Here is a 72,089-nt window from a genome sequence, read left to right as displayed (position 1 = left end):
GTGATCATTACCAATTTCATATGAAATTAGGTTTTCTGTGCTCACTTTTAAGTTTTGCATACTTTTCTTTTTGGTAGAAATTGATTTTTGTGTAGATAAGACATTTACAACATTCAAAGTCAAAACTTTAAAAAAAAAAAAAACTATGTTCAGAGAAGAGCTACTTCCATCCCTTTTCTCTATACATACTTCTTTCACCTTATTGCCATAAGCAATCATTTCTATTCAGGTTTTTCCTTTTTTCATTTCATTAGTCTAGGTCTTAGTTTGTCTATTTGTTTTTTCAAGAAGCCAGCTTACCTATTTGTATATTAATTCATTCACTAACTCCATTTTTTAGAATTCTGTTCTTTTGACTTTGTTGGTTTTTTCCTTTTTGAGTTGTATATTTATTTTCATACTTTCATTTTTAACAATTTTAGTATTTAAGGCTGTGAATATTCCTATTATCAATGTTAAATGGGCTTTTCTTTGAAATTCTGCATTTTCACTTTATTTCTCCCACTTAATAGAAAGTTTTAAAGTGGCCTCTGTATTTCCTACCACATTTCGTGGTTTTGTTGGCCGTGTGTCTGGTTTTATCCAAGGAGCTGTGAGAAGTAGAATGTATCACTTCCAGAAAAAGGTAGTAAAGTAGACAGTATGACTACAGAGACAATTTTCTCTCTTTGTCTCAATGGCTAGAAGTGAAAAACTCCATCTTGGTGGAACCATGATTAAAGGAGCCTGGATTCCTGATCTATTGCTTTGAGGCAGGGTTGGTAAACTTCTATAAAGGGCCAGACAGTAAATATTTTTGATGTGTGTTGTACAACATGCTGTCTCTGTTGCAAAATCTCAACTCTGCTTTTGTAACCATAGACGATATGTAAATGAATGAGCATTGCTATGATCCAATAAAACTTTATTTATAAAGACAGGGGTTAGTTGGATTTAGCCTGTGAATTATAGTTTGTTAACCTAGGGTTTACGGAAAAACTGCCCAGGGTAGCTGTCCAAACTGCATAAAGTGATGTCAGAAATGAGAAATCAACTTCTATCATATTAAGTCACTGCATTTGGGGATTGTTTGCTACAATAGATAACATTTCCCCTAGAGGGGAATACAAGAAAGAATCTGAGAATCTGATTCAGTAATTTCTTCAAAAAGAAATGACTATGAAAGAAAACCTATGACCAACCTAGACAGCATATTAAAAAGCAGAGACATTACTTTGCCAACAAAGGTCCATCTAGTCAAAGCTATGGTTTTTCCAGTGGTCATGTATGGATGTAAGAGCTGGACCATAAAGAAAGCTGAGCACCAAAGAACTGACTCTTTTGAACTCTGGTGTTGCAAAAGACTCTTGAGAGTCCCTTGGACTGCAAAGAGATCCAACCAGTCCATCCTAAAGGAAGTCAGTCCTGAATATTCATTGGAAGGACTGATGCTGAAGCGGAAGCTCCAAAACTTTGGCCACCTGATGTGAAGAGCTGACTCAATGGAAAAGGCCCTGATGCTGGAAAAGACTGAAGGCAGGAGGAGAAGGGGACGGCAGAGGATGAGATGGTTGGATGGCATTACTGACTCAGTGGACATGAGTTTGAGCAAACTCCAGGAGTTGGTGATGGACAGGGAAGCCTGGCATGCTGCAGTCCATGGGGTCACACGACTGAGTGACTGAACCGAACTGAATTTCCTCAAGAGCTGGTTCTTGACAAACATGAGAATTTAACAAGCTCTATACAACTTCAATGGAGAAGGAAATGGCAACCCACTCCAGTGTTCTTGCCTGGAGAATCCCAGGGACGGGGGAGCCTGGTAGGCTGCCGTCTATGGGGTCGCATAGAGTCGGACACGACTGAAGCAACTTAGCAGCAGCAGCAGCATACAACTTCAAAGCCCATGTTTTCCCCTGATACCTTATTGCATCTCTGTCTTCTTCACTTTTTCTGTTGAAGAAATTGTAGACAAGTGAGATTGAAAGATATGCCCCAAATCATGTAGATAGTTAGAACTCTGTCAGATCATTGTTCAAAAATGTTTACTTCTTTCCTCTTCAGTTGAGTTCACTTCAGTCGCTCAGTTGTGTCTGACTCTTTGCGACCCCATGAATCACAGCACGTCAGGCCTCCCTGTCCATCACCAACTCCCGGAGTTCACTGAAAACCGTGTCCATTGAGTCGGTGATGCCGTACAACCATCTCATCCTCTGTTGTCCCCTTCTCCTCCTGCCCTTAATCTTTTCCAGCATCAGGGTGTTTTCAAATGAGTCAGCTCTTCGCATCAGGTGGCCAAGGTATTGGAGTTTCAGCTTCAGCATCAATCCTTCCAAAGAATATTCAGGACTGATCTCCTTTAGGATGGACTGGTAGGATCTCCTTGCAGTCCAAGGGACTCTCAAGAGTCTTCTCCAGCACCACAGTTCAAAAGCATCCATTCTTCGGCACTCAGCTTTCTTTATAGTCCAACTCTCACATCCATACATGACCACTGGACTAGACGGACCTTTGTTGGCAAAGTAATGTCTCTGCTTTTTAATATGCTATCTAGGTTGATCATAACTTTCCTTCCAAGGAGTAAGCGTCTTTTAATTTCATGGCTGCAATCGCCATTTGCAGTGATTTTGGAATCCCCCAAAATAAAGTCTGACACTGTTTCCACTGTTTCCCCATCTATTTCCCATGAAGTGATGGGACCGGATGCCATGATTTCAGTTTTCTGAATGTTGAGCTTTAAGCCAACCTTTTCACTCTCCTCTTTCACTTTCATCAAGAGGCTCTTCATTTCTTCACTTTCTGCCATAAGGGTGGTGTCATCTGCATATCTGAGGTTATTGATATTTCTCCCAGCAATCTTGATTCCAGCCTGTGCTTCCTCCAGCCCAGCATTTCTCATGATGTATCTGCATATAAGTTAAATAAGCAGGGTGACAATATACAACCTTGACGTACTCCTTTTCCTATTTGGAACCAGTCTGTTGCTCCATGTCCACTTCTAACTGTTGCTTCTTGACCTGCATACAGGTTTCTCAAGAGGCAGGTCAGGTGGTCTGGTATTCCCATCTCTTTTAGAATTTTCCACAGTTTATTGTGATCCACACAATCAAAGGCTTTGGCATAGTCAATGAAGCAGAAATAGATGTTTTTCTGGAACTCTCTTGCTTTTTTGATGATCCAGTGGATGTTGGCAATTTGATCTCCTGTTCCTCTGTCTTTTCTAAAACCTGCTTGAACATCTGGAAGTTCACGGTTCACATATTGCTGAAGCCTGGCTTGGAGAATTTTGAGTATTGCTCTACTAGCATGTGAGATGAGTGCAATTGTGCAGTAGTTTGAGCATTCTTTGGCATTGCTTTTCTTTGGGATTGGAATGAAAACTGACCTTTTCCAGTACTGTGGCCACTATTGAGTTTTCCAGATTTGCTAATATATTGAGTGCAGCACTCTCACAGCATCATCTTTCAGGATTTGAAATAGCTCAATTGGAATTCCATCACCTCCACTAGCTTTGTTTGTAGTGATGCTTCCTAAGGCCCACTTGACTTCACATTTCAGGATGTCTGGCTCTAGGTAAGTGATCAGACCATCGTGATTTTCTGGGTCGTGAAGATCTTTTTTGTACAGATCTTCTGTGTATTCTTGCCACCTCTTCTTAATATCTTCTGCTTCTGTTAGGTCCTTACCATTTCCGTCCTTTATTGAGCCCATCATTGCATGAAATATTCCCTTGGAATCTCTAATTTTCTTGAAGAGATCTCTTGTTTTTCCTATTCTGTTGTTTTCCTCTATTTCTTTGCATTGATCACTGAGGAAGGCTTTCTTATCTCTCCTTGCTATTCTTTGGAACTCTGCATTCAAATGGGTATATCTTTCCTTTTCTCCTTTGCCTTTTGCTTCCCTTCTTTTCACAGCTATTTGTAAGGCTTCCTCAGACAACCATTTTGCTTGTTTGCATTTCTTTTTCTTGGGGATGGTCTTGATTCCTGTATCCTGTACAGTGTCATGAACCTCCGTCCATCATTCATCACACACTCTGTCTATCAGATCTAGTCTCTTAAATGTATTTCTCACGTCTACTGTATAGTAAGGGATTTGATTTAGGTCATACCTTAGTGGTTTTCTCCACTTTCTTAAATTTCTGTCTGAATATGCCAATAAGGAGTTTATGATCTGAGCCACAGTCAGCTCCTGGTCTTTTTTTGCTGACTGTATAGAGCTTCTCCATCTTTGGCTGCAAAGTATCTTTCCTTTTAAACCTATGGAAAAAAATATATTTCCCTTAAACTTCGAACTTGGGCTTGTCCATGTAATTTGCTTTGTCCCTAGAGAGGAATGAGTGAGTTTTTTTTTTTTTTGAAGGAATAAGTGTTTGCTATTGCCCCTTATTGTTTTCTTAAAAGCATTTATTTATTTATTTGTCTGCGCTGAGTCTTAGTTGCAGCACTTGGGATTTTTCGTTGTGGTCTTTAGTTGCATGCATGTGAACTCTTTAGTTGAGGCATGTGGGATCTAGTTCCCTGAATAGGGATTGAACCTAGGCCCCCCTGCATCGGGAGTGTGGAGTCTTAACCACTGGACCACCAGGGAAGTCCTGTCCCTTATTGTTTAGCTTTCCCATTTGATTTACTTTAGCCAATGCTATGATTGAACGGAGAAGGCAATGGCAAGCCACTCCAGTACTCTTGTCTAGAAAATCCCATGGATGGAGGAGCCTGGTAGGCTGCAGTCTGTGGGGTCGCTAAGGGTCGGACACGACTGAGCGACTTCACTTTCACACATTGGAGAAGGAAATGGCAACCCACTCCAGTGTTCTTGCCTGGAGAATCCCAGGGATAGGGGAGCCTGGTGGGCTTCCGTCTATGGGGTCACACAGAGTCGGACACGACTGAAGTGACTTAGCAGCAGCAGCAACATGATCGAAAGTTGGTGCAAGCAGAAATGTGAAATTTCCACAATTAAGCTTGTCTTCTGGTGCCTCTGCCATCATCCTGACTAACTGCTGTCCCTTCAGCTGGGTTCCATAGTGTGGGCACAGAGAGATCAGACGTGTACCCCAGCAGCAAGGGAACAAGCCACGCTGGAGCCTCAGGTTGAAACAGAATTACCCAGCGGAGCACAGCCTTCGTAGAAGGCAATGGCAAGCCACTCCAGTACTCTTGCCTAGAAAAGCCCTTGGATAGAGGAGCCTGGTAGGCTGCAGTCCGTGGGGTCGCTAAGGGTCAGACACGACTGAGCGACTTCACTTTCACTTTTCACTTTCACACATTGGAGAAGGAAATGGCAACCCACTCCAGTGTTCTTGCCTGGAGAATCCCAGGGACGGGGGAGCCTGGTGGGCTTCCGTCTATGGGGTCACACAGAGTCGGACACGACTGAAGTGACTTAGCAGCAGCAGCAGCACAGCCTTAATCCAAGATGTGTAAGTGAAAACAAGTGATTGTAATTTCAATTCACTGAGTTTCAAGTTGGTTTGATTACAGGGAATTATTTTGACAATAGAAAACTCATAAAGGCAGAGATTCCCCTCCCTCTTCCCCCGACAGCCCAGGAAGTTTTCTGAATCCTTACCTACTTGTTTTTTCTATGGAGTAGCTTTTGATTGATGTTTTCATATACCCTTGAATTTCAAAATATTTTAGTTAGAAGTTCCTCACTCTTACTATTAGTTTCTTCACTGTGATAATGAGTTTTAGTGGTTTGATTTTCTACATATTTTAACAGCTAGCTACAATTCACATTTCTCTTACCTAGAAACAAATAAGAAGGGTTGAAAATAAACTACAACCCACATCCTCTCCCATGTAAAACTCGGGTGGCAGTTAAAAATACTTGTTCAATCCAAAAAAGCAACCAGTTAAAACCAACTATTATAATGTCAGTCTACCCACTAACTACATTCTTAAATGAGAAGAAAATAGCATTTGCCCCTTTCTCCTCTTCTTCCCCACTCTCTTCTACGTTCCCCAACACAGGCAAAGCTGTAAATCTAAACTATGACCCTCAGAATTGATAGCAAAAAGACCCTAACTATTGGTCAGTCTCATTCTGCCAGAGAATCAGTATTTTCCTGAAGTAAAACTCCTCCCCCGTTCCCCACAGGCAAGGGCACAGCAAGTGGTCAGAGAATCCTCAGGAAGGCTGGGGACTTTTGTGAGACAAACATTGATTGTTCTGAAGCCCATAGCTAGGCTGATCTGTCTTTTCCCAGATTTTTCTATAAGCAGCAATACTAGGCCCACAGGCTTTAAAATTGCATTTTAATACCACATTTGAGTTCTCTGATCTTCTTGTAAAAGAGACTGAAAAGTAAACAAATGACAATTTATACCTGAACTCTATCATGCAATTGAATTTTCACTTATGCTATCCATTTTTTCCTTATCTCCAATGGTTCATTTAAAATAATACGCTTGGCTTCTTTTAAAACGAGTCATTATGTATTTCCTCTCCTCTGAGCCTCTCTTAGGTCACCTTGCCACTAATTGAGACTGAAAGAGAATTCACCTCTTAATTGTTTCTTTGTTTCTGCTGTGATTTTACATTGCTTCTTTTCTTGTTTTTAATGATTGGGTTGAGAGATAACAGGCATTTTTTGGATTGTATTAAAGAGGTCAGATGTGATAATATGATCTGCTAATACTTTTGTTTGCCAGGTATCGATTTCTTGCTTCTAAGTGTTCTCATTTCTCTCCCTCTCCTACCTCTCTTTCCTACACAGGTTCTCATTGTTCCCAAGGTGTCAGAATTCAACCCAAACCACCAAAACGATGCCACTTGTCTCAGATTTTTACATTTTTTCATTTTCTTTATGATGAGGGTATATTTGAAGAGAGAATCAGATGTTTTAATCTACTGATTCTTTGTTCCCATGACAACCTTGATGACATCAGGGAGCAGACACATCAATGCCACAAAGATTCCAATGTAAAATGAATGTGACAAATGCCTCTCAATTGTAGTTTAAATCTTTTCTATGCTAAAAATAATGCGAGCTTTGGCAGTGGAGGTGGTGAATAAAAGTTCATTCCCTAAAGGCTGCCTATACTATGCATTTAGAATACTTAGAATTGCAATATTTCGAATACTGGACACTTTCACCCCTATGCAGAAATATTTCTCAGTCAGAAAACATCCACCTAATACCACACTTACCTGTAACTTGCTAATCCATCCAGCTCCAGACAGTTCTTATATTTAGCGTGCTGCTGCTGCTGCTAAGTCACTTCAGTCGTGTCCGACTCTGTGTGACCCCATAGACAGAAGCCCACCAGGCTCCCCCGTCCCCGGGACTCTCCAGGCAAGAACACTGGAGTGGGTTGCCATTTCCTTCTCCAATGTGTGAAAGTGAAAAGTGAAAGTGAAGTCGCTCAGTCGTGTCTGACCCTTAGTGACCCCACGGACTGCAGCCTACCAGGCTGCTCCATCCATGGGATTTTCTAAGCAAGAGTACTGGAGTGGCTTGCCATTAGCGTGCAGTTGAGATAAACTGAGTACTGCAATTCCTTCTCTTATTTTGCACACAAAAGTAGCACACTTTGAGGACTTCTCCTTGGGAAAAAAACACAAAATACCTGTCTGCTTCTAAGAATCTCTGGAAGCTTAAGGCAGCTGGGCGAAAAATCATTTCCAAATTTCCAGGGAGCTGAGGTGTTGTATCATTTTCATTTTCATTCTTGTCACAGCCCAAGACTTCAGTGCTATACTTTAAAATAAGTCATTTTCACTTTCAAGAATTTTATCTGTTTACATCTTTTATTGAAAAGTCTTTATTTAAACTTGATAGTCAATAACCCGCTTGCCGATGCAGGAGACGACGTACGAGATGTGGGTATGTTTCCTAGATTGGGAAAATCCCCTGAAGGAGAGCATGGCAACCCACTCCAGTACTCTTGCCTTGAGAATCCCATGGACAGAGGAGCCTGGCAGGCTATGGCCAGAGGGTTGCAAAGAGTTGGACACAACTGAAGCTACTTAGCATGCATGCACTAATTATAACAACTACTTTGACATCCACCGCTCCCTTCTCCAACCCTTTCTCCTTTCCACATGAAAAATATGGTCATCTGTCTGCAAAGGGCTATAGTTAACAGCTGGTACTCACAATTTTCCACAGTAGGGATGGGCTCCTTATAGCATACAAGAGGATCTGCCTAATAGTCTTTGATATTCTACCCTGTTTATCTGGGCCATGATTCCCCATCATTAGACTCCCATGCTGCTGGTGTAAATGGGCTTTTGTCTGAATCCAGGCTAATTTAAGACACTCCAAGACTCAGCCTTTCCTGAATTCCCAGATCTTCTGTTCTCATCTCGGGCTGTGAGGGTCAAGATGTGTTAACTGGATGGAGGCCCTTCTGGATCCTTCCTTGTATACATCCTTCAGTCTAATCTGTACTGACAGGTAGATGGGCACTGACAGATAAAATATAAACACTTTCTGCCTTCTGAACATGTTCTGCCTTCTGTGTTCCACACATCACAAATCAAGCGGTGTGGATTAAGTTTTCGTCATCTTTGCAGTGTTGCTTTCTGAAACACTGACCACTTTGCATGGAAGAATTTCATTTTCAGCCCCGCATGTTCCTTAGCTACCTGGAATAAGCAGGGTTAGAAAACCCAGCAAGCACAAGATAGTGTTTTGTTGAGTCACAGTTGGATACTATAAAGTACCAGGGAAAGGATTAAGCCCTAGTTTCAGCAATAGATTCTGGATGTCTCCTAACCCCAATTCACAGTGTTGGGCAAAGAGTGTGACATCCAAGCCTCTCTAAAGGTTTAAGACACAAGAAGGAAATAAGGCATGGATGCAAAATCCTCCTGAAATTTATCTTTGGAGAATGTAAAACCACCCAAGTTCAATATAATTTATTTTACCTCTGTAGTTGTGAAAAGTGATCAAATATATACTTCATTAACAGTCACTTAAGACAAAGATTCACTTTTTTCAGGCAGAAGAATAAGTGATATGGCAATCACTTCTTTTAACATTAAGGTCACATATTAACATGATGTTTTGAGTCATCATGTAAGGTGAGAAAGGCATAATTATATCTATTATAATGGTTGGCTAAGATATTAATAATTGAAGGGCATTACTATTCAAAGGCAGGTACAATGATAAGTTGATATTTCAGAGTATTTTATGACTCATTGCTCTAATAGTTGACTATTTTCTTATCCAGTTAGATTTATCAGGGTCACATAAGTGATTAACTCTGTGAGCATGATTTAGACTCAGAGTAAACAATGTTTATTTCCTAGCCACAATCCCATGGTTTACCCCTGGTTTCAAGTGAGACTATGTTGGACAGTTTCCCTGTGTGTGGTCAATGTGTTACATTAAATGTTTGCTTTATTGCTTTAGCATTTTTTGTTTTGCTTCAGAGATTTTTTCAAAGCCATGGAAGCTTATTCAGTCTTCCTGGAAGGTAGCCTCATTTTAAGTGGACGTTAACACCGTTAAACACAAGGGGACAATTCTAAGGCATTCAGAGGGTTCCCAATTGCCCACAACAGTTACCAGCACAATAACATAAACCTTTATTCAATTTCTCCTTCCTTTTCTCATTCCCCCTGCTCTGTCACACATATCCTGGCATCAATTCCCAAATAAAGTAGTGCACCTAAATGTGTATAACACATTACATGTGCATAGAAAAACACCTGGGAAGAAACACACCAAACTGTTTAAGTGGCTACCTATGGTGATTGGAATTGATGGGTATGTAGGACTGGAATGATTGAAAGTGCTCTTGTTGTCCTGCTCGTATCTCCTTGGCATTTGTTGGTGCCATTCATACCTATAAAATAAGTCCCATACCGACAAATGAGTTCTGTTCCGAGAGCATGTTCCTAAGTCCAGTTTGTTCTTAAGTCCAACAAAGTAACACAATTGTCTATATAGTACTGTGCTGTAATAAGTTCATAATATTTTACATATAAATGATACATAAAAAACAAACAAAAAAGAAAGAAAACATTTTTAATCTTAACAGTATCTTGAAAAATACAGTAGTACAGTACAACAGTGGGCCTACAGTGGCACGTTCGCATCTTTGAAAGTTCATAACGTGAATGTTTGTGTGTAGGGGACTTTCTGTAGTTTCTTACTGTAAGCACATAAGGACTGCCTGTGGACATATGAGTGTGCTTGGCTGGACTACAGCATCAACCAGAGATCTGAGGAGTTAGCAGCCCCAGGGCAACCCTCAGCTGATGAGGGATGAGTGGAAGTAAACACTTTAGCTTCCTCACCCTCAGTGGGACCACTTTGAGGCAGGCTGTAAACCACAGACTTGCAAAGTTTTTCTGCACTGCCAAATAGTAATTTAGCCTTTGAGGGTGATATTGTTTGTCATAACTGTTCAACTCATAGAAAACATGTAAGCAGAAAGAGGAAATGGCTATATTCCATTAAAAGTCATAAAAATAACCAGTGGGCAGGATTTTACTCCTGTTCTGTAAGTTCGTCAAATTCTGTTTTACACTATCTACTAGAGGTTCACAAGGAATTGGCCCCAACTGCAGGTAGTGAGAACTTGCCCTGGACACATCCTTTATTGACTTTCCTTACCTCCTCTGTGTCACCTTTTGACTCCCTCCCTGTGCTCCTTTACCTTCCAAATAAACTGCTTGTCCCCAGATTCTAATCTTGGGGTCTGCTTCTGGCGAAATCCAAACTAAGAAAGGAACTTCACTTTTTACTTCTGTAAATTTCTAATTTTAAGTTTATAAGAACATACAAATCCTTTCAAAGAAAAGATTAATAAATGGTGTGACAGATGAGTCTTTGTTCAGCTCCTTTCAGAATAGTCTTAATAGAGAGAGGACAATTCTGGCACTTTGGGGAAGTAAGCCTATGATTCTCTTGGGGCCGCAGGCTTTGACAGTGGTCTATGTAACAAGTATACCTTCACTTGTGTGCGTGCTAAGTCGCTTCATTTGTCTCCGACTCTTTGCAACCCTATGGACTGTAGTCTGCCAGGCTCCTCTGTCCATGGGATTCTCCAGGCAAGAATACTGCAGTGGGTTGCCTTTCCCTCCTACAGGGGATCTTCCTGATCCAGGAATCGAACTTGTGTCTCTTATGTCTCCTGCATTGGCAGGTGGATTCTTTACCACTAGCACCACCTGGGAAGCCCCAAGTACACCTTGTTCTGTGCCAAAGTGTTTCTGAAAACCTGGCAGTGAATCAGAGTTTAAATAATCATTTGCTCTCACATTCTCTATTTATATAAATTATAAATTTACATGTGATATTTCTATTTCAAATTGTTAGGTAGTTAGAATAGGGAAAAGGAGTCCAGAATGGCAGTGACTAGAAAATAAGGAAGAGTAAAGCCCGTGAAAATAGAACAAAGGAAAGTCCGAGGAGTGAGGACCTCAGGTAAAATGAACAACACTCCTGGCTGGCCCAATTTACATAGGACAGGCCCAGGGGAAAAAAAAAGACTTATAAAAAGAGCATCCAAAGCTAGCCCCCTCCCCCCGCCCCCGTGTGCTGGGGCACTCTTCTTTTCACGTCTTTGGATTGACATGCCCTCACGCCTCAAAGATGGATTTTCCTTCTATTATCTAAATAAAATAGAGCTGTAACACTGAGCTATAACACTGATTTGTCTAAGAGCTATAACACGGTCTGTCCAAGACCCGAGAGCTGTGATATGCTGAGGGGGCTTTAATGTTCGTCACTCCAAATCTTTGTTGTGACGAGACAAAAACCGAGGAGCATACACTCACTGACACTAGGGCCCAACTATTTTTATCCAATATGAGACTCCTCTAATGGGCAATCTTTGCTTTAAAGTTCTTTGTTGGGTTGACCAAGACTTTGTTAGGTCTGATGTTTCATCTGAGGTTCTTCCTGTTATTGCTGCTGTTGTTCAGTCGCTAAGTCATGTCTGACTCTGCAACCTCATGGACTGCAGTACACCAGGCTTACCTGTCCTTCGCTATCTCCTGGCATCTGCTCAAAACTCATAGCCATTGAATCAGTGATGCCATCCAAACATCTCATCCTCTGTGCGTCCTGCTCAATCCTATTTCTTCCCTTTTAATCTTTCAGGGCATTATGTCCCCAGTTTCTTATACTCATTAGTCTAAGCATCTGATTCCTAGAGGACCCAACTAGTTAGCAGTGATTTGGATTACAGGTGTTCTTGGTATGAAACACATGGATCATCTTGTAAGCATCAGAAAAAAAGAAGAAAGGGGCATTAATTAGAAGGAATGTCAGTACCTATGTTAAAAATGTTACCCTGGCTTCTCTTGATAATCTGTTCTTCTACTTTCCTGGGCACTCTCTGTCTTTTAGAACACCATGTTTTTTCATCAAAGAGGCACAGAGAAGATTCCATGCATCCTTCTTACCATATGAATTCCATGCATCTTCCTTACCATATGAATTGAACAAATCCTCAGAAGTCCACCCCGGGTCTGCTTCAAATGTATGGTTAACTTTCAATAACAGGGTGGAGGTCAAGATATTAAATAAGCATCCTGAATGAATATCTCTTGGGTTAATGCACAACCCAATGGATTGTATGGTCTTGGATGGCAGGGACTTATACCATATATGCTCTTGTACTACCACACCCAACACAGTGCCTGAAACTAACAAAGAAAAATTGTATCAGGAAAGACTTTATTCAAGACTATTGCATTAGGAGAGAAAGAGACTGAACTCAATTCTGAATGCTCATAAACAGCTGTAGATTTAAAGGCACTAGGTAGGCTGAGGGGTTCAGTGTATGGAAAAACTTGGTTAGGTGTGAAGGAGGGAGCAGATTCCTGTGAAACTGGCTTAGCAGGATTTTTGTTTTGCTGGATTGGATTTGGCAGGTCAAGGACAACTGTTTGCAGAAGAGGAGAAAACATTTCCTCTACCCTGTTAGGTTCAGTAACTAAGACCCTGAAATTTAAACTGGTAAAAGAAAAATTACCAAAAGTGAAAGCTTTTTATGTATGCATATGAAAGCCTTCACAGAAAAGAAATGAAGACCCAAATAAGTCTTTGGATGGGGTTTTGTATACCATTTTAACAAAGAGTAATAAATTGTGGAGAAGTAACAAAGCAAAGGGAAAGGGGTTTGGGCTTCTAGGGGTGATAAATTGTGAGAAGGTAAATACAGTGAGTAAACTAATGGGAGATAAGAGCTATTTTTATAATGTTTGTTATGCAGACTCATCTCATGCAGTACCTGGGATGATAAAAATGTCTCTGGTGATTAAGAATCATTATTTTCTTCCTAGTACAGGAGAGAGGCTGCAGGACACCTTCACAGAAGGAAATTGAGACCTTGTCTTTAGGCAGAAAGGGGGATGGTGGTGAGTTTATCCAGTGTCTGCATTAATTGCCTTTGGTGCAAAATAATCCACGGTGGTGTATTTTGAGGTGGCATATTAAAATCTCCTTCAAGGACAAGGATGGCAGGCCAAAGATGAAGCCTAGCATAGAAGAGGACTCAGAGGAACCAGGCTAAAGTTTGATCAAGGAAAGAGTCCTTGTCACTACTTAATATACTTTTCATGGCTTGAATTATGTAATACCTGTCAGGATATCATTTCAGTTCAGCAAGACAATTTGCCTTTAACCAAGAGTGTCGAACATGATGCAAAACACAATTTTGGTATTACTCAGAGGATACCAAACCCATAATCAGAACAATCTTTTGAAAAAAATGGTTTATTTAAAATATTCAATATTTTATAGGTATTTAGGGACAAATGGGCACTACATAAATACTCCTCCCAAAAGATATTTAGGTAGTTAATAGTTTTCTACTAATTGGGTGAGGGAATCTGTGAAAATACAGTCTTGCTCATGCTAGCATTACAATATTGATACAGACTGTCCACTGGGATGTAAAGGACCCTCTGTAAGGACTCAGGTTTTATTCTTTGTATTCATTTAAGTGGGATTCTATTGCAGAGGGTTTCCTTAAGTTGGGACTAACTAGATAATGGAAAGTGCTAAGGATAAAATGTTTTCTTCCACATTTATAGAGACAAAAATGTGCTTTAGACTTCTCATGTTGTAGTTACAAGGACTGTGGTTCTATAATATGCACTGTGATATCTGGACAAGTTCAACTTGTTGGACTGAGAATTACCTGATGCTTAGAGAACTGGAATACTAGGGGAAATTGTTCCTTGAGGAGATGATTACCATTTAATGGATCTCATTGTCTGGTAAATAAGAATCTGCCTTGGAAGAGGGTTGGAGCTCCCACATAGGGACTTTTACAAGATTTTTCTATACCACCAACTCAACTACTCCTCCAGTTCCTTTTTCCTTTCATCCATTCCAGGAAATAATGACCCAGATTCTATTTCTAAAGTACAAAATCTTTTCTGCTTGGCAGCTCCTATCATTCTCCTTTAGCCCATGGGATAAACTTCAACCCTTTCAGCATCCTCATGAGTTTAGCTCTCAGACTGGGAAATTTGTACTCTCAGAGATATATGATGTCTTTCTAAGTGGGACACAGGAATGGATGATTTTAAGGGGATCACTTCATAAATCCTAAACTTCCATATTTACTCTTATCTATATTTTCTGTGTGAAAATGCACTTGGGGTCAAGACCTCAAGCTGAATTCCCACACTCCTCTTTTATTTCACATCCTCCTTTGTTCTGTTTTACAAAAGAAAGGCACACTTCTCACTCAATCAGAATTCTGTCATGGAGTCTTTCCATGAGTAGTACCCTCCTTTGTAGTAAACAGAAAGACAGTTCCAAATATCTGTGTCATAAGTCCTCCTTATGGCAAAAATAACTTCTATTATTCTCAATGAGATATGTATTTCCAATAAATCATTACTTTTTAGGTTTAATAATTTTCAAAATTTTGTAATGTAGTCCACTTTGATCAAATGTGTATTACTGATAAAAATTTATTCTGGATTGAAATCTAATTATAATTAACACTTAAGCCTTAAAGTCATGGGCGATTTTAAAAATTAAAGTTTCAATTTATATATATTCTTATTTCAAGGAGGTATGTTAGTGAAATCAATGGGACTTTAAAGCATAAAAGTGTATCTCAATAGAATTAAATTATGTAGGGGAAGTAATTTTAAAATATGAGTTCAAGGAGAATAAGGAATAATTTAATATTTCTGACAGTTAAGGGAAGAGCTTGCACATGTATTTTTTAAATTGAAAAGCGTGGTTCAAATTACTTTGGTATTTATAGTCTTTTGAATATATTTAAAAGAGTGATGTGACAGTTTTAATTTAAAATAACAATATTTATAATATGTTGGAAATTATACCTTTTGAAAATATTCAAACTTATGGTGAAAAAGTTTAGATGTCAACTTAAAAGTACCTAAGGAGATACATATTATTTTTTAAAATAAACATTTTATTTTGAAATACTTTTCAATTTACAGAAAAGGTCCAAAGATAATGCAAAGAATATCTATTTGCCCTTCCCCTAGTTTCCTTAAATATTAACATCTTATATAACCATGATACATTTATCAAAACAATAAACAATATTAAGAGAAATAATAACATAACTGTACTTTATTCAGTTTTCCTTAGTTTTTCCTTTTCCTATTCTTCTTTTTAAAAGCATTTTATGTCTTTTTTGCTTTCCATTTCAGGATTCTATCCAAGAAACCACATTACATTTAGTCATCTTGTCTACTTAATCTCCTTTGAGCTGTAAGAGTTTCTTTGTCTTTTCATCACCTTGATATTTTTGAAGAGTATTGGTCAAGTACTTTGTATAATGTCCCTGAATTTGGGTTTTTATGATGTTTTCTTATGATTAGATTGGGGTTATGGGTTTTGGAGAAGGTCACAGAAATGAAGTGCTCTTCTCATCACATCCTATCAGGGAGTATGTGCTATCAACATGATTATTGCTGGTGTTAACCTTATCATCTGGCCAAAGTAGTGCTTGCAAAGTTTCAACACCATAAAGTTACTATGTTTCCATTTCTGAACTGATTAGAAACAAGTCACTAAATCCTGTCCACACTCAAGGTAGAGTGGATTAAGCTCCACCTCCTGAAAGGGACAATGTCTATATATGTTCTATAAGGAAAATTTATCCCTTCTGCCCATTTATTTATTTATTCAATCATTTTTTTAATCTGGTAGACTCATGTATATTGAGAAACTGAATGTATTGATGGACAATGGCCAGACCATATATAAAAATAGATCTCTGACCTGTAATCTACAGCAGCCCTCCCAGGAAATCAACTCATTATTTACAGTATACAGCTCAGAAAGTCAGTCTTCTCTCTTTAAGTCAGATTTGTAAAAAGCCAAATTACTATCACCAACAACAATCCAGAAAGGCAGGCAATAATTCCTATGTCAATCTGCCTCAAATGTTCAGGACTTCATTAATAAGTGACAGCTTTGCTAATTTCTTTTTTTTTTAAATGGAGTAACTTTGGTTTTACAAGCACAAGCAAAGTACAGAAGCAAAAATGCATTACAGGAGCATTAAGTTCTACATTAGGTCACAGTGTCTAATCTGAAATCACACCCATAATATCATTTTTCAGGATATCTGGGAAATAGTTATTTCTCAGGATGTCTGAACCATAGCTACTCTATTTTGACTTTTAATTGTTAAAAAAAAAAAGCTTTGCTAATTTCTGTCCTTACTTCCAATTTAAGACTAACCAGAATAAAAAATGCTCAGTCACTCAGTCATGTCCAACTCTTTTGTGACCCCATTGACTGTAGCCTGCTAGGCTCTTCTATCCATGGGATTCTCCAGGTAAGAGTACTGGAGTAGGTTGCCATTTCCTCCTCCAGGGGATCTTCTCAACCCAGGGACTGAACCCACATCTCCTGCATCTCCTTACATTGACAGGCAGATTCTTTACCACTAAATACTTCAGTTATAAGGGCTTCCCTGCTGGCTCAGGTGGTAAAGAATCTGCCCGCAGTGCAGGAGACCTGGGTTCGATCCCTGGGTCAGAAAGATCCCCTACAGAAAGGAATGGCAACCCAATGAAGTATTCTTGCCTGGAGAATTCCATGGACAGAGGAGCCTGGAGGGCTATAGTCCATAGGGTCATGAAGAGTTGGACATGACTGAACGACTAACACTTTTACTTCTCATGGGTTATAATAATCCAGTATATAATCCAGTATTATTTTATTTATTTTCTTGCTCAAATTGTTCCAACTTTGGTCATTGGGAGCTCTTTCAGTTTGACACTCCTGTTTCCCTTTAACATACCCCATCATTTTGTTTCTTTGAGTACTTCCTTTCCTTCTAGCAATACAAAATGCTGCAGGCTCATCTCATGTATTTCTTGTCCTAGTCCCAGAGTCAGCTATTTTCACAAAGAGCCCTGGTTTCTTTTATTAAAGAATGTTATTTAAAAAGCAAAATCTGGGCACTGATGGTGCCTCATTATGACTGGGCTATCATTACTTCTAGATCCTCCCAGAGAAAGAGCTAGGAAATATATATATATATATATATATATATATATATACACACACACACACACACACACACACACACACACACAATAATGTATACATATACCTATACTTATTTCTGTATCTATTTGTATGTATATTAAACTAAGCATGAATCCATACTGCTGTCTCCAACTCTAATCCAGCACCGCAGAATTCCTTCTAGTCTTCCCCTAGCTTATTTTTAACTTTTTTTCTATGGGATCGAACTCAACCCAAGATCCCAACTATGAGATCTTCCTGACCCAGGGATTAAACCCAGGTCTCCTGCATTGCAGGCAGATTCTTTACCATCTGAGCCACGAAAGAAGCCCTTATAACCAAAGTACTCAGTAGTGAAAAATCCTCTTGTCAATGTAAGGAGATGCAGGAGATGCAGGTTCTATCCCTGGGTTGAGTGAGTAACAAAACTGCATTATCCATCATTTATTAACTTATGTCTTCTATGATAAAAGATGCATAAAGATTTCAGACTTCTTAGCTGATATACCTTGAGAAGAAACAAGTGAACCCACTAGAGTACACTGCTTATGTATAGTCTTTTTCTCATTAGCCTTACCTTTTACAATCAAAACACCATTTTCCAAAGTTACTTAAATCAACTTCTTTTTCCTTATATCCTTCACTGAGGTTATGCAATAAATTTATTATATAGTTAGAATAATTTGTCATAATCTGTATTCCATCTGGAGAGCCCTTGACATTTTGGTTGATTTTTTTATTTGCATACTTTAAGATTGACTTCTGGTGATGTACTCAGGGTTTTGACAAATGCACAGGGTCATGTATCCACCAGCTTAGTGCCATGTAGAATGATTTCATCACACTAAAAATTACCCTGTGCATCTTCTTTGTAGTCAACCATTCCCCCTTTCCTAAACATTGGTGGCCTGTGATTTGTTTTTCTTTTCTATAATTTTGCATTTTCCAGAATGTCATATAAATGTAATTATACAGTACATATCTTTTGGGGTCTGGCTTCTTTTACTTAGCAAAATCTATTTGTAACTCATCTATGTTGTGTTTATCAATAAGTTGTTTCACCACTGAATATTATTCAAGTGTAAGGGTGTACTGCAGTTTACTTATTCATTCACCCATTGAAAGACAGTTTTTGGAGATTACAAAAACCTGCTAAAACACTGGTATGTAGGATTTTGTGTGAACATAAATTTTTAATTCACTTGGGGGTAATTCTAAGGAGTGTGATTATTAGATCATATTGTAAATCTATGTTTGACTTTTATAAGCAACTGGTAGATTTTCAAAGTGACTATACCACTTTGCCAACAAAGGTCCATCTAGTCAAAGCTATAGTTTTTCCAGTAGTCATGTATGGATGTGAGAATTGGACTGTACAGAAAGCTGAGTGCTGAAGAATTGATGCTTTTGAACTGTGGTGTTGGAGAAGACTCTTGAGAGTCCCTTGGACGGCAAGGAGATCCAACCAGTCCATTCTAAAGGAGATCAATCCTGGGTGTTCATTGGAAGGACTGATGCTGAAGCTGAAACTCCAATACTCTGGCCATATGAAGCAAAGAGCTTATTCAGTTGAAAAGACCCTGAGGCTGGGAAAGATTGAAGGCAGGAAAAGGGGATGACAGAGGATGAAGATGTCTGGAAGGCATCACCAACTCAATGGACATGAGTTTGAGCAAGCTCCGGGAGTTGGTGATGGACAGGGAATCCTGGCATGCTGCAGTCCATGGGGTCACAAAGAGTTGGACACGACTGAGCAACTGAACTGACTGACTGATACCACTTTGATTCCCACTAGCTGTGAATGAGCGAATGTTGTGCTCTATCCTTGCCAACATTTTTTATTGGCAGTTTTCAAAATTTTTGAATGTATTTACCTATTTATTTTTGGCTGTGTTGGGTGGGTCTTCATTGATTGTGCAGGCTAGTTCTAGTTGTGGCGATTGGGGGCTACTCTCTAGTTGTGATGCATGGGCTTCTCATCACAATGGCTTCTCTTTTTGCAGAGCCCAGGATCTGGAGTGGAGGGTTCAGTAGCTGAAGCATGGGAGTTCAATAGTTACAGTTTTCTGGCTCTAGAGTTCATGGGCTGAGTAGTTGAGGCGCATGGGCTTAGTTGTCCCATGGCCTGTGGAATCTTCCCTAACCCAAGATCAAACCCATGTCTCTAGCACTGGTAGGTGGATTCCTAACCACTAGACCACCAGAGAAGTCCCTTATTGGCAGTTTTCTTTATTTTTTTAACCATTCTAATAGATGTGTAGTAATGTCGTTGTTGTTTTAATGTTAATTTCTCTAATGACAAATGATGTAGAACATCTTTTTCTACACTAACGTACCCTTCTTATATCTTCTATAATGAAGTATTTATCAGATGTTTGTTTTTATTTAACTAGTTTGTTTTCTTATTGTTAAGTTTTAGGATTTCTTTGTATGTTCTTGACATGAGGCCTTTATTAGATAGGTGATTTACAAGTACTGTCTGTACTTTGTTTTATCTTCTAATTCTCTTAGCAGTGTCTTTCAAAAGCAAACAAATTAATTTGTTAAAATCTAGGAGAAGGAACAAGATGGTGGAGGAATAGGATGGCGAGACCACTCTCTCCCCCACAAATTCATCAAAAGAACATTTGAACGCAGAGTAAAGGCCACAAAACAACTTCTGAATGCTGGCAGAGGACATCAGGCACCCAGAAAAGCAGCCCATTGCCTTAGAACGGAGGTAGGAAAAAACATAAAGGGTAAAAAGAGAGACAAAAGAGGTAAGGATGGAGTTCTGTCCCGGGAAGGGAGGCTTTAAAAAGAAAGAAGTTTCCAAACACCAGGAAACACTCACTGGCTAGTCTGTGGCGAGCCTTGGAACCTCAGAGGGCTACATAACCGGGAAGAAAAAAGAAAGAAAGAATTAAAACCCACAGATTACCCGCCAAACGGTAACTCCCAGTGGAGAAGCAGTGCAGATGCCTGCATACGCCATTAGCAAGGGGGGACTGGGCAGGGAGGAGCCGGCTGAACTGCTTAGAGAGAGGACTGGGCTTGAATGCCGTGAGAACAATTCGTCCCCTTCTCCTCCCGCCCCCAACCTTTCCCAGCATCAGAGTCTTTTCCAGTGAGTCAACCCGTCTCATGAGGTGGCCAAAGTATTGCAGTTTCAGCTTTAGCATCAGTCCCTCCAATGAACATCCAGGATTGATCTCCTTTAGAATGGACTGGTTGGATCTCCTTGCAGTATAAGGGACTCTCAAGAGTCTTCTCCAACACCACAGTTCAAAAGCATCGATTCTTCGGCGATCAGCTTTCTTCACAGTCCAACTCTCACATCCATACATGACCACGGGAAAAACCATTGCCTTGACTAGACGGACCTTGGTCGGCAAAGTAATGTCTCTGCTTTTTAATATACTATCAAGGTTGGTCATAACTTTCCTTCCAAGGAGCAAGCGTCTTTTAATTTCATGGCTGCAATCAGCATCTGCAGTGATTTTGGGGGCGGGAGGAGAAGGGGACGACGGAGAATGAGATGGCTGGATGGCATCACCGACTCTGTGGACATGGGTTTGAGTGTACTCCGGGAGTTGGTGATGGACAGGGAGGCCTGGCGTGCTGTGATTCATGGGGTCGCGGAGAGTTGGACACGACTGAGCGACTGAACTGAACTGAACTGAACTGAACAGGGGATAGCAAAGCAGACTGGGATAGCTTCCCCATGAAAAGGCAGAAAGCTCTAACCTGAGACTCCGCCAGCCCCGACACAGAACAAAGGGCTGAGCAGAGCGAGCCGGCTGCGGTCGGCCCATCCCCCATCCCCTGCCGAGACAGGCAGGGAGGTCAGCCAGAGCCTGAGGGGGCAACTGCGGCCCCAGAAAGGCATCTGATACAAACTGCAGGCAGGCTTGTTGCTAATCAAGACTTCTTGGGCTCAGACCGGTCGATATCCACCTGAGAAGGTGCGCCAGTTGTACACCCAGAAAACTGAGTGGCAGGGACTGGGGAGGCGATAAGTCGCAGCGACTGCGCTCACCAAACACCTGGTCACCTGAGCTGCGTGGACCAGGGAAGGCACAAAACGCAGACCCAGCCAAGTCTGCGCCTTTGTGGAGTACCTGAGAAACTGAACTTGAGACGCTTAGACCTGGGAAGTGCATACAACCCAGCGCCGGCCTCGGACAGTTCCCAGCAGAGCAACCTAAAGACTGTGCAGTGTAGACTGGAACAACACACGCACTGTGAGCGGGGGCAAACCCAGTGTGCCCGAGACACTGCGAGCACTCCCCACAGATGCCAGAGATATTTGTCTGCAGCGTTCCTCCCTTCCCAGAACAGGACTGAACAATTGAGCCTTAAAAAGTGTCCACCCACCCCCTAGTATCAGGGCAGAAATTAGACACTGAAGAGACCAGCAAACAGAAGCTAAAACAGAGGGAACCATCTTGAAATGACAGATAGAGAAGTCTAGAGACTACTCCAAGAATAAGACCAAAAACCAGAGGCAAGAGGCTTAAGCCCAAATCCTGAGAACACCAGAGAACTCCTGACTCCAGGGAACATTAATTAATAGGAGCTCATCAGACGCCTCCATACCTACACTAAAACCAAGCACCACCCAAGGGTCAACAAGTTCCAGAGCAAGACATACCACGCAAATTCTCCAGTAACACAGGAAAATAGCCCTGAGTTTCAATATACAGGCTGCCCAATGTCACTCCAAACCCACTGACATCTCATAACTCATTGCTGGACACTACATTGCACTCCAGAGAGAAGAAATCCAGGTCCACCCATGAGAACACCGACACAAGCTTCCCTAACCAGGGAACCTTGACAAGTCACCTGTCCAACCCCACACACAGAGAGGAAACTACATAATAAAGAGAACTCCACAAACTGCCAGAAGACGGAAAGGCCACCCCAAGCAAAGCAATATAAGCAAGAGGAAGAGGCAGAGAAATACCCAGCAAGTAAAGGAACAAGATATATGCCCACCAACACAAACAAAAGAGGAAGATATAGGGAATCTACCTGATAAAGAATTTCGAATTTTGGTGGTGAAAATGATTCAAAATCTTGAAAGCAAAATGGGGTTACAGATAAATAACCCAGAGAAAAGGATTGAGAAGATGGAAGAAAGGTTTAATAAGGACTTAGAGGAAATAAAAAAGAGTCAATATACAATGAATAATGCAATAGATGAGATCAGAAACACTCTGGAGGGAACAAACAGTAGAATAACAGAGGCAGAAGACAGGATAAGCGAGCTAGAAGATAGAATTGTAGAAATAAATGAAACCGAGAGGACAAAAAGAAAAAAGAAAAAAAATGAGGACAATATTAGAGACTTCTGGGACAATGTTAAACGCTCCAACATTTGAATCATAGGAGTCCCAGAAGAAGAAGACAAAAAGAAAGACCATGAGAGAATATTTGAGGAGATAATAATTGAAAACTTTCCTAAAATGGGGAAAGAAATAATCACCCAAGTCCAAGAAACCCAGAAAGTCCCCAACAGGATAAACCCAAGGCGAAATACTCCAAGACACATATTAATCAAATTAACAAAGATCAAACATAAAGAACAAATATTAAAAGCAGCAAGGGAAAAGCAGTAAATAACACACAAGGGGATTCCCAAAAGGATAACAGCTGATCTTTCAACAGAAACTCTTCAGGCCAGGAGGGAATGGCAAGACATACTTAAAGTGATGAAAGAAAATAACCTACAGCCAAGATTACTGTACCCAGCAAGGATCTCATTCAAATATGAAGGAGAAATCAAAAGCTTTACAAACAAGCAAAAGCTGAGAGAATTCAGCATCACCAAACCACCTCTTCAACAAATGCGAAAGGATCTTCTCTAGACAGGAAACACAGAAAGGGTGTATAAACTCGAACCCAAAGCTATAAAGAAAATGGCAATGGGATCATACTTATCAATAATTACCTTAAATGTAAATGGGTTGAATGCCCCAACCAAAAGACAAAGGCTGGCTGAATGGATACAAAAACAAGAACCCCATATATGTTGTCTACAAGAGACCCACCTCAAAACGAGGGACACATACAGACTGAAAGTGAAGGGCTGGAAAAGATATTCCATGCAAATAGAGACCAAAAGAAAGCAGGAGTAGCAATACTCATATCAGATAAAATAGACTTTAAAACAAAGGCTGTGAAAAGAGACAAAGAAGGAAACTACATAATGATCAAAGGATCAATCCAAGAAGAAGATATAACAATTATAAATATTTATGCACCCAACATAGGAGCACCGCAATATGTAAGACAATTACTAACAAGTATGAAAGGGGAAATTAACAACAATGCAATAATAGTGAGATTTTAATACCCCACTTACATCTATGGATAGATCAACTAAACAGAAAATTAACAAGGAAACACAAACTTTCAATGATACAATAGATCAGTTAGACATAATAGATATCTATAGGACATTTCACCCCAAAACAATGAATTTCACCTTTTTCTCAAGTGCACACAGAACATTTTCCAGGATAGATCACATCCTGGGCCATAAATTTAGCCTTGGTAAATTCAAAAAAATGGAAATCATTCCAAGCATCTTTTCTGACCACAATGCAGTAAGATTAGATCTCAATTACGGGAGAAAAACCATTAAAAATGCACAACACGCTGCTAAATAATGAACAAATCATAGAAGAAATCAAAAGAGAAATCAAAATATGCATAGAAATGAATGAAAATGAAAACACAACAACCCAAAACCTCTGGGACACTGTAAAAGCAGTGCTAAGGGGGAAGTTCAGAGCAATACAGGCACACCTCAAGAAACAAGAAAAAAGTCAACGAAATAACCTAACCCTACATCTAAAGAAACTAGAAAAGGAAGAAATGAAGAACCCCAGGGTTAGTAGAAGGAAAGAAATCGTAAAAATTTGGGCAGAGATAAATGCAAAAGAAACAAAAGAGACTATAGCAAAAATCAACAAAGCCAAAAGCTGGTTCTTTGAGAAGGTAAATAAAATTGACAAACCACTAGCCAGACTCATCAAGAAACAAAGGGAGAAGAACCAAATCAATAAAATTAGAAATGAAAATGGCGAGATCACAACTGACAACACAGAAATACAAAGGATTATTAGAGAATACTATCAGCAATTATATGGCAATAAAATGAATAACCTGGAAGAAATGGACAAATTCCTAGAAAAGTACACCTTTCCAAAACTGAACCAGGAAGAAATAGAAAGTCTGAACAGACCCATCACAAGCACGGAACTAGAGGAAGTAATCAGAAATCTTCCAGCAAACAAAAGCCCAGGTCCAGATGGCTTCACAGCTGAATTCTACCAAAAATTTAGAGAGGAGCTAACATCTGTTCTACTCAAACTCTTCCAGAAAATTGCTGAGGAAGGGAAACTTCCAAACTCATTCTATGAGGCCACCATCACCCTAATTCCAAAACCTGGTAAAGATCCCACAAAAAAAGAAAACTACAGGCCAATATCACTGATGAACATAGATGCAAAAATCCTTAACAAAATTCTAGCAATCAGAATCCAACAACACATTAAAAAGATCATACATCATGACCAAGTGGGCTTTATCTCAGGAATGCAAGGATTCTTCAATATCCGCAAATCAATCAACATAATACACCACATTAACAAACTGAAAAATAAAAATCATATGATTATCTCAATAGATGCAGAGAAAGCATTCGACAAAATTCAACATCCATTTATGATAAAAATCTTCCAGAAAGTGGGAATAGAAAGGACATATCTCAACATAATAAAAGCTATATATGACAAACCCACAGCAAACATTATCCTCAATGGTGAAAAACTGAAAGCATTTGCCCTAAAGTCAGGAACAAGACAAGGGTGCCCACTCCCACCACTACTATTCAACATAGTTCTGGAAGTTTTGGCTACAGTAATCAGAGAAGAAAGAGACATAAAAGGAATACAAATTGGAAAAGAAGAAGTAAAGCCTTCACTGTTCGCTGATGACATGATCCTCTACACAGAAAACCCTAAAGACTCTACCAGAAAACTACTAGAGCTAATCAATGAATACAGTAAAGTTGCAGGATATAAAATCAACACACAGAAATCCTTTGCATTCCTATACACTAATAATGAGAAAATAGAAAGAGAAATTAAGGAAACTATTCCATTCACTGTTGCAACAAAAAGAATTAAATACTTAGGAATATATCTACCTAAGGAAACAAAAGACTTGTACATAGAAAACTACAAAACACTAGTGAAAGTAATCAAAGAGGACACTAATATATGGAGAAATATACCATGTTCATGGATTGGAAGAATAAATATTGTAAAAATGAGTATACTACCCAAAGTAATTTATACATTCAATGCAATCTCTATCAAGCTACCAACGATATTTTTCACAGAACTAGAACAGATAATCTCACAATTTGTATGGAAATACAAAAAACCTCGAATAGCCAAAGCAATCTTGAGGAAGAAGAATGGAACTGGAGGAATTAACCTGCTGGACTTCAGGCTCTACTACAAAGCCACAGTCATCAAGACAGTATGATACTGGCATAAAGAAAGAAATATAGATCAATGGAACAAAATAGAAAGCCCAGAGATAAATCCACGCACCTATGGACACCTTATCTTTGACAAAGGAGGCAAGAATATAAAATGGAGAAAAGACAGTCTCTTTAACAAGTGGTGCTGGGAAAACTGGTCAGCCACTTGTAAAAGAATGAAACTAGAACACTTCCTAACACCATACACCAAAATAAACTCAAAATGGATTAGAGAGCTAAATGTAAGACCAGAAACTATAAAACTCCTAGATGAGAAAGTAGGCAAAACACTCTCTGATATAAATCACAGCCGGCTCCTCCAGGACCCATCTCCCAGAATATTGGAAATAAAAACAAAAATAAACAAATGGGACCTAATTAAAATCAAAAGCTTCTGCACAGCAAAGGAAACTCTAAGCAAGGTGAAAAGACAGCCTTCTGAATGGGAGAAAATAATAGCAAATGAAGCAACTGATAAAGGATTAATCTCCAAAATATGCAAGCAGCTCCTGCAGCTCAATTCCAGAAAAATAAATGACCCAATCAAAAAATGGGCCAGAGAACTAAACAGACATTTCTCCAAAGAAGACATAAAGATGCCTAACAAACACATGAAAAAATGCTCAACATCCCTCATAATCAGAGAAATGCAAATCAAAACCACAATGAGTTACCATTTCACACTAGTAAGAATGGCTGCTATCCAAAAGTCTACAAGCAATAAATGCTGGAGAGGGTATGGAGAGAATGGAACCGTCTTACACTGTTGGTAAGAGGAATGCAAACTAGTACAGCCACTATGGAGAACAGTGTGGAGATTCCTCAAAAAACTGGAAATAGAACTGCCATATGATCCAGCAATCGCACTCCTGGGCATACACACCGAGGAAACCAGAATTGAAAGAGACACATGTACTCCAATGTTCATTGCAGCACTGTTTATAATAGCCAGGACATGGAAGCAACCTAGATGTCCATCTGCAGACGAATGGATAAGAAAGCTGTGGTACATGTACACAATGGAGTATTACTCAGCCATCAAAAAGAATGCATTTGAACCAGTTCTAATGAGGTGGATGAAACTAGAGCCTATTAAGTAAGCCAGAAAGGAAAACACCAATACAGTATACTAACGCATATATATGGAATGTAGAAAGATGGTAACTATAACCCTGTATACGAGACAGCAAAAGAGACACAGGTGTATAAAACAGTCTTTGGGACTCTGTGGGAGAGGGTGAGGGTGGGATGGTTTGGGAGAATGGCATTGAAACATGTATATTATCATATGTGAAATGAATTGCCAGTTCAGGGTCGATGCATGTTACAGGATGCTCGGGGCTGGTATGCGGGGATGACCCAGAGGGTGGATAAGGGGAGGAGGAAGGTGGGAGGGGGGTTCGGGATGGGGAACTCATGTACACCCGGGGTGGATTCATGTCAATGTATGGCAAAACCAACCAATATAATATTGTAAAATAATTAGCCTCAAATAAAAATTAAAAAAAAATAAATACATACTAAAAAAAATAATAAAGTAAGGTGGTACAAAAATAAAAATAAAAACACATGCATGCTGGCTGAATTGCTGTTGAGGATCTGTAACAATATAATTGTGATATTTATGTAACAATCTAATGTATCAAATTCTGGGGAGAAGCACCTCATTTCTGCTTGTTACATCTCTACTTCAAAAAATAAATTGAAAAAAGCATATGAAAAAAAATAAAATCTAATTTATTTTTTTTTCTTCCATGGATATTGCTTTTGGTGTTGTATCTAAACATTAATTGCAAAACCCAAAGCCTTTGACTGTGTGGATCACAATAAACTGTGGAACATTCTGAAAGAGATGGGAATACCAGACCACCTGACCTGCCTCTTGAGAAACCTGTATGCAGGTCAAGAAGCAACAGTTAGAACTGGTCATGGAACAACAGACTGGTTCCAAATAGGAAAAGGAGTACGTCAAGGCTGTATATTGTCACCCTGCTTATTTATCTTATATGCAGAGTACATCATGAGGAACGCTGGGCTGGAAGAAGCACAAGCTGGAATCAAGATTGCCGGGAGAAATATCAATAACCTCAGATATGCAGATGACACTACCCTTATGGCAGAAAGTGAAGAGGAACTCAAAAGCCTCTTGATGAAAGTGAAAGAGGAGAGTGAAAAAGTTGTCTTAAAGCTCAACATTCAGAAAACTAAGATCATGGCATCTTGTCTCATCACTTCATGGGAAATAGATGGGGAAACTGTGGAAACAGTGTCAGACTGTATTTTTTGGGCTCCAAAATCACTGCAGATTGTGATTGCAGCCAGGAAATTAAAAGACGCTTACTCTTTGGAAGGAAAGTTATGACCAACATAGATAGCATATTAAAAAGCAGAGATATTACTTTGCCCACAAAGGTCCGTCTAGTCAAGGCTATGGTTTTTCCAGTGGTCATGAATGGATGTGAGAGTTGGACTGTGAAGAAAGCTGATCGCTGAAGAATTGATGCTTTTGAACTGTGGTGTTGTAGGAGACTCTTGAGAGTCCCTTGGACTGCAAGGAGATGCAACCAGTCCATCCTAAAGGATATCAGTCCTGGGTGTTCATTGGAAGGACTGATGCTAAAGTTGAAACTCCAATACTTTGGCCACCTCATGTGAAGACTTGACTTACTGGATAAGACTCTGATGCTGGGAGGGATTGGGGGGTGGAGGAGAAGAGGACGACGGAGAATGAGATGGCTGGATGGTATCACTGACTCGATGGATGTGAGTTTGAGTAAACTCCAGGAGTTGGTGATGGACAGGGAGGCCTGGCATGCTGTGATTCATGGGGCCGCAAAGAGTTGGACACGACTGAGCGATTGAACTGAATTGAATTCACACAGAATTTTTCCTAATTTTCTTCTAGAAAATTTTATAGGTTTAGATTTTATGTTTAGTCCTGTGGTACCTTTTGAATTAAATTTCATTTGTAGTATGAGGTATGTGCTGAAGTTCATATTTTTGCAAATGAACGTCCAGTTGTTCCAGTACCATTTGTTGAAACGTTTATACTTTCTAAATTAAATTGCCTTCACACCTTTGTCTAATATTTGTTGAATATATTTGTATAGGTCTATTTCTGGGCTCATTGCATTGTTCCATTGATCTCTATGTCTATCCTTTTGGCAATATCACACTTTTATGATTATCATAGCTTTAAACATAGTTAAATATTGAAATCAGGTAATGTGTGTCTTCTTTTTTATTTTAGATTTTTTTCTACTATTCTAGATCTTTTGGCTTTTCATATAAATATTGTTGCTGCTGTTAAGTAGCTTCAGTCGTGTCCGACTCTGTGCGACCCCATAGACGGAAGCCCACCAGGCTCCCCCATCCCTGGGATTCTCCAGACGGGAACACTGGAGTGGGTTGCCATTTCCTTCTCCAATGTGTGAAAGTGAAAAGTGAAATTGAAGTTGCTCAGTCGTGTCCGACTCCTAGCGACCCCATGGACTGCAGCCCACCAGGCTCCTCTGTCCATGCGATTTTCTAGGCAAGAGTACTGGAGTGGCTTGCCATTGCCTTCTATATAAATGTTAGAATTAGCTTTTTGAGCTTCTGTATTTTGATGATGATTCTGCTGGATTTATAAATTAAATTGGGAAGAACTGATATCTTGACAATAATATCTTCCAATTCATGAACTTCATATTTCTCCATTTATTTAAATTTTCTTTGTTTGACCTCATAATTTTTCTTGCAGTTTTCAACATACATATATAATACATTTTGTTAGATTTATTCCTGTGCTGGTCAGTGTTTAACCAGAAATCAGGATCGGTAGGATCTATCATCTATCTATCTATCTGTCAGGATTTGCTACAAGGATTTGTGAAGGCATCAGGAAAGAAGATTACCAGCAGGATGAAACTTCATCAGTGTGAGCTAAAGTTCTTGTTACCAAGTAGAATTTCTTTCTCTTCTTCCCCTTCCTCTTCTTCCTTATTTTTCTCTTCTTCTATCCTCTCTCTTCTCTCTCTTATATACTCTTCCCTCTCCCATCTCCTCCTCTTTCTCCCCCTCCTTCCTCCTGTTCCTTATTTTATTCTTTTTTTAAAAATGTCCTGATTATATGATTTTTTTCAAATTTATTTTTAATTGTAGTATAGATGATTTACAATGTCGTGTTAGTTTCAGGTGTACAGCAAAATGATTTACACATCCATATATTTTGTATATACTTTTGTGTATATATATATATATATAGATAGATAGATAGATATAGATAGATAGATACACACACACATATACTTTTGCAGATTGTTTTCCATTATAGGTAATTTATAAGATACTGAGTATAGTTTCTTGTGCTATAAATGGGTCTTTGTTGTTTATCTATTTTATATAGTAGTGTGTCTCTGTTAATCCCCAATTCCTAATTTATCTCTTCCCTACTTTCCCATTTGGTAACCATAAGTTTGTTTTCAAAGGCTGTGAGTCTGTTTCTGGTTTGCAAATGAGTTCATTCGTGTCACATTTTAGATTCCACCTACAAGTGATTCCACTTCTCTGGTGTCTCAGACAGTAAAGAATTCGCCTGCGATGCCGAAGACCAGGGTTCATTCCCTGAATCAGGAAGACCCCCTGGAGAAAGGAATGGCAACCCACTCCAGTATTCTTGCCTGGAGAATTCCACGGACAGAGGAGTCTGGTGGGCTACAGTCCATGGGGTCGCAAAGAGTGGGACATGACTGAGCAACTAACACTGTCACACTTTCATAAGTGATTCCATGTGGTACATCTTTCTCTTTCTGACTTAACTTCACTTAGCATAAGCTCTGCTGCTGCTGCTGCTAAGTCACTTCAGTCGTGTCCGACTCTGTGTGACCCTACTGATGGCAGCCCACCAGGCTCCCCCGTCCCTGGGATTCTCCAGGCAAGAACACTGGAGTAGGTTGCCATTTCCTTTTCCAATGTGTGAAAGTGAAGTCGCTCAGTCGTGTCCAACCCTTAGCGACCCCATGGACTGTAGCCTACCAGGCTCCTCCATCCATGGGATTTTCTAGGCAAGAGTACTGGAGTGGCTTGCCATTGCCTTCTCCAGCATAAGCTCTAGGTCCATCCATATTGCTGCAAATGGCATTATTTCATTCTTTTTATGGCTAAGTAGTCACAGTCTTTTTTTGATAGATAATATTTATTATCTGTATTACATAGATTAAAGAAACTGATGTTCAGGTACATTAAATTAGTCAGCTGTGTCAGTCCAAATAGGAATGCAGGCAGAGGCCATTGTATCAAGAGCCAACAATGGCTTCACAAGACCGTCTTTTTTTCCTCCCATACTTGTCAAATCTTGGCCATTGATGCCCAGGCTACCTGGCCAAAGTGTTCCATGTACCTGCATGGAACAGCATGGCTGAGATGCAGGTACAGGATTAGAACTGCAGCAGTCACTCCTATTTTGTCATCCCTAAGTATGCACTTTGCTGACCCTTGCTCCAGGAAAAAGCCATAAAAAACAATTGCCAGAAAAAGATCTGAGGATCACAAGAAGTTAATTTGAATTATGGTCCAAGATTACGACTGCCATAGTAACTTGGATCCTCAGATATTTTCATAATAAAATGGTACAGATGAACCTATTTGCAGGGCAAGAATAGAGATGCAGACGTAGAGAACAGACATATGGACCAGGTGGAGGGTGGGATGAATTGGGAAATTTAGACTGACATCTGGGCACTGCCATGTGTAAAAATGATGACTAATGGGAACTTGCTATATAGCACAGGGAGCTCAGCTCGGTGCTCTGTGATGGCCGACTTGGGTAGATTGGAGGTGGGTGGAAGGGAGGTCCAAGAGGGAGGGCTTATATGTATACACATAGTTGATTTACTTCATTGTACAGCAGAAACTAACACAGCATTGTAAGGCAACTATACCCCAATAATAAAGATATAATCTTAAAAAAAGGGGAAGAGGGGAAGGTATCTGACCCAAATACAACAAAATACCTAGGAAAGTGCCCAGTGTGAATGACTGGAAAATTAAATAGACTCTGAGAATTAACATGGCAATATTTGAGACCCTGGTTACTTGGAGAGGCTCAGGTTTCTTTATCAGAGTTACTTTGACAGACCGTCCATGGGTAGCCGACATCTGACATCTCTTTCCCTATGGCTATTGTCTACATATGTGCAAGTTGTGTGCCCAACAATGGTGGCCCCTAAAAAGGGTTTTGTTGTTGTTGTTTTGTCACTAAATCGTATCTGACTCTTTTGTGACCCTATGGACTATAGTCCACTAGGCTGCTCTGTCCATGGAATTATTCAGGCAAGAATACTGGAGTGGGTTGCCATGCCTTCCTCCAGAGGATCTCCCCAACCCACATCTCCTGCAATGCAGGAGGGTTCTTTACCAGTGAACCACTAGGGAAGACCCTCAGTGGGTTAGTGGGGGCTGAATTTTTTGCCTCTAGGATGGATAAAGTGCACTGTTTTCTACTATATTCATCTAGAGGGGCACCTTTTTTCCATTTGCCTTAAGTTCCAATTTTTATTTTCTTTTAGTAATGGCACCACTTTACTTTTCCTTCTGAAACTGCTTTCCTCACCATCAGACAGAGCTGGTGGGGTTTTCCATTGTGCTGGCTCAACTCCTTTCAACCTAGGGAGATATGCTCTTGGGCTGAACCAGGTGAATTGGGGTCTCCTGGGATCTGCAATTTGAGAACAATGACAAAAGAATGGAGATGTCTGGAGCAGAATTATTATGAAGTTGGAGCTGGGCATATATTCTTGCTTCTGAGATCATCAGCATTCCCTAACACCTGTGTTTCCTGAGGCCTGAAACTTTACCAATCCCTTTGACCATCTTAAGCAACAGGAAGGTGGTTGTAGAAGGAAGTTGTGGCTGAAAGAAAGACTCCTGTTGTTTGAGTATTTAACCAATACGAAGGAAAGCAGAATCAGAGCTCTTTGAGGTTTTATCTGTCATGGCTCTTCTGTCCATGGGATTTCCCAGATAAGAATACTGGAGTGGGTTGCCATTTCCTCCTCCAGGGTATCTTCTTGACACAGGGATGGAACCTGTGTCTCTGTGTCTCCTGCATTGGCAGGCAGATTCTTTACTGCTGGGTCACCAGAGAAGCCCTTTATCCATCATGGGCAATATCACTTCAACCATCATCCAACAAATACTGAACCTTTTTTTTTAACTCTCAGTAGTCATTTTTTACCCTTTGAATTTTGTGAATCAGTTTACCAAGTTTGTGAATAAATTTGCCAATGTGTACAGTCTCAGACATGTCACTAATGTATAATAAATCTTATAATCAATATTATCTTAGAGACTGAATCAGAGGGTCCTAGTAGCTGCTGTCCTTTATGCTAAAATCCAAGGTCTTCCTTGGACTGTTTAATCAAAACAACAGGTACCCAAAGAGGTCTGGTTTGATTAAGATCAAGCTTCAGCAATAATGTACCCCTGGATATTGGTCCTTTTATAGTTTAGAAATATTGCTGTCTTTAGCAAGAGTCTGTGTTGTTCTATCATTCTGTTAGTCCATCTATATAGTTAAACCTACTCTTTTTTTTTTTTTTGCTGGTCATGTTGTCAATCTATGAAGATGAATTTCTAAGTGGCTAAACAGCCCTGCTTTTTGCAGGCTCCAGAGTAATATTCTACTGGGACTACTTAATGGGGCTGAAATGTTTGGGTTACAAGCCCTGAATCAGCTCTCCTCAGTTCTCAGACTATGCAAAGTATGCCTTGGACAGATTTCTTACACTGGGTTAGATGCCATTGCTGGCATAGAGTAAACTTTGAGCAATAAGCCACAGGTTTGTTTTCTAGAAAGTCTGACTCATTTTGAATCACTGATAAAATCAAGATGATTCATAGAGAATGTCTAAAAATTGTCAGTTCAGTTCAGTTCACTTGCTCAGTCGTATCCGACTTTCCGCAACCCCATGAATCACAGCACGCCAGGCCCCCCTGTCCATCACCAACTCCCGGAGTTCACACAAACTCATGTCCATAGAGTCGGTGATGCCATCCAGCTATCTCATTCTCTGTCGTCCCCTTCTCCTCCGGCCCACAACCTTTCCTAGCATCAGAGTCTTTTCCAGTGAGTCAACTCATCGCATGAGGTGGCCAAAGTATTGCAGTTTCAGCTTTAGCATCAGTCTTTCCAATGAACACCCAGGATTAATCTCCTTTAGAATGGACTGGTTGGATCTCCTTACAGTACAAGGGACTCTCAAGAGTCTTCTCCAACACCACAGTTCAAAAGCATCAATTCTTTGGTGATCAGCTTTCTTCACAGTCAAACTCTCACATCCATACATGACCACGGGAAAATCCATAGCCTTGACTAGACGGACCTTGGTTGGCAAAGTAATGTCTCTGCTTTTTAATATACTATCAAGGTTGGTCATAACTTTCCTTCCAAGGAGTAAGCGTCTTTTAATTTCGTGGCTGCAATCAGCATCCGCAGTGATTTTGGAGCCCAAAAAAATAAAGTCTGACACTGTCTTCACTGTTTTTCCATCTATTTCCCATGAAGTGATGGGACCAGATGCCATGATCTTCATTTTCTGAATGTTGAGCTTCAAGCCAACGTTTTCACTCTCCTCTTTCACTTTCATCAAGAGGCTTTTGAGTTCCTCTTCACTTTCTGCCATAAGGGTGGTGTCATCTGCATATCTGAGGATATTGATATTTCTCCCGGCAATCTTGATTCCAGCTTGGGCTTCTTCCAGCCCAGCGTTCCTCATGATATACTCTGCATATAAGTTAAATAAGCAAGGTGACAATATACAGCCTTGACATACTCCTTTTCCTATTTGGAACCAGTCTGTTGTTCCATGTACAGTTCTGACCGTTGCTTCCTGACCTGCATACAGGTTTCTCAAGAGGCAGGTCAAGTGGTCTGGTATTCCCATCTCTTTCAGAATGTTCCACAGTTTATTGTGACCCACACAGTCAAAGGCTTTGGCATAGTCAATGAAGCAGAAATAGATGTTTTTCTGGAACTCTCTTGCTTTCTCCATGATCCAGCGGATGTTGACAATTTGATCTCTGGTGCCTCTGCCATTTCTAAAACCTGCTTGAACATCTGGGAGTTCACGGTTCACGTATTGCTGAAGCCTGGCTTGGAGAATTTTGAGCATGACTTTACTAGCGTGTGAGATGAGTGCAATTGTGCAGCAGTTTGAACATTCTTTGGCATTGCCTTTCTTTGGGATTGGAATGAAGACTGACCTTTTCCAGTCCTGTGGCCACTGCTGAGTTTTCCAAATTTGCTGGCATATTGAGTGTAGCACTTTCACAACATCATCTTTCAAGATTTGAAATAGCTCTACTGGAATTCCATCACCTCCACTAGCTTTGTTCGTAGTGATGCTTTCTAAGGCCCACTTGACTTCACATTCCAAGATGTCTGGCTCTAGGTCAGTGATCACGTTATCGTGACTATCTTGGTTGTGAAGATCTTTTTTGTACAGTTCTTCTGTGTAATCTTGCCACCTTTTCTTAATATCTTCTGCTTCTGTTAGGTGCATACCATTTCTGTCCTTTATCGAACCCATCTTTGCATGAAATGTTCCCTTGGAATCTCTAATTTTCTTGAAGAGATCTCTTGTTTTTCCTGTTCTGTTGTTTTCGTCTATTTCTTTGCATTGATCACTGAGGAAGGCTTTCTTATCTCTCTTTGCTGTTCTTTGGAACTCTGCATTCAGATGCTTATATCTTTTCTTTTTTTCGTCAACTCCCTTCTAAATAAAGTCCATTCTTTTCCTTAAAAATTAGTTGGTCTTACTTTGCACTTAAAAATTGTTCTTTCTATTTGAGAATGAGTTTTTTTAAATGAGAGACAAATTCATGGCATAATCACATTATATGCACTATACAACCACTGTATTTAAAGTTAGGAGAGTCAAGAAGTTAGAAATAAGGACAGACGTGGGAATAGAACTCATGTTTCTAAGTCTAGGCCTTCTATCAAGACAGGAATATTGTTTGTCCTGTCTGACCCTCAGGGTCATGGGGAGCATTAGAGAAGATGCTTTGGAAACTTCAGTGTTCTACAGAAGCCAGTTATTAGTGTAACTGTTTGTGCAGGTTGAAAGGAATTCCATCTCAGAATAAAAACAGTTTCAAGCAGACAGACACCACAAATTAGGCATTCTCGCAGCCATCAATGAACCTGACAGCAAACAGAATACAGAAGCAAGGCCTGCCATGAAAATATTGAACCAAATAAATTATTAATTGGCAGGCATATATGAAATGTTTGATTTTGAATTACTGATGGGTAGATCTCATGAATGTCAAGGGAGAAGGCCACCTGACCTCACCAGGATGTAAAGGTGAATGGTTGGAAAAGAAAGATGCATGCCCAAGGGCTAAGAACTCAGTAAGACCCAAAGGAAATCAGGCATAGGTGCTAAACTACATTATAATGTATATTTAACCATTCAACAATCACTGTGTTGTAGGTTGAAATTGCAAAAATGAATGAGATAAAATATTTGTCTTGGAACAACATGTTCACAGTTTAGTGATTTAGCACCAGAGATGTAAACAGTAAACTCTAATAATTTTGGACATTTAAAAATAAAACCATATATCTAAAACTGTGACTTAAAAGTAACAGTTTATGGAAAAAAATAAGCTTGAGGTATGCCACTTAAAATTTATGGCAAATGTGAACCAGAGAGCTATCAAAAACAAAGACGTGAGACTAATAATATACTGGCATGGAGAAATCTGCACTGATATCTGTCCCCAGCTTCATATCTAATCTTTGGGACAGTATAAACTGGAGTTTCTGTTTCCTCCTCCAAGATAAGTCCTAGAGAGCTGTTTTGTCAAACATGTGTTTCATCAAAATTAAACACTTCATGTAGGATACAGCCTTCTTCATCATTTTCTATCAATATGGAGGGAAATTCATTGGCAGCTTCTGTATCTGCCTTTGCAGCTACCCAAGATAACTGTCACTTCTAAAGTCACTAAACCATTTGCACTAAAGCAATTTACTTCTCTAAGATTTTCAGGTTGTTTCTTAAGGTCTTCATATGTTGCCAACTCTTCCCCTTTAGAAATGAAACAATTTGTCCCCAGTTGCTTCATACCATGTCATGTTGGAAAAAGCACATAGAAACCATGACTACCACAAGGGACAACTTCATGTTTTGGGGATTCTGAAGTTCAGATAATTTGGAGAACTTCCCTTCAAGAAGAAGATCAAGGTTTATATGAAATTAGGTAGATAGTTGTTTATGAGAAAAAACGTGCTGACCTGGAAGAAACTCTGGAAGTCTTTAAGACAAAGGGCAGAAAGAACTGTACATAAACACTGTGCTTCACTTGATAAAATTGTTTCCTATTTCAGAAATAATTCTGAAATCATGATACATATATATATGAATAATTAACAGAAATGTATGGCAGACGTTGGGAGCCAAATTTCTCACTGTTGGAGTGGGAGGTTACAGATAAGCAAGGGGAGGGGCCTAGAATGATACATGTGGTAATAGTTTAGAGTTGGAGACATCAGTATGAACTCATGTGTACCTTAATATAGATACAGATTTACAGATGAATGTATATGTATATGTGTTTGTGTGTTCAGTTGCTCAGCTGTGTCCAACTCTTTGCAACCCCATGGACTGTAGCCCACCAGGCTCCTCTGTCTATGGGATTCTCCAGGCAAGAATACTGGAGCGAGTTGCCATTTCCCCCTCCAGGGGATCATCCTGACCCAAGGATTGAACCCTCATCTCCAGTGTCTCCTACATTGCAAGCAGATTCTTTACCACTGAGCCACCAAGGAAGTCCATATGTATGTATAGCTTATATGTGTGTGTGTATATATATATATATATATGCATGTATGTGTGTGTATGTGTACCCACATGGGTTTTCTTACTCTGTCAGAGGATATAGATGTGACAACACTCCAATATCAATAAATACCCTTAGAACAAAAATCTTGGTTTCTAATACCATTTTCCAATAAAAGGAGTCGACTCCTTGGACAAATGATTCTAGAACTGGGACAGTAAATGTACAAGGTGAGTCTGGAGTATCTTCTAGTGAGATAGTAAGAAAGTACTCAAACACACACAAACACAATTTTGGGAGCATGTAAAAAGGGACACAGGAACAAATGAAAGAACTTACAATGGCAAAAACTGGAACACTTTGAGCAACAAAGTACATAAATGGTATTGAATTATAGCCTGAAGTATAAGATAAGCATTCCTGAGTCCATGTTGATATAAACACGGTTGGATAAATAATTAAATGTGGCAGAATAGATAAATCTATTCAGAAAAATCCAAATAATATATGTAGATACTCTGTCTTCAACTATGTGGATGTATTAGGTTGACCACAAAGCTCATTCGAGTTTTTCCATAATGCTGCTGCTGCTAAGTCACTTCAGTTGTGTCCGACTCTGTGCGACCCCATAGATGGCAGCCCACCAGGCTCGTCTGTCCCTGGGATTCTCCAGGCAAGAACACTGCAGTGGGTTGCCATTTCCTTCTCCAATGCATGAAAGTGAAAATTGAAAGTGAAGTCGCTCAGTCATGTCCGACTTTTCGTGACCCCATGGACTGTAGCCTACCAGGCTCCTCTATCCATGGGATTTTCCAGGCAAGAGTACTGGCATGGGTTGCCATTGCCTTCTCTGTTTTCCATAATATCGTATGGAAAACTTGAATGAACTTTTTGGCCAACTCAATAACTCCCCACTCCTTAGGTGTGGGCTGTGCACAGTGAGTTCCTTTCAAAGGCTACAGAGTGAAAAGAAGGAAAATAGAGTTACTTTTTAGTGGTGAAACCTGACAAATACGATCTCAGTCAGAAGATCAAGGTTAGTATCATCAGTGACAAGTGGTGTTGATAGTGTCGGCCCTTGATATGATGTGGGAGAATTTCACTTTATTTCTGTGGTCCTCCTCCCCAGCACTCATCACCCCATGTAATCATGAAAAAAAAAAAAACACATCAGACCCATCCCGACTGAGAGACACTCTGTTTGACCAGTACTCCCCCAAACTGTCAAGGTCATCAAAAACAGAGTTTGACAAATGGTCACAGTCAAAAGGAGCAATGTGGTTAAATAACATTCTCAAAGTGACAAAACTGTAGACGTGGAGAGCAAACTAGGAGTTGCCAGGGCTGGAGGGGAGCTGGTTGTGAATATAAAGGGGTAACACTAGGGAGGTCTTTGTGGTGCTGGAGCGGTTCTGTATATTGATTGCAGTCATGCTTGTATGAATCTACACATGATAAGGTGGTATAGGAACATATGTGACTTTGTTTTGCTACCCCTTTATTTTATTACTCAGATAAGTTGGTAAAGCGAAGTAGGAGTATGCCAGGAAGCCACTGCTCTGTAGCACTGTGTGTTATACTAGACCATCAGCAGTAAATGATAAGATTACAAACTCCATCAATATTGCCCACTCTCGATAATCTAAATATATCTCCAACTCAGTTCCCCCTTGGCTAAATACCAAAATGCCTGCAGCCATTCCAATGCCTCATAGTCTGATAGGAAATTGCAGTATAAAGACACAGCAGCTTTAAGTAATTGCAGTTAAAATATCTCCTAGCCAGTTTTACTAACATGCCTGTGTGAACACAAAACTAGGGCTCTCCCTAGGGCCTTGGAAGAGGTCCACGTAATTGAGGATCCTTAAAGCTTAGCTGGAATCAAGATTGCCAGGAGAAATATCAATAACCTCAGATATGCATATGACAATACCCTTATGGCAGAAAGTGAAGAGGAACTCAAAAGCCTCTTGATGAAAGTGAAAGAGGAGAGTGAAAAGGTTGGCTTGAAGCTCAACATTCAGAAAACAAAGATCATGGCATCTGGTCCCATCACTTCATGGGAAATAGATGGAAAAACAGTGGAAGCAGTGTCAGACTTTATTTTTTGGGCTCCAAAATCACTGCAGATGCTGATTGCAGCCATGAAATTAAAAGACGCTTACTCCTTGGAAGGAAAGTTATGACCAACCTAGATAGTATATTAAAAAGCAGAGACATTACTTTGCCAACCAAGGTCCGTCTAGTCAAGGCTATGGATTTTCCCGTGGTCATGTATGGATGTGAGAGTTGGACTGTGAAGAAAGTTGATCGTCGAAGAATTGATGCTTTAGAACTGTGGTGCTGGAGAAGACTCTTGAGAGTCCCTTGGACTGCAAGGAGATCCAACCAGTCCATTCTAAAGGAGATCAATCCTGGGTGTACATTGGAAGGACTGATGCTAAAACTGAAACTCCAATACTTTGGCCACCTCATGCGACGAGTTGACTCACTGGAAAAGACTCTGATGCTGGGAGGGATTGGGGGTGGGAGGAGACGGGGACGACAGAGAATGAGATGGCAGGATGGCATCACCAGCTCCATGGACATGAGTTTGAATGAACTCAGGGAGTTGGTGATGAACAGGGAGGCCTGGCGTGCTGTGATTCATGGGGTCGCAAAGAGTCGGACACGACTGAACTGAACTGAACTGAGGTTTGTCATAGCTTTTCTTCCAAAGAGCAAGCATCTTTTAATTTCATGGCTGCAGTGACCATCTGCAGTGATTTTGGAATCCAAGAAAATAAAGTCTCTCACTGTTTCTATTGTTTCCCCATAGATTCACCATGAAGTGATTGAACCAGATGCCATGATCCTAGTTTTTTTTAATGTTGAGTTTTAAACCAGCTTTTTTCTCTTTCTCTTCTTTCACCTTCACCAAGAGGCTCTTTAGTTCTTCACTTTCTGCCATAAGGGTGGTGTCATCTGCATATCTGAGGTTATTGATATGTCTCCTGGCAATCTTGACTCCAGCTTTTGCTTCACCCAGCCTGGCATTTCACATGATGTACTCTGTATATAATTTAAGTAAGCAGGGTGATGATATACAGCCTTGATATACTCCTTTCCCAATTTGGAATCAGACAGTTGTTCCATGTCCATTTCTAACTGCTGCTTCTTGACCTGCATACAGATTTCTCAGGAGGCCGGTCAGGTGGTCTGGTATTCCCATCTCTTGAAGAATTTTCCACAGTTTGTTGTTATCCACTACAGTCAAAGGCTTTCACATAGTCAATGAAGCAGAAGTAGATGTTTTTCTGGAATTCTCTTGCTTTTTCGATGATTCAACGGATGTTGGCAATTTGATCTCTGCTTCCTCTGCATTTTCTAAATCCAGCTTGAACATCTGGAAGTTCTTGGTTCACATCCTGTTGAAGCCTAAGTTGGAGAATTTTGAGCATTAGTTTGCTAGCGTGTGAGATGAGTGCAATTGTGCAGTAATTTGATCATTATTTGGTATAGCCTTTCTTTGGGATTGGAATGAAAACTGACCTTTCCCAGCTTCATTAGCTGCACAATAAATTGACCTTTTATAGTTTCATTAGCTGCATAGTAAACCTGCTTTTAATTTCCATGTTATGTTGGTATCACTCTTCTATTGGTCAGTCATGTATAAGCCGATACACAAAATAAATGGAAGAGATTGTCCATCTGATATAGCATTGAAGGAAGAGTCAGATTTTGACCAGAGTGTTAATGACTGTTACATCCGAACAGAGGAAGCTATAGTTCAAACTCTTCCCAGTCCGGGGCTCTGAGTTTGTGAGGTGTTCTAAGGGCTATTTCTTCAAGACAAGCTGTTGACCCCATAATGGAGAGCCAAAGCAGAATGGGAATGCTTTAAGTCATGGGGTCTTTGTTAGCTTCATGGCTTTCAAAGAGAAATTTGTGTCTTCTATAAGAAAAAATGCAGGGATTGAGCCCTTTGAGCTATGTGACTTTCCTGTGAGTGAAGTGAACTTGATCACAGACAGTGCCTTAGAATTCAGAACCTCTGGCTGTCTGCAGCCTAGAGTCCAGCCTGTGTGCAGTTTGGAAAAGGACAATTTCATGTTGTTCTGGAGGGAGTCGTAGCCAGGACCTCTGCTCCATTTTACCTCCCCAAAAGCAAAGAGGAAACCTTGTCTATCATGAAGCTTTCTCATTTGGTATTGTTTTCCTCCTGGAAACTGCATGTAGAAAGTTGGTCTGGGTAATATTGGATTGGTCGAAAAGTTCATTCGAGATTTTCCATAAGATGTAATGGAAAATTTTGAATGAATGTTTTGGCCAACTCAATAATTTAGTTCAGTTTAATCAGAGGTGCTCGTTTGAAAGAAACTGGTCAACCCCAGGGATTCTAATGCTCTGCAGTCCATGTATTTCACTTTGAGAAACATTGAGCTCACCCATCCTATCCTTTGAATAGGCTTGGCAGTGGGGACAATTTGATTCTTTTTTCTAATAGTTGTCTTCTACCTAGATGACTGGGTGAGGAGGGTTTGGGGGAGAGGAAGACTAATAAAAAAGTGGTCCCAATTTATCTTGCTATAATAAATGCTCCACAAATGCACAGATAAATGATCTCTTCCACCTACCATTTCTGCAGTCACCTCTCACTGAGTACTTCATTGTCCCAAGACAAAACAGCAACCTCAGCCCAGAAGGAGTAAATCTATAGTATCCAGGGACTGGCAGACTGTTCCATTGTTTCTCCAACTCTTTTTTTTTGTGTGTGTGCACCTGAACTACAAATGCCAATTAGGAACAGATGCAAATAGCATATGCCCTAAGTATATGGATCCCCTGGTGACTCAGATAGTAAAGAGTCTGCCTGAAATGTGGGAGACCCAGGTTCGATCCCTGGGTCAGGAAGATCCACTGGAGAAGGAAATGGCCACCCACTCCAGTATTCTTGCCTGGAAAATCCCATGGACAGAGGAGCCTGGCAGCCTACAGTCCATGGGGTTGCAAAGGCTCGGACATGACCGAGTGACTTCACTTTCTTTCTTTGAGTGTACAAACCTTCTGTTCTAAAAAGCACAGTAATCTCTGGTTTCCTAGTGCTTGAACTAGCAGAAATGTTAACTTTGGATCATTTCTCCCAAAGTGTATTGTGGTATATCTCAAGCTGTGTGTATGGTTTACAGACTCAGTGTGGGGATGCACGGAGCATTTCCACATATAGAAAGATTCTATTCAAAGTGCACAAGGCAATCAATAGGGAAGTCAATTTCCTGGCTCGGAAAAAGAACTCTTCTGCCCTCTAATAGTGCAGGTGACTATCTGTGCCCTGTTGCACGGCCCCTATGTAGAGAAGTCTTGTGTTCATACAGTATTGGGCTTTAGAGTGCCATACAGTGATGCCACCCACAGCGTTTCAGAACAGACAGGGCAGAGGATGCCAAAACTCCTGTTCTCCTGCTCTAGCTCTTCTCCTGCCGACTGGAAGGCGATCAATGAGGATGAAGCTGGATGTTAGTACCTATTCATGCTGGGCCTATACTAGGTGCATTAGCTATTGGGTTGGCCAAAATGTTCGTTTGGATTTTTCCATACCATCCTGTGGAAAGACCTGAATGAACTTTTTTGTTTACCCAATAGTTTAACCCTCTTAACAACTCTGTAAGGCAAATAGTATTTTTATTATCTGGGTTTTCTTACAAAATAGAGCCTTGGGCAACCATTAAGTGTTAATGTTTTCTAACATTAGAAGGGCCTACTCAGGACAGTAACATGAGAGAAGAGACAGAAGCAGGAAAGGCTCATAAACAGAGCAAAACAATTTATTACTGTATTGACCACTGCTTCATCACAAGCTCTGAGAGACACAGTTGATGGCTCAGCAAGTCCACTAAGTCAGATATGTGGGATATCTTTGAACAAGCCATGTGGTGAGCCATGTTTTAGAATATGATTAATTCTCTATGCATCCACTTCAGAGAATGCAGGATCAGTTCCTGGTTGGGGAACTAAGATCTCCCATGCTGTGTGGTGTGGCCAAAAATTTAAAGCAACAGCAGTAAAAAATAAAACATGGAGAAAGGGAGAGGAAATTTATTTGCCTGACTCTTCCCATCTTCTCTATCTCATTGGCTAAAGTTTGCTCAGGGTAGGGTTGGGTATTAATATCTTCATACAGCCAGGTTGCTTCATCAAGCCCTTGTAGCAGCTGCTCTGGAAGCCACACTCATTGTGGAAAATGAGGAATGGCTATGAGGAGGAACTGGTAAGCCTTGGAGAATGACGGGGAGTTTCCCAAGTAAAGGGTTGTGGGGAAGGACCTCCTGGCAGAGGGAAGTATGCTGCCCAGTCACAGGGAGGTGTGGGGAGATTTTTCACCTTGCCTAATGACCACAGCCTGCAGTACAAGAAGGATTCATGTGAGTGGAGGTGGAAGATTGAAAACTGAAACAGGGTTAAATCATGAAACTTAGGCTAGGCTCTTTGAACTCTATCCTGTAGATTACGGCGAGTCATTTATGCACTGTATGGTTGAGTATGATATTGAGTTGACCAAAAGGTTCATTTGAGTTTTTCCATAAGATAGTACAGAAAAATCTGAATGAACATTTTGGCCAACCCAATACAGAGGAATTTTCATTTCACAAAGATCATTGTGGCTAAAGTTTGGTAAATAGTTTGGAATGGGAAAGGTATAAAGGTAGAGACATTAGTCATGAGGTAGTTCACTGTAACAGAGGTTATGCATATATTTCTACAGTAATATAGTACTGATGGTCAGGATGTAGATAGGAAAATGGATTCAGGATATGTCATAGAGGTACAATTATCTGGTCTTAGTGATTAATTAGATTTGGGAGCTTAAATAAAGGGGGGGAATCTAGGATGGTGTGGGCTGGGGGTGATGCTACCTTTCAAAGAAATAGGCAAAATTAAAAAAAAAAGAAATAGGCAGTATAGAAAATGGAGGGGGAAAGATGGAAGAGTTTAGGCATGGTGAGAAATGAATGCAGCTCTAGACGTACTATAATTGTGAGGCAATCAAATGAAGTATATGGGAAAGGTCTGGAGTAACAGATTTAAGAATCATCAGAATATAACCATGTGGTAAATGAATCCACACATTGATGAATTTACTTAGAACGGGTATGTAGTTCAAGAACAGAACTCCAGAGGACAGTGATTTTAAGGGATGGACAAAGGAAAAATGGCTGCAAAGGAGACCAGAGACTGAGCAGGAGCAACCTAAGAGAAAAAAGTCAGGAAAGAACACAGTAAGTCCCCTACATATGAACCTTCAAGTCGCAAGCTTTCAAAGATGTGAACGTGCATTTGCATGTCCAATCACATAAGTTATGTGTCTGGAATACATTGTCAGGTGTGGGCATTCTCTACAAGTGACTGTGCTTTTGTATACTTTACAGTATTGTATGGAGTACAGTGGCTTCCACTGGTGGCTTAGCGGTAAAGAATCCACCCACCAATGAAGGAGACATGGCTTCTATCCCTGGGGAACACTCCCTGGAGAAAGAAGTGGCAACTCATTCCAGTATTCTTGCCTGGGAAATTCCATAGGCAGAGATGACTGGCAGGGTCATGGGGTCGCCAAGAGTCAGACACGACTTAGTGAATAAACAACAACATGAAGTACAGTAGTACAGTATCTTTATTTCAAGCCCAGGATGTCCCGAAGCAAGAGAGAAAGCAGCCATATATAGCTGATTATGTTAGCTGGGTACCTAGGCTAACCTTGTCGGACTTACAAACAAATTGGACTTAAGAACATGCTCTAGAAATGGAACTCATTCGTAGGTAGGGGACTTAATGTAGTTCTGGGAAATTTTCCTTTGGGAAAATTGAGGATTGAGAGTAACCAAGGAAACGGTTCACTTCCACTTCAGAATAAAAGGTAGATCTGTGAATAACTCTTTGTAAGGAAGAAGCTACCCCTGAGGATTAATCATTGAAGGGTAAACATATGTATTTGTACAATCCACTCCAGTACTATTGCCTGGAAAATCCCATGGACAGAGGAGCCTGGTAGGCTACAGCCTATGGGGTCGCAAAGAGTCAGACACGACTGAGCGAATTTGTGTGTGTGTGATGGTTTTTGAACATACTGTATTTTCAGCTGCAGCACATTTTTTAAAACTTATAGATTAGGTACATTATATGATTCAATATCCTTTTAATATTTTTTGCTTTTAAACTGTGCACCATTTGTCACTCACCATAAAAATCATAATAGTAATAATAATAAAGGAAAGGAAGTCATGCATGAGCTCTTATTTTACAAATATACTGTTTTCTAATTTATTTGCTTTCAAATAACTTGTATATTATAATTTTAGCATATATACACTGAAAATTTTGTTCATTTGCAAATGTTGTAAGTATATTTCAACATAGATACATAGATGATAGAACTGTGATTTTTAAATGTCTGGCCAATATTACATTATATGGTAATACACTAAATTACTATCCATTTTTTATTGGTTAATGGTTTGTTCCTAAATTTGCTAAATTGAATGTTTATATGCATAGTGAGTTTCTCCAGTCACTCCTAGAGTTGAAGAAATTCACCACAAATTTGAATACTTTTTGAAATTTCAGTTTAACATTATAATACAGTGATTAAAACCTAGCTTAAAATTTAGTTCATTTATGTATTGATTTTAACGAATACCATAGTTAAAATTTTATTCATTACAAGGTCTTTAACATAAAATAGACACTTTGGGAAAGGTCTGCTGTTAATAATAGTAAATATAAATCCATATTTCAAATATAATTATTATTGATTTTCAAGTTTGTTGTCAACTTCTGGTCACATATAATTAACTATCTTTTAAAAATTTATTTTAATTTTTTAAAAATTTTATTTATTTTTAAAAAATTTATTTATTTTAATTGGAGGCTAATTGCTTTATAATATTGAGTTGGTTTTGCCATACATTGACATGATTCTGCCCCGGGTGTACATGTGTTCCCCATCTTGAACCCCCTTCCCACCACCCTCCCCATATCATCCCTCTGGCTCATCCCAGTGTACCAGCCCCGAGCATCCTATATCATGCATCGAACCTGGACTCGCGATTCATTTCACATATGATAATATACATGTTTCAGTGCCATTCTCCCAAATCATTCCACCCTCGCCCTCTCCCACAGAGTCCAAAAGACTGTTCTATACATCTGTGTTTCTTTTGCTGTCTCATATACAGGGTTATCGTTACCATCTTTCTACATTCCATATATATGCGTTAGTATACTGTATTGGTATTTTTCTTTCTGGCTTTTAATGAAGAGTTCAAACTTGGAGTAGAAGTTTTAGCCTTGTTTTTTTAATTTTTTATTTACTTGAGCTTATATTATTCATATTACATTCAGTTATGCTTCACTTGTCTATCTCTTGACCTATCTATTTGGCAGAAATAATCTCTAGCTCCTCATTTCTAGCACTTAATGAGAATTTGTTTAGTTAAAGTTGGTGATATGACCTATTCATCTTAACTGTGTGGGTATAAAGAGCAATCCATTGTAAAATACTGCAGTTTGCAACCTGTTGTGGGAGGGAATTCATAAGTTGTTTGTGACTGTAGACTTATGGACCAATAAGGCTGCCTCATTGGAGGAAGAAATGGCAACCCACTCCAGTATTCTTGCCTGGAAAATTTCACGGATGGAGGAGCCTGGTGGGCTACAGTCCATGGGGTCGCATAGAGTCAGACATGACTGAGCAACTTCACTTCACTTCACTTCAAGGCTGCCTCATAGTAAACAGTGGCACAGAGTTTTCAGGGGGCAGTGCTAAGATGGCAGAGGGATAGGACAGGGAGACCACTTTCTCTCTTACAAATTCATCGAAAGAACATTTGAACGCTGAGCAAATTCCACAAAACTACTTCTGAATGCTGGCAGAGGACACCAGGTACCCAGAAAGACAGCCTATTGTCTTTGAAAAGAGGTAGGACAAAATATAAAAGATAAAAAGAGAGACAAAAGAATTACGGACGGAAACCTGTCCCGTGGAGGGAGTCATAAAAGAGAAGTTTCCAAACACCAGGAAACCCTCTCACCAGCGGTTCTGTGGGGAGTTTTGGAATCTGAGGGCAACGTAACCAGGAGGAAAAATAAATAAATAAATAAAAGCCACAGATTATGTGCCTAATGGCAACTCCCAGTGGAGAAGTAGCCCAGACACTCGCATCCACCACCAGCAAGTGGGGGCTGAACAGGGAGGTGTGGGCTGCATTTCTTAGGGTAAGGACCAGGCCTGAATGCCCAAATTGTGGGCCTGACCTGTGGGATAGCCAGAGAGAGAGAAAGAAAAAAAAAAGAGAGAGAGAGAACTTTCCCGCAAAAAGTCCTAACCTAAGGCACTGCTGGGCCCACTCACAGAACAAAGGACTGAGCAAATACCAGAGGAGAGCTGGCTGGCTGTGGACTGGCCCATCCCCCACTGGAGGCGGCTGCCAGAGCTGGAAAGGGGTAATCTTGGCCCCAGAGACGGCATCCTCTACCAAACTGTGAGCAGGCTCCCAGTTGCTAACCAAGTCTTCCTGGGATCCTGGACAGTTGACATCCACCAGGAGGGTCACAGCCAGAGATCAGCTTCTCCAGAGGAGACACACAGCACACCTGAGACAGCACACCTGAGACAGCGCTCCTGCTGCGCACACAGGAAACCGAGTGGCTGGTACGGGGGAGGTGATAAGACACCCCACCCCACCTGGGGAGAGAGAGCACTCACCAAGCACCTGGTCGCCTGAGCTGCTCAGACCTGGGAAGGGCACAAAACACAGGCCCAACTGAATCTGCTCCTTTGTGGAGTACCTGAGAACCTGAACTTGAGCAGCTTAGACCTGGGAAGTATACGCAACCCAGGGCCCACTTTAGACAGTTCCCCTGCAGAGCAGCCTGGATCCTGAACAGTGTAGATTGGGAAAGCACACACGCAGTGAGCGGGGGCAAACCAAGTGTGGCCCAGACACTGCAGGCACTCCCCACACATGCCAGTGATATGTGTTTGCAGTGTTCTTCCCTCCCCACAGCACGACTGAACAAGTGAGCCTAAATAAGTGACCACCTTCATCCCCTTGTGTGAGGAAATTAATTGTAATTAATTGTTAGGAACAGAATTGTAAACAGAAGAAGCCAAAATAAACAGAGGGAAACGCTTTGGAAGTGACAGGTGCAACAGCTTAAAACCCTGTAGTTAGCACCAACTAGATTGGAAGGGGCCCATGATCTTGAGAAGTATAAGCTTGAACAAGGAATTATCTAAAACTGAACTGACCCCACATTGCCTGCAACAGCTCCAGAGAAATTCTTAGATATATTTTTACTATTACCATTTTAAAATATTTTTATTATTTTTTTGTTTTTAAATCCTCTATTACTCCTTTAATTTTCATTTTTTATAACCTACGATTACCTTGCAAAAAAAAGACCCTGTTTTTAAAGCAAACTTAATATATATTTTTTATAATTTTGTGATATTGTTTTGTTTTTTAATATTGTATTTTTGAGAGTCTAACCTCTACTGTAGATTTTTGATCTTTGCTTTTTGGTATTTGTTATCAATTTTGTACCTTTAAGAATACAATCTTCAGTATCCATTTTTACTTAGGAGTGTGATTACTGGCTTGATTGCCCTCTCCCCCTTTTGACTCTCCTTTTTTTCCCCTAGGTCACCTCTATCTCCTCTCTCCCCCGTCTCTTCTCTACCCAACTCTGTAAATCTCTTTGGGTATTCTGGGCTGTAGAGAACACTTAAGGAACAGATTACCGGCTAGATCTGTCTCTCTCCTTTTGACCCCACCCCCTTCTCCTCCTGATGGTCACCTCTATCTCCTTCCTCCCTCTTCTATTCTCTGTGTAACTCCATGAACTTCTCTGGGTGTTCCAGACTGTGGAGAGCACAGTCTGGAATTGATTACTGGCTAACTTGCTCTCTCCCCTTTTGAGTCCCTCTCTTCTCCACCTGGTCACCTCTATCTCCCTCCTCCCTCTTTTTTTCTCCATGTACCTCAGCGAACCTTTCTGGGTGTCCCTCATTGTGGAGAATCTTTTCTCCATTAACTTAGATGTTTTATCATCGGTGCTGTATGGATGGAGAAGTCTTGAGGCTACTGTAGGAATAAGACTGAAAAACAGAGGCAGGAGGCTTAAGTCCAAAACCTGAAAACACCAGAGAACTCCTGACTCCAGGGAACATTAATCAATAAAAGCTCATACAAAAGCCTCCATACCTACACTGAAACCAATCTCCTACCAAGAGTCAACAAGTTCCAGAGCAAGACATCCGACACAAATTCTCCAGCAATGCAGGAACATAGCCCTGAACTTTAATGAACAGGCTGCACAAAGTCACACCAAACCCATAGACACCTCAAAAGTCACTACTGGACATTTGATTTCAATCCAGAGAGAAGAAATCCAGCTCCACCCACCAGAACACCATCACAAGCTTCCCTAACCAGGAAACCTTGACAAGCCACTTGTCCAACCCCACCCACAGGGAGGAACCTCCACAATAAAGAGGAACCACACACTGTCAGAAAACAGAAAGGCAAACCCAAACACAGCAATCTAAACAAGATGAAAAGGCAGAGAAATATTCAGCAGGTAAAGGAACATGATAAATGCCCACCAAACCAAACAAAAGAGGAGAAGATAGGGAGTCTACATGAAAAAGAATTCAGAATAATGATAGTAAAAATGATCCAAAATCTTGAAAGCAAAATGGGTTTACAGATAAATAGCCTGGAGACAAGGATTGAGAAGATGCAAGAAATGTTTAACAAGGACCTAGAAGAAATAAAAAAGAGTCAATCAATAATGAATAATGCAATAAATGAGATTAAAATCACTCTGGAGGGAACCAAGAGTAGAATAATGGGGGCAGAAGATAGGATAAATGAGGTAGAAGACGGAATGGTGGAAATAAGTGAAGCAGAGAGGAAAAAAGAAAAAAGAATTAAAAGAAATGCAGACAACCTCAGAGACCTCTGGGACAATGTGAAACACCCCAACATTTGAATCATAGTCCCAGAAGAAGAAGACAAAAAGAAAGGCCGTGAGAAAATACTTGAGGGAATAATAGTTGAAAACTTCCCTAAAATGGGGAAGGAAATAGTCACCCAAGTCCGAGAAACCTAGAGAGTTCCAAACAGGATAAACCCAAGGCAAAACACCCCAAGACACATATTAATAAAATTAACAAAGATCAAACACAAAGAACAAACATTAAAAACAGCAAGGGAAAGACAACAAATAACACAAGGGGATTCCCATAAGGATAACAACTGATCTTTCAATAGAAACTCTTCAGGCAAGACGGGAATGGCAGGGCATACTTAAAGTGATGAAAAAGAAACACCTACAACCCAGATTACTGTACCCAGCAAGGATCTCATTCAAATATGAAGGAAAAATCAAAAGCTTTACAGACAAGCAAAAGCTGAGAGAATTCAGCACCACCAAACCAGCTCTTCAACAAATGCTAAAGGATCTTCTCTAGACAGGAAACACAGAAAAGGTGTATAAACTTGAACCCCAAAAGACAAAATAAATGGTAATGGGATCATACTTATCAATAATTACCTTAAATGTAAAGTGGTTGAATGCCCATACCAAAAGACAAAGTCTAGTTGAATGGATATAAAAACAAGACGCCTATATATGCTGTCTACAAGAGACAAACCTCAAAACAAGGGACACAAACAGACTGAAAGTGAATTGCTGGAAAAAGATATTTCATGCAAATAGAGACCAAAAGAAAGCTGGAGAAGCAATACTCATATCAGATAAAATAGACTTTGAAATAAAGGCTGTGAAAAGAGACAAAGAAGGACACTACATAATGATCAAAGGATCACTCCAAGAAGAAGATATAACAATTATAAATATATATGCACTCGACATAGGAGCACCACAATATGTAAGACAAATGCTAACAAGTATGAAAGGGGAAATTAACAATAACATAATAATAGTGGAAGACTTTAATACCCCACTCACACCTATGGATAGATCAACTAAACAGAAAATTAACAAGGAAACACAAAATTTAAGTGATACAATGGACCAGTAAGACCTAATTGATAACTATAGTACATTTCACCCTAAAATAATGAATTTCACCTTTTTCGCAAGTGCACATGGAACCTTCTCCAGGATAGATCACATCCTGGGCCATAAATCTAGCCTTGGTAAATTCAAACAAATTGAAATCATCTCAAGCATCTTTTCTGACCACAATGCAGTAAGATTAGATCTCAATTACAGGAGAAAAACTATTAAAAATTCCAACACATGGAGGCTGAACAACACACTTCTGAATAACCAACAAATCACAGAAAAAATCAAAATATGCATAGGCACGAATGAAAATGAAAACACAAAAACTCAAAACCTGTGGGACACTGTAAAAGCAGTGCTAACGGAAAGGTTCATAGAAATACAGGCTTACCTCAGGAAACAAGAACAAAGTCAAATAAATTACCTAACTCTTCACCTAAAGAAACTAGAAAAGGAAGAAATGAAGAACCCCAGGATTAGTAGAAGGAAAGAAATCATAAAAATTAGGGCAGAAATAAATTCAAAAGAAACAAAAGAGACCATAACAAAAATCAACAAAGCTAAAAGCTGGTTCTTTGAGAAGATAAATAAAACTGACAAATCATTAGTGAGACTCATCAAGAAACAAAGGGAGAAGAATCAAATCAACAAAATTAGAAATGAAAATGGAGACATCACAAGAGACAACAAAAAATTACAAAGGATCATAAGAGACTACTATCAGCAACTATATGTCAATAAAATGGACAACTTGGAAGAAATGGACAAATTCTTAGAAAAGTATATTTTCCAAAACTGAACCAGGAAGAAATAGAAAATCTTAACAGACCAATCACAAGCACAGAAATCGAAACTGTAATCAGAAATCTTCCAGCAAACAAAAGCCCAGGATCAGACAGCTTCACAGCTGAATTCTACCAAAAATTTAGAGAAGAGTTAACACCTATCCTAGTCAAATTCTTCCAGAAAACTGCAGAGAAAGTTATCTTCCAAACTCTTTCTATGAGGCCACCATCACCCTAATACCAAAACCAGACAAAGATGCCACAAAAAAAGAAAACTACAGGCCAATATCACTGATGAACATAGATGCAAAAATCCTTAACAAAATCCTAGCAAACAGAATCCAACAACATATTAAAAAGACCAAGTGGGCATTTTCCCAGGGATGCAAAGATTCTTTAATATCTGCAAATCAATCAATGTAATACACCACATTAACAAATTGAAAGATAAAAACCGTATGATTATCTCAATAGATGTCAAGAAAGCCTTTGACAAATTTCAACATCCATTTATAATAAAAACCCTTCAGAAAGCAGGCATAGAAGGAACATACCTCAACATAATAAAAGCTATATATGACAACCCCACAGCAAACATTGTCCTCAGTGGTGAAAAATTGAAAGCATTTCCCCTAAAGTCACGAACAAGACAGAGGTGCCCACTCTCACCACTGCTATTCAACATAGTTTTGGAAGTTTTAGCCACAGTTTTGGAAGTTTTGGAAGAGAATAAAATAAAAGGAATCCAGATTGGAAAAGAAGAAATAAAACTCTCTTGTTTGCAGATGACATGATCCTCTACATAGAAAACCCCAAAGACTCCACCAGAAAATTACTAGAGCTAATCAATGAATATAGTAAAGCTGCAGGATATAAAATTAACACACAGAAATCCCTTGCATTCTTATACACTAACAATGAGAAAACAGAAAGAGAAATTAAGGAAACCATTCACCATTGCAATGAAAAGAACAAAATACTTAAGAATATATCTACCTAAACCAGTCCATTCTAAAGGAGATCAATCCTGGAACAGGAGGAACCAACCTGCCTGACTTCATACTATACTACAAAGCAACAGTCATCAAGACAGTATAGTACTGGCACAAAGACAAAAACATAGATCAATGGAACAAAATAGAAAGCCCAGAGGTAAAGCCACGCACCTATGGACACCTTATCTTTGACAAAGGAAGCAAGAATTTACAAGGAGAAAAGACAATCTCTTTAACAAGTGGTTCTGGGAAAACTGGTCAACCACCTGTAAAAGAATGAAACTAGAACATTTTCTAACACCATACATAAAAATAAACTCAAAATGGATTAAAGATCTAAACGTAAGACCAGAAACTACAAAACTCCTAGAGGAAACCATAGGCAAAACACTGACATAAATCATAACAGAGTCCTCTATGACCCACTTCCCAGAGTAATGGAAATAAAAGTAAAAATAAACAAATGGGACCTAATTAACCTGAAAGGCTTTTGTACAACCAAGGAAACTATGAGCATGGTGAAAAGACAGCCTTCAGAATGGGAGAAAATAATAGCAAACGAAGAAACTGACAAAGAATTAATCTCAAAAATATACAAACAACTCCTGCAGCTCAATTCCAGAAAAATAAAAGACCTGATCAAAAAATGGGCCAAAGAATTAAACAGACATTTCTCCAAAGAAGACATACAGATATACACAATGGAATATTACTCAGCCATTAAAATTAATACATTTGAATCAGTTCTAATGAGGTGGATGAAACTGGACCCTATTATACAGAGTGAATTAAGTCAGAAAGAAAAACACCGATACAGTATATACCTCATATATATGGAATTTAGAAAGATGGTAACGATGAGCCTATATGCTGCTGCTGCTGCTGCTAAGTCACTTCAGTCTTGTCCGACTCTGTGTGACCCCATAGACGGAAGCCCACCAGGCTCCCCCATCCCTGGGATTCTCCAGGCAAGAACACTGGAGTGGGTTGCCATTTCCTTCTCCAATGTGTGAAAGTGAAAAGTGAAAGTTAAGTTGCTCAGTCATGTCTGACCCTTAGCGACTCCACGGACTGCAGCCTACCAGGTTCCTCCATCCATGGGATTTTCTAGGCAAGAGTACTGGAGTGGCTTGCCATTGCCTTCTCCGGAGCCTATATGCTAGATATCATAAAAGACACTGATGTATAGAACAGTCTTTTGGACTCTGGGAGAAGGTGAGGGTGGGATGGTTTGAAAGAGTAGCGCTGAGGCATGTATGTTTTCATGTTTGAAACAAACCGTCAGTACAGGTTCGATGCATGAGACAGGGTGCCTAGGGCTGGTACACTGGGATGACCCTGAGGGATGGGATGGGGAGGGAGGTGGGAGAGTGGTTCAGAATGGGGAACACATGTACACCAATGGCTGATTCATGTCAATGTATGGCAAATCCCACTGCTGCTGCTGCTGCTGCTAAGTCACTTCAGTTGTGTCCGACTCTGTGTGACCCCATAGACGGCAGCCCACCAGGCTCCCCCGTCCCTGGGATTCTCCAGGCAAGAACACTGGAGCGGGTTGCCACTTCCTTCTCCAATGTGTGAAAGTGAAAAGTGAAAGTGAAGTCGCTCAGTCGTGTCCGACCCTTAGCAACCCCACGGACTGCAGCCTACCAGGCTCCTCCATCCATGGGATTTTCTAGACAAGAGTACTGGAGTGGCTTGCCATTGCCTTCTCCGGCAAATCCCACTGCAATATTGTAATTAGCCTCCAACTAAAATAAATTTTTTAAAAAAGTAAATAGCGGCAGAGTTTTCTTTCTTCCTTTTTTTATTAATATGTAGCAATATCTAGAAATTCTAATATTTCTTCCTTCCCCTTTCCCACTAAAATCCTATTCCTGTTCCAGGATCCAGTTCAGGATCCCAAACTGGATTGTCCTTCATCCCCCTTGAGTGTGAGCACCCCCGTTTGAAGACTGCTGCTCCAAAAGAAATCTCTGGTGTTTGCACTCTAACAAGCTTCTGCTGTTGTTTGCTGTCAAGAAATTTTCTGGTGGGGTAGAGATAGTTCTTTCCACAAAGTAAGCAGAAACTTTGAATAATAAGAAAGCATTGCCAAATATAATTTTTCTTATTTTCTGATTTTTTAAAACCAATAGAGATCTAATCATTTATAGTATTGCTAGTTAGGAATCACTAATATGTAACCAAACTATATAATTAAAACTCAGTGTTTTCAAGTTTATACTGTAGCCCTGTGAATTTAGTTGGTATAGTTACTAGATCTCACCTGAGAGTTAGACCATTTCCCTTTGCCTTCTAGTTTTTCTCCTGCTCTTATTCACTGATACATCCATTCACTCAACCTGACTTTATAGAGTATTTTCATGAATAATAAATAAAAGCTAATATTTATTGATTGGGTGCTTAGTTCCAGTTCTTATTCTAAGCACTTTATTTTGCTTTTATTCATTTACTTTTAGCTGCACTGGGTCTTCATTGCTGTGCAGGGACTTTCTCTATTTGCAGCGAGCAGGGGCTCCTCTTCATTGTGGTATACTGGCTTCTCATTGCAGTGACTTCTCTTGTTGTAGACACAGGCTCTAGGCACCCAGGCTCAGTAGTTGTGGCACATGGGCTTAGTTACCCCAAGGCATGTGGGATCTTCCTGGGCCAGGGATTGAACCCATGTCCCTTGTGTTGGCAAGTGGATTTTTATCTAGTGCAACACCAGGAAAGTCTTCTAGGCACTTTAAATGTATTAATTCCTTGAGTTTTTCTCTTGGTCTTATTCATTGATATGTCCATTCACTCAACCAGACTTTAAAGAGTATCTTCAAGAATAATAAATAAAAGCTAATATTTATTATTAATCCAGTGCTTAATTCCAGTTCCTGCTCAAGCACTTTAGAGGTATTAATTCCTGTAAGTCTCACAATAATACTAAGGGAGATTTTCAGAGGCTCCCTATATGATCCCTGTTTGCTTACAGACATTTTTGAATAACCTTGAGTATGCCCTGGTGGCTCAGAGGGTAAACATCTGCCTGCAAAGTGGGAAGACCATGGTTTGATCCCTGTGTCAGGAAGATCCCCTGGAGAAGGGGATGGCTACCCACTCCAGTATTCTTGCCTGGAGAATTTCATGGACAGAGAAACCTGGCAGGCTACAGTCCATGGGATCGCAAAGAATCGGACATGACTGAGCAACTAACACTATCTGGGTTAGCTGGCAAAGGAGTCCGAACAGCATGCCCAAGTGTGGTGCTTGTTGTGAAGCACATTGATTGAGTCACAATTTGCCCAAGGTCATATGAGAGTGGTTTCAATAAGCTAAGAACCATACTAAACCATAACAGTAAAGACACTTTCTCCTCTAAATGTGCTCCCAGGTAGGTGGAATATTAAAAAAAACAACAAAACAGAAACAATGCGTTCATTGTCAAGAAGCTCTGAACCAGGTCTCTTTGTCCCATCAAATTCAATAATGAAGGTAAAAACAAGAGATTTTCCTTTAGAAAATTTCCAACTTTAGCTTGGCCCATTATACACAAATATAGATGCAATCATTGTAATTGCAAGTTATGCTTTCCTAAATTCCTGTGAAGCATTCTACTTGACATTTTGTTATGAAGAGAGTAGAGATGATATATTAGCTGACTGAATAGGTAGCATTTCTTGTACTCTACCTCCTTGGAGAGTCAGAATGTTTCAATGTATAATTTGACATTAAAATCAATGTTTTTGCCAAGAACATCTTTGCACTTCATTCATGAACTGCCCATCTCTTGCTGCCATCTTTCCCCAACCCAATCCATTCATGTAACTCTGGTGTCTAATGTTCTAAATGTTACCTTAGAGTATGGCTGTAAGGTGATCAGAGCTAGAGATTTGGATTGCTTTATTTAGTGCCTAATAACCATTCAGTAAAGGAATTGCTTTTACTGAATGATAGTTGAACACTAAGCCATTGACTGAGCCTGAGGGAACTGGCAGAAACCAAATGAAACTCATTGCCATCAGTTCAGTTCAGTTCAGTTCAGTCGCTCAGTCATGTCCGAGTCTTTGTGACCCCATGAATCACAGCACGCCAGTCCTCCCTGTCCATCACCAACTCCCGGAGTCCACCCAAACTCGTATGCATCGAGTTGGTGATGCCATCCAGCCATCTCACTGCCATATGTTACCATAAAAGCCTGGCCTGGAATTTCATTCACTGTTTCCGACAGAGGGCTACAGTAACCTCTCCATCAGGACCTACAGAAGAAACTGCTCTAGGTTTCATACATTACAAACAAAGAAGTTGCCTAGGAAAAAAATAGAGCTTATTCTATCTTATGGACTCTGTGAGTCATGTTCATTATCATGCATACTTTTTGTTTGGCCACTAAAAGCAAACAGCTAAACTGTTGTAACTACATAGGATGCTACACTTTGCAAATCCAGTCGTACTTCTGTCTGATTTTTTTCCCATCATACCAAGCCCCTCAAGTGTTCACTTGTATCCTTTTGTGCTGCATGTCTTTCTGAAAGCAACATTAAATCCCTGGTGGGAGAATCTGGGGTATAAATAAATAACTTTGGTGTGGTTTTTGTGTGTTGTTGTTGTTCATTTTGTGTGTTTCCCACTGTGCTGCATCATTAATTGTGTATGAATCTGTACTGAGATGGAGGAAGAAATCAGCACATGTCCTAAATTATATTTTTAAAACTGACAGTTTACAGAATAGTTTCAAAGATGTGTAAACTCAAAGCCATTCCCTGCTATGGATCACTGATGATTGTGTCTTCAGAAAATTCCAGTGTAGTTGACATTGTTGTGTCATTGGCCACATAATTAAAATTATTTAAAATGTGTGTTATGTTGGAGTTTTCCACCTGCCAAGTTGAATGTTAATGGCACAAGGTGGCAAAATATTAATAATCTGTTAATCTGGGTGAAATGTATGTAAGCATTCATTGTATTAATCTTTTGACTCTTTTGTAGATTTGACATATTTTTATTTTGAAAAGTAAAACAAAAGTAAATAAAAATATAATGCCTGCAAAGAATCCCCTGGCCCCACTCCAACTTGAAATATGTTAGACTGAATAGAATTCAAAGAATCACCAATATTATATGAATTTTGAAGCAGTTCTTCTATTATACTAATGACTGGACATCTGTGCTTCTCTCCTTGGAGATGAGTAATGATTTGTGCTAAACAAAATCAAAAGTGTCTTTGAACATTATTCCAAGTTAAATACTGTTATCTCGTGCCTTTGAGTTATGTGAGTGGGTCAGAACTTTGTTAAACCTGTTGTGTCTGTACTTACTTTGCAGGTATTCTCTGGTAAATATTCTCTGACAATGGTTTTCTCATTTTTTAAGAGCTATGGTTGTTTGAGATTCACATATTTGGGAATGAATAGTGTGTGGATCACTTAAGTCCCTCCTGGATCTTTTCTAACTTCATAAGTTTGCTAGCTTCTTCCTCTAGTCCTCATCCAGATGGAAAAACATTATGCCATCTGGCTTTGATTCTGAGTTGCTTCATATACTATGAAATATAATGAGTACTTCGCTCTCTCTAATGACACAAACTTATCCTCCATCACCCGCCTTACCAAATCTGTCAAATATGACTTGAGCCTTAAAACTCAAGGGAGCTTTCCAGATCTCCATATTCTGTAAATGATTTTTCTTTCCAGGAGGAAAGGGTAGGGTCCTGCAGATTCATGGATTATTATTTGTGAGATATTCAACTCAGTATTTATTGAGAATTTACTAGGTGCTCATGGAGGGGACAGAGAAATTAGGTTTGCTTTGAAGGTTAGCCAGCATTTTTATAGCAGAGATGGGAGAAAGTTGTGCTACATGGGAGAAAAACAATTTTCAAGACATGAAAAAAGCCAAAGGATATATTCAATAATTTTAATTTGGCTGGAATATTGGTTGGATAACAAGTAATATTGAGAGATAAACCATGCAAAATAGCTGATATTTACCTAGTCACCTTTTTACTAATATATATTTGTTTGTCTTTTGTGGCCGTGCCACATGGCATGCAGAATCTCAGTTCCCTGACCGGGAATCGAACTGGCACCCCTCTGCATTGGAAACACAGAGTCTTAACCACTGGACCACCAGGGTAAGTCCTATCTTTTTATATTGACATTATTTTGGTCAGTAGAGAAACATATCTGATAATAGTGAGTAGGATAAAGGCCAAGAGGGAAGACAAGGAGATGGTTTTAAAAATGATTGTCATGGCTTATGCACAAAGTCTTGCAGACCAGTACCAGTGTTTTAAGAGTGTAAAAGGGAATGATAAGAAAGATGAACAGGAAATTCAGAAATGGCAGTGACAGCATTTAGCTAATGATTGTTTAGTGTTGTGGGTAAGGAGGAAAGGGAGGATGGGAAGTAAAAATTTCTCATGGTTTAAAACCATTTCTCTTGGTTTAAAACCAAGAGGTACTGAAAGATAGTGAAATCATTAAAAGACATATGAAATATAAGAACATTTGCACTAGGAAATTGTAATATGTTTACTTTTGAAATATTTTAATAATATACATATGGTGAAACGCACCCATTTGGAGTGCCTAATAGACTCATGAAGTGAATACACCTACATAACTAATTATTAGATCAACATAAAATAAAATATTACCAGCACCCAGAAACATTTTTAATACTCTCTCAGTTATTAAACCTCCCCCAAGTGACCACTATTCTGAACTATCTCACTGTAGAATAGTTAAACCTGCTTTTGTGTATACCTGCATTGGTGTGGTGGTAAAATATTTAACAATTAACTCTTGAATGGGGGAAAGAGAAGATCTGCTTTGTAATATTTGATAATTTCTGTGGTATAAATACTCCCAACATGACTGATTTTAAGCTACCAAGAAGATATAGCTGAACATAGAGTTGAAAAAAACTGCACACAATCAGCTTTCACAAGCCAATCAATATAAACTGGCTCCATCATATGCCTGGAGTGATGGTATATATTCTTCTGTGTTGGCATCCTTTGGCTCAGTATTGTTTGTAAGATTCATCCATGTTGCTCTGTGCAGTAGTGGTTCATTCTGTTTTGTTCCTGTATCACAATTTATTTACCCAGTCTACATCTTACGGAATAAGTGAGTCATTTTCAATTTTTAGCTACTACAAATAATGGTGCTCTGAAGCCTTTTGTATATGACTTTTAATATATGTAAGTATACATTTCTATTGGGTATATACTTAGGAGTTCAATTACTGAGTGTGCAAGTGTTACGTTTTATTAGATATGATCAGTTTTTCAAAGAAGTTTACCAGATCATACTCCGCTAGAACTATGTGAGAGTTTCAGTCTCTAGATAACCTTGCCAAAACTTGGAATTATCGGTCTATTAAGTTAGTTATTCTAGTGCTTATGTAGCAGTTCTGAATTGTGATTTTACTGTGTATTTCTGTCACATGCCATGAGGTTGGGCTTTGGCTATTTGAATATCATTCTTTTGTGAAATGCCTTTGCAATCTTTTTGCTGGTTTATTTTTAATTGTATTATCTACCTTTCTTATTGATTTGTGAAGTTCTTTATTAATTCTTCATAAGAGATCTTTGCAGGAAGATTCTTTACCAACTGAGCTATCTGGGAAGACCTTTTCCAACAAAGGTCCGCCTGTCTAGTCAAAGCTATGGTTTTTCCTGTAGTCATGTACGGACGTGAGAGTTGGACTCTAAAGAAAGCTGAGAACCAAAGAATAGATGCTTTTGAACTGTGGTGTTGGATACGACTCTTGAGAGTCCCTTGGACTGCAAGGAGATCCAACCAGTCCATCCTAAATGAAATCAGTCCTGAATATTCACTGGAAGGACTGATGCTGAAGTTGAAACTCCAATACTCTGGCCACCTGATGTGATGAACTGACTCACTGGAAAAGACCCTGATGCTGGGAAAGATTGAAGGCAGGAGGAGAAGGGGATGACAGAGGATAAGATGGTTGGATGGCATCACTAACTCAATGGACATGAGTTGGTGATGGACAGGGAGGCCTGGCGTGCTGCAGTCCATGGGGTTGCAAAGAGTCGAACACAACTGAGCAACTGAACTGAACAGAACTGAAAAGAGATCTTTGTTTAAGTGAATCTCCTGTAGCTTAATTTTCCATCTCTTAGTGGTGTTTTTTGTTGAAAAGAAGTTCTAAACTTTAATCAAGTCTAATTTATTAATCCTTTATGGCTTGAGCTTTTTGGTATCTTGTTAAAAAATACTTTCCTACATCAAAGGAATTGAAGATACTTATGTGTTTTCCTCTTTTTTTTCACCTTTCACATTTCAATGTCAGATCTATATGTAATTAAATTTTATCTATACTGTAATGTAGGAGACCAGAGTTGTTGACCATATGAGTGCACAATTGATTCAAACCATTCTTTCCCTAATATACTACGATGGGACAATCATGTTTTCTGTAAATAATGACACTTTTATTTCTTCCTTTATAACCCTGCTACTTTTCTTTCTTTTTTAAAATTTGCCTTATTTCACTAATGACGGTTTCCAAATCTCCAATACATGTGAGAATTGATCTTAGTGGGTAAGCTCACTTCATTCCCAATCTCAGTAGGAAACCATTCAATAATTCGTCATTAATTATGATGTTTGCCGAACAACTTTTTTTTTTAGTTTGTCATTGTGTGATAACTCTATAACAGATTTTAAAAGTTCCTGTTTCTTTGAATATTTTATCAAATACTTTTTGTATCAGTTGAGACAGTCATAGTTTTTTCCTCTTTATTTCCTACTAATGTGATAAATTGCATTGATTTTTGAATATTAAAACAATTGTACATTTCTGAAAGAAACTAACTTATTTGTGACATCTTATCTTTTCTATATGCTGATGGATATTACTTGAAAATAGCTTAAAGTTAGTTTTAAAATTTCTATAGCAGAGTTTGAAAGTGAAAGTCACTCAGTCATGTCCGACTCTTTGAGACCCCATGGACTATACAGTCGGTGGAATTCTCCAGGCCAGAATACTGGAGTGGGTAGCTATTCCCTTCTCCATGGGATCTTCTCAACCCAGGGATTGAACCCAGGTCTCCCACATTGTGGGCAGATTCTTTACCAGCTGAGCCACTAGGGAAGTCCAAGAATACTGGAATGGGTAGCCTATCCCTTCTCTAGGGGATTTTCCTGACCAGGAATCGAACTGGAGTCTCCTGCATTGCAGGTGGATTCTTTACCAACTGAGCTATCAGGGAAACCCTAGAGCAGAGTTTAACCTGCAACTAAACTTTTAAATAATGTACCTACAGGTTTTGGTATAAAGATCATCCTGACTTGATAAAACCACTTCGAGGTGTCTCCTTTTTTCTAGTTTCTGGAAGAGGATTTTTCTCATCTCTTGAAATTGCTATTATTTTTCCCTTAAGTATTAAAGATAATTTACTGGACAGGCCATCTGGGTTATCAGAAGCTTTAAATTGTGTGTTTATTTGTAAGAAATGGAGCTATGCTTTTTATAAAAAAAATTGAGATGTAATTCACATACTATAAATCTCCCTTTAAAAGGATAGAATTCAGTAGTTTATTGTATATTTCTAAAATTGAACAACCATCACCATCATCTAATTCCAAAATATTTTCAGCACCACAAAAGGAAGCCTTAATCTCATTAGCAGTCATACCTCATTCCTCCTTCCATTCAGCCTCTGGAAAACTCTAGTCTACTTTCTGTCTCTGTGCATTTACCTATTTTGTACATTCCATAAATATAGGAATATACAACATATAGTGTTTGTCTGACTTCTTTCACTTACAATAAAGTTTCCAAAGCTCATCTATGTTTTAGCATGCATCATTACTTCATTCCTTTTTACAGCTGTATACTATCATTTGTATGTATGTACCACATTTTGTTTATCCATTTATAGATTGATGGACACTTTTTGGCTATTATGAATAGTGTTTCCATGAAGACTTATATCCAAATTTTTGTATGAACATATGTTGTCAGTTTCAAAGCAGCTATACCATTTTACATTCTCAGCAGCAATGAGGATGGGTTCCAACTTTTCAATATCCTCATGAATGCATGCTACTGTCATTTTTTTTTCTTTTCTAAATTATTAAAGTATGATAACACATTTACAGGAGACTTGGAAAATACAGAGCAAGGTTATATATAGTTCCACTGTATATTGCCACTATTTTTTAAGTAGATAAATTAAGATTTTTAGTTGGAGTTTCAAAATCAAACTCTCAAAAATTAACAGAATGAAGAGACAGAAAAGTAAAAGGATATAGTAGACCTGAAAATCACTATGAACCAATTTTACATAATTAAGAATTATACAATGTTCCCACAATGGCGGGATACAAATACTATTCACACTCCCGTAGACTATAAACCAGGGACACTGAAACATATACAGGGACTTAAAACAAAAATGTATGAAGCAGGGCGCCCAAAGTCAGTGCTCTGTGACAACCAGAAAGAATGGGGTGGGCAGGGACATGGGAGGGGGGTTCAGGATGGAAGGGACACATGTATAGCTGTGGCTGATTCATATTGATGTATGGCAAAAACCATTATGATATTGTAAAGAAATTATCCTGCAATTAAAGTAAATAAATAAATTTTAAAAATTATAAAATAAGGTGCAAAAATGTCATCATCTAAAGGTATTGAAATCATATAGAGTCTGTTCTCTTATCATTGTGGAATTCTCTCATAAATCAATATTAAAAGATTTTTGAAAATAATCCACATATTTTCAAGTGCAATGTGATAGTTAATAAGAGAGATCTTTGACTTAGCCATTGAAAGCCTCAATAAAGTTAAAAGACTGAAAAAACACAGAGGGTGATTGCACAGAAGAAAGCATTTAAATGAGAAATTAATATCAAAATTAGAAATTAATATCAAAGGTATTTAAAAGCTCCATGTATTTGGAAATTAAATGTCCACTTTTAAATAATGGGTTTATCTAAGAAGCCATACCAAGGAAAATGAGAAGATATTTATAATAGAATAAAAATAAACAGAATTTATCAGAATGCATGCAGCTGAAGCTGCTCGGTGCAACTAAATACAATGTGGAATCTCGAATAAGGTAAGAAAACAAATAATGGACACTAGCATAAAGTTTTGTGAAATTTGAACAAAATCTGTACTTTAGTTAATGATACTGTTCAGTTCAGTTCAGTTCAGTTGCTCAGTCGTGTCCGACTCTCCGCGACCCCATGAATCACAGCACGCCAGGCCTCCCTATCCATCACCAACTCCCGGAGTTCACTCAAACTCATGTCCACAGAGCCGGTGATGCCATCCAACCATCTCATCCTCGGTCGTCCCCTTCTCCTCCCACCCCCAACCTTTCCCAGCATCAGAGTCTTTTCCAGTGAGTCAACTCGTCGCATGAGGTGGCCTAAGTACTGCAGTTTCAGCTTTAGCATCAGTCCTTCCAGTGAACACCCAGGATCGATCTCCCTTAGAATGGACTGGTTGGATCACATGTTAATTACTTTTTTTATTTTTTACAACATCGTATTTCCTTATATTCTCAGAATTGATTTAAAAGTTTCAGGCTCTACTACAAAGCCACAGTCATCAAGACAGTATGGTACTGGCATAAAGACAGAAATATAGATCAATGGAACAAAATAGAAAGCCCAGAGATAAATCCACACACCTATGGACACCTCATCTTTGACAAAGGAGGCAAGAATATAAAATGGAGAAAAGACAGTCTCTTTAACAAGTGGTGCTGGGAAAACTGGTCAGCCACTTGTAAAAGAATGAAACTAGAACACTTCCTAACACCATACACCAAAATAAACTCAAAATGGATTAGAGAGCTAAATGTAAGACCAGAAACTATAAAACTCCTAGAGGAGAACGTAGGCAAAACACTCTCTGACATAAATCACAGCAGGATCCTCCATGACCCACCTCCCAGAATATTGGAAATAAAAGCAAAAATAAACAAATGGGACCTAATTAAAATCAAAAGCTTATGCACAGCAAAGGAAACTATAAGTAAGGTGAAAAGACAGCCATCAGAATGGGAGAAAATAATAGCAAATGAAGCAACTGATAAAGGATTAATCTCCAAAATATACAAGCAGCTCCTGCAGCTCAATTCCAGAAAAATAAATGACCCAATCAAAAAATGGGCCAAAGAACTAAACAGAGATTTCTCCAAAGAAGACATAAAGATGGCTAACAAACACATGAAAAAATGCTCAACATCCCTCATAATCAGAGAGATGCAAATCAAAACCACAATGAGATACCATTTCACACCAGTCAGAATGGCTGCTATCCAAAAGTCTACATGCAATAAATGCTGGAGAGGATGTGGAGAGAAGGAACCCTCTTACACTGTTGGTGGGAATGCAAACTAGTACAGCCACTATGGAGAACAGTGTGGAGATTCCTCAAAAAACTGGAAATAGAACTGCCATATGATCCAGCAATAGCACTCCTGGGCATACACACCGAGGAAACCAGAATTGAAAGAGACACATGTACTCCAATGTTCAGTGCAGCACTGTTTATAATAGCCAGGACATGGAAGCAACCTAGATGTCCATCTGCAGACGAATGGATAAGAAAGCTGTGGTACATTTACACAATGGAGTATTATTCAGCAATTAAAAAGAATACATTTGAATCAGTTCTAATGAGGTGGATGAAATTGGAGCCAATTATACAGAGTGAAGTAAGCCAGAAAGAAAAACACCAATACAGTATACTAACGCATATATATGGAATTTAGAAAGATGCAAATGATAACCCTGTATACGAGACAGCAAAAGAGACACAGATGTATAGAACAGACTTTGGGACTCTGTGGGAGAGGGTGAGGGTGGGATGATTTGGGAGAATGGCATTGAAACACGTATGTTGTCACATGTGAAACGAATCACTAGTTCAGGGTCGATGCATGTTATAGGATGCTCAGGGCTGGCATGCGGGGATGACCCAGAGGGAGGATAAAGGGAGGAGGGAGGTGGGAGGGGGGTTCAGGAGGGGGAACTTATATAAACCCGGGGCGAATTCATGTCAATGTATGGCAAAACCAACCAATATAATATTATAAAATAAAATAATTTAAAAAAAAGTTTCAAGCCTCATTGAATTTTTTTAATCACTAAAATAATGAGCTTTCTAGAATTTTAGCAGTAATACTAGATGCCAGAATAAATGAAACTATATCAAAGTTTGGAGTGAATATAAATTAGAAATCTAGGATTCTATTCATACTCAAGTGGAACCAAAATGCCATAAATTTTTTAGCTAAGCAAAAATTCATAAGTTTTCTAAAATATATATATTATGCCTACTATATATGTACACAAAAGCTTTTCTACTACACTTGATAAAGGCTTGAGAAAGAATAAAAAAAAGGAGATGGTGAAATTGGAAAACATATGCTAAATGAAATGGGAGCACTGAATACGAAATAAAAAATGTGAAACTAGATAAAAGTAAAAGATCACCATATAGTCCAGTTGTTTTTAAAAATAGCTGCTCATTAGAATCACATCTGGAGCTTTGGAGAAAAAAACAATACCTGGGCATTTGCATTTTTCAAAAAATTCCTAGATAGTTCTGATGTGTATCTGGATTTTGAAAATGATTACAAGTTTTTCTGTTAAATGGTAGTTTTAGTGATATAGAATTTTATCATTTTCTGTTGACCAATCATGATACAGTGGTATTAAAATGAATAATAGTTACATAATCACAATAGTAAAAGATGTTTATCAGTTTTCACAATCATTTTTTGCTGGATACAGTGTCCTTCTGTCAATTGTTGTTCAACAGTTTATACTGACTTTAGTTGCAATTTTGGTGCTCTTGCAGGAGGAGATGAGTGTACTTCCTTCTTCTCCACTATCTTGAACCAATCCCCCCATGTTACTGTCATTTTGATGAGAGCATTTATGTGCAAAGTGATATTTTATTGTTTTGATTTGTACATCTGTAGTGATTAATGATGTTAAGCATCTTTTCATGTACTTATGTCCATCTATATATCTCTTTTGGAGAAATATCATTAAAATCTTTTACCAATTTTTAAATTGGATTATTTGTCTTTTAATTTTTTTAGTTATAAGAGTTCTTTATATATTCTGGATACAAATATTTACCAGATGTGTGACTGAAAATTATTTTCTCCTATTCTCTTAGCTGTCTTTTCACTTTCTTAGTAGAATTAAAGCACAAAAACTATTTTAATACAGTCCAATTTATTTTTTAATATTGTTGTTACTTGTGCTTTTGATGTCATATATAAGAAACTATTGCCTAATCCAAGTAAATTTATACCTATATTTTTTTGTAGAGTTTTATAGCTTGAGTTCTTATAATTAAACCTTTACACATTTTGAGTTTATTTCTCTACATAGGGTAAGGTAGGTAAGGTATCTTTTGCATGTAGATACCCAGTTGTACCAGCAGCATATATAGAAAGAAAAACTTTTTCCCCATTGAATTTCCTTGAATCAGTGTCAAAGGACATTGGCCGTAATTGTGGGAGTTTATTTCTGAACGCTTGATTTGATACCATTGATCTACAAGTCTATTTTTGACAGTACTGTGCTGACTTCATGCTGTAGCTTTGTAATAAGTTTACAAATGACAAAGTCTGAGTTTTCCAACTTTGATCTTTCCAAGATTGTTTTGGCTTTTGGTGTCCCTTGCATTTTCATATACTTCTTAATCAATTTGTCTATTACTGCAAAAAAGGTCATTGGGATTTTGAAAGTATATTGAATAAGTAGGTCAATTTGGGGAATATTGTCATCTTAACAATATTAAGTCTAATAATCCATGAACAGGGGTATTTTCTAATTTCTGTAAGTTTAAAAATTTTTTGGCAATTATGTTTCTTTTCTTAAATTTCTTCCTAAATATCTTATTCTTTTTAATGCTGCTGTAAATGGAATTATTTTCTTTTATTTCTTTTTTGGATTGTTCATTGCATGTGTACAAACACAAGTGATTTTATACTGGATATTTATCCTGTAAACTTGCTGAATTTGTTTATTAATTCTAATAGGTTCACTGTGAATTCCTTAGGGTTCTCTATATACAAGATCATTTCATCTGTGAATATAGATTGTTTAACTTCTTCCTTCCCAATCTGGATGCTTTTAATTTACTTTTTCTTGTCTAACTGTCCTGGATAGAATCTCCAACACAATTTTGAATAGAAATGTGTGAAGGTATATCCTTGTGCTATTTGTGATCTAAGAGGAAAGCTGTGAAGCATTCACCATTAAGCCTGATGTCAGTTGTGGATTTATTTGTGGCTTCCCTATAATTACATATGTCAATTAAGTTAAACTTTTAAATTATATTATTCAAAACTCCTATAACCTTACTGATTTTAGTTTACTGGCTCTGTCCAATGAAAGAGGTATGCTGAAATCTCCAAAAATTATTCTTGGTTCATTTATTATTCCTTGTTGGTCTATTAGTGTGCTTTAGATTTTGGGGGCTATATTATTAGACACATACAAATTTTGATTGTTACATCCTATTGAATTGACTTTTCTGAATTTAAATCATTCTTTTTCTCTAGTAAAACTTCAGTAAATTTTTTTCATCCTTTTACTTTAAAATTTTTGCTACACATATTTTAGGTATGCCTCTTTTAAACAACAGTGAGTTTTTTTGTGTATATTCAGTTCAGTTCAGTTCAGTCGCTCAGTTGTGTCCGACTCTTTGTGACCCCATGAATAACAGCATGCCAGGCCTCCCTGTCCATCACCAACTCCCGGAATCCACCCAAACCCATGTCCATTGTGTCGGTGATGCCATCCAACCATCTCATCCTATGTCATCCCCTTCTCCTCCTGCCCTCAATATTTCCCAGTATCAGAGTCTTTTCAAATGAGTCAGCTCTCCACATCAGGTGGTCAAAGTTTTGGAGTTTCAGCTTCAACATAAGTCCTTCCAATGAACACCCAGGCCTGATCTTTAGGATGGACTGATTGGATCTCCTTGCAGTCCAAGAGACTCAAGAGTTTTCTCCAATACCACAGTTCAAAAGCATGAATTCCTTGGCTCTCAGTTTTCTTTATAGTCCAACTGTCACATCCATACATGACTACTAGAAAAACCATAGCCTTGACTAGACGGAACTTTGTTGGCAAAGTAATGTCTCTGCTCTTTAATATGCTGTCTAGGTTGGTCATAACTTTCCTTCCAAGGAGTAAGCATCTTTTAATTTCATGGCTGCAGTGATTTCATCTGCAGTGATTTTGGAGCCCAGAAAAATAAAGTCAGCCACTGTTTCCACTGTTTCCTCATCTATTTGCCATGAAGTGATGGGACCGGATGCCATGATCCTAGTTTTCTGAATGTTGAGCTTTAAGCCAACTTTTTCACCAAGAGGCTCTTTAGTTCTTCTCGCTTTCTGCCATAAGGGTGGTGTCATCTGCATACCTGAGGTTATTGATATTTCTCCAAGCAATCTTCATTCCAGCTTGTGCTTCTTCCAGCCCAGCATTCCTCATGATGTACTCTGCATATAAGTTAAATAAACAGGATGACAATATACAGCCTTGATGTACTCCTTTTCCTATTTGGAACCAGTCTGTTGTTCCATGTCCAGTTCTGACTGTGGCTTCCTGACCTGCATACCAGTTTCTCAAGAGGCAGATCAGGTGGTCTGGTATTCCCATCTCTTTTAAATTTAGTCTGACTACCTTAGTCTTCAACTTTGAATATTTGGTCTAATGTTACTTATTTTAAGTAGTGATATATTTATATTTAAATATGCTATTTCTTGTTTTCTTTCTCCCCTCCCCTCATTTTTCCTTCATCTTGACAGTTTTTCCTCTTTGGGGGAATTAATCAAACTTTTTTCTTTAATATTCCATTTTCAGTGGTAATTTTTCATTATTTTATTATTCTTTTAATTTTTAACCTAAACATTACAAACATATCCTTGACTTATTTGCTTCTAATCTAAGCTAGATCTTTTAACACTGTTTGAGCAATGCAAGGATTTATAACATTTTAACTCCATTTACCCCACTCTGTTTTTGGTCTATTGTTGTTATATAGTTTAATTCTTTATTTCACATAGACTAATAGTTTCATTACTTTGAACAGTCAACTTAAATACATGTTTATCCATTTCAGTAGCTCTTTATGCCTACTTACATTACCATGATTTCAACTTAGATAATTTTCCTTCTTCCTTCTTCGTTCTTCCTATAGTATTTCTTAAATTAGTCTAGTTGGGATCTCTTTGCTTGAAAATGATATATTTCCTCTTTATTTTTGAAGGATATTGTCCCTGAATTCTAAGTTGGTAGTATTTTTTATTTCAACATTTTAAACATATTATTCTACTATTTTCTGTGTTCCACTGTATTTGGTTAGTCACATTGTTGTTCCTTTAGAGGTAATATGTCATTTTTTTTCTGCTTTTCAAATTTTAATTTTTCTTTTGTTTTCATACTTTTAATGATTTTATGCCCCTATATAATTACACAGTTTGGATTCATGGAGTTTCTTGATAATGTGGTTTGAGAAAATTATAGAATTACATCTCTTCAAATATTACGACTTCCCTGGTGGTTCAGATGGTAAAAGACACTGCCTACAAAGCGAGAGAACCAAGTTCGATCCCTGGGTCGGGAAGATCCTCTGGAGAAGGAAATGGCAACCCACTCCAGTATTCTTGCCTGGAAAATCCCATGGATGGAGGAGCCTGGCAGGCTACAGTCCGTGGCGTTGCAAAGAGTCAGACACGACTGAACAACTTCACAACCAACAACCCAATATTACTTTTACTCCATCTCTCCAATCTTGCCAAAAATATAAATTATACATATGATAGACCTTTACACATGTCTCATATTTCTTATGCTCTTTTCTCACTTCTGTATTTTATTCTGTATATTTTCCACCAATAACTTACTGTTCACTATGCCGTTCTTCTGTTGTGCTAATGTACTGTTGTTGGAAAAGGGTGTTTGCTATGACCAGTGCATTCTCTTGGCAAAACTCTATTAGCCTTTGCCCTGCTTCATTCCGTTCTCCAAGGCCAAATTTGTCTGTTACTCCAGGTGTTTCTTGACTTCCTACATTTGCATTCCAATCCCCTATAATGAAAAGGACATCTTTTTTTGGGTGTTAGTTCTAAAAGGTCTTGTAGGTCTTCATAGAACCGTTCAACTTCGGCTTCTTCAGCGTTACTGGTTGGGGCATAGGCCTGGATTACTGTAATATTAAATGGTTTGCCTTGGAAACGAACGGAAATTATTCTGTCGTTTTTGAGATTACATCCAACTACTGCATTTCAGACTCTTTTGTTGACCATGATGGCTACTCCATTTCTTCTAAGGGATTCCTGCCCACAGTAGTAGATATAATGGTCATCTGAGTTAAATTCACCCATTCCAGTCCATTTTAGTTCACTGATTCCTAGATTGTCTACGTTCACTCTT

This window comes from Moschus berezovskii, chromosome X (assembly GCF_049115385.1).
Source record: "Moschus berezovskii isolate FMDL1 chromosome X, NW_MosBer_1.0, whole genome shotgun sequence".
Classification (NCBI taxonomy): domain Eukaryota; kingdom Metazoa; phylum Chordata; class Mammalia; order Artiodactyla; family Moschidae; genus Moschus; species Moschus berezovskii.
Note: the sequence above shows the minus strand (reverse complement) of the source record.